Source organism: Condylura cristata, unplaced genomic scaffold, assembly GCF_000260355.1.
Source record: "Condylura cristata isolate star-nosed mole 26May11 unplaced genomic scaffold, ConCri1.0 scaffold00021, whole genome shotgun sequence".
Lineage (NCBI taxonomy): Eukaryota > Metazoa > Chordata > Mammalia > Eulipotyphla > Talpidae > Condylura > Condylura cristata.
In genome coordinates, this window is record NW_004567122.1 from 23,331,004 (window position 1) to 23,392,704 (window position 61,701).

Below are 61,701 nucleotides of genomic sequence, written 5' to 3' on the forward strand. Positions count from 1 at the left end.
GGATAGTGAAATTTGAGGAAGCTGTGGTCAAAATAGGAAGACTAAATACTGAAACTCTGTAATACTTGAGAAAAGGATGGATGAGAGTGGCCCCTGCTACACTAATAGCTTCAAGAATAGAGTGGATGATAGCAAATATACGGAGAAGGCAGAATTTGAACAGCTTCGACATAGTAGAATGCACCATTCTTAAAAAGTGTGCCAATTAACTGTGTATAGGTTAAAAACATTATGGAAATTCTTTTTAAGGGCTATCATGATAGAAAATTTGAATACAGTTACTTGTGTTTGTTTGAAAGCATAAAATGATTTAAATTCAGCACACATTTGAATACAGTTACTTGTTTGTTTAAAAGCATAGAATGATTTAAATTCAGGCCAACGAGAAAGTCTCTGGGGACACCACAAGTCTGGAGTTTGGGGATCTTACAGAGGATGTAGAATATGCTGACAAGTGATATGTTTACTGTAGCACTAGATTATTACCACATTTCTAACATCAGGATTACATTATATAAATAGTAACTATATGCAACTTTGAGAAACAAAAAATCTTTATTTTTTACAAAAGTTTTCATAAATGCATCTTATATTTGATGTGCATGCTATTATAACAAAGCAACTAAAAATAGAATCACAGTTAAGATAATTTTATGCATATTTAAAAAGTAATATTTTAATCTCTTCAACTTTTAAAAATTGAAAGTAAGCATCTCTTCAAAAAATATCTATTTTCCCCATGCAATTGTTGCAGTAATTTAACAAGGAAAATTAAAATTACCAGTCAAATGAATGTGTAAAAGCCTTTGTCACCTCATGAAAATCTTTTCAGTTTGGAACCATGTTCAGAAATGTCTGTTCAGAAATGTCTGTATGCCAGGTGATTTACCTACTGGCGCTGGGTCAGTGTTCTAACTGAAGAGTTTCTCACTTGGGGTATTGTTCTTACTTGAATGCTAATCCTGTTCTTACTGCAGTTATTTGTCGATTCACAGAAAGCAAAAGAGAGAAAATTCAGACTGCTGGAATTGTTTTTTTCCTGTTTACGTAAATGCTTCCTTAAATAGAAATAGGCAAGAAACACAGCAATTTAGACCAATGTATAGCGTGTCAGTTTTATATCATTATTCATTTTTCCTGAGATATCAAGTTTGTAAATAGTCTGTTTTCATGCAAACAATACATTTTCCCATTCTTCTTTACATTCATTTCATAGTGTTTTAAATTCTAAATAACTGTATCACATTTGTGCTTTACACACTTGGAAAATAAAGAATAACTCATTTTCTTTTCTGGATAAAAAGAAAAGAATTGCTGGGTTTTTTAATGGGCAATATAATCAACAATCAAATAGAGTTGCTAAAACATTATTCTGCTATTAAAATCACAATGGAAAGTTCTATTTTTTCTCATGCTTGTAATTTTTATCTAAATTTAGAAAGGTTGACTTGCTCATGTAAAGGAAACATTGCATTTCTGTCTATTCCTTGAATGTCTGTAAGTTGTTAAACATGTGAAGCTAAGCCTACAATCACACCTGACCTGATTTCAGAGGTCAGACTTTCTCTCTCACCTGGAAAGGAATCACAATCCAATATACGTGTTATTTCTGACAAAAGGAAAAAATTTGGTGTATATTCCATTTTATACTATACACGAGATTAGATTGTAAAATATAAGAATTACTAGCACTTTTGAATGAGAAACAGATGAAAGGCCAAACAAGATTATGTTTATGCTTATGGAACTGATCTCCATTATGGCTCTAGACTTAAATGGGATCTGATATTCACTATGAATGTGAACATCTTAAGTGCATAGCCTTTTTCTATATTGGTTAAAGAGAAATATAGACTTTTCCTTCTTAGTATAAAGTTAGACAAGAAGGATTTTTACATTAACACACTATTTCACTTCTCCCTTTATTAAAAAAGTTCAGTGGAGTTAAACAGAAGAATAGATAAATGTACATGCAACATATTTAGGGCACATTGTTTTTCTCAGCATATCTTCAGTAAACTACTAGCCCAGATGTGATGATTTTCACATAGGTCAGGACAGCTAGTAGAAACGCAAGGTCTTTAAAGTGAGAAAAAGAATTTTAGGTTGTTCATAATCATATCTAACTATGATGATGTGTACATAGAACAAAATTTTGTTTAAAAGTACTTACTAATATTACATTGTTCGAAATTCATTTGGAAACAAAGCCAACAATGAAATTTTAGTTGAATGAAAGGACAATGGGAAACAGCTTTGTTTTTTTGCTATGTGAAGCGATCTGTTTTTAAAATAGTGTGAATATCCAACATAGGTAATGATTTTTCCATTTTTATTAGTCAAAAATATACTGAAGTATAAAAATGGGATACATAAAAATTAATTTTATGTAGATATGGCCTTGGAAATTTTTTATATTAAAAAATTAATGTGCATAGAACTATACAGCTCATTTTCTAAAAGTCACATTTACAGGTGGGTCTGCAGAAAGAATATTCTAAAAGAAAATGTAAAAGATTGGTTAAATACATTAAAAACTGTGTCCCACTGCCAAGACTGAAATATAAGTGATACTCTCCAACGTAGATCGTCCACTAAGCCCGTGTGGTTGTGCAGCTTTTAACCACTAGCAATTGTTTGCAGCTTGGATTTGCTCGAGGGTACTGAACTGTCTAACATTGCCCCAATTTTGTTTTCAGAATCTTTCTCTACAGAAGAAAATGCTTTGCTAGGGGCAGTTCCTCCTTGAGATGCAATCTGTAGCTTGGAATTTAATTGCTGGGCTTTACTTATATGAACTGCTGGCACCCATGTACAAAAAGGTATATAAGTACATAATGTCAGGAAGGAAGTCTTCATGGGTAAGCTCAGAAATCTTTAACGGTTGTATGAATGGAATTATGCCCTACGATAATATTTACTTATAATAAGCTTACAAAATATCTTCGGGGATTTTGAAGAGGTTCTTCAAAATTATGTTGCTGAAAATTATTTGGAAATAACATCTTTTCTTTCCCACATCCTACCTTGATAATTTTGCTGAAATAAAATGGTTCTGAACTATAACCATATGGGTGTCCCAAACCTGGTGTGGACATACTGACAATGGAAGAATGGAGAAAGCCAACAAGGAATTTTAGGTATATTAATTTGATCCAAATGAGAAATAATTCTGGGTTTCTTCTCTCAGGTCTTTCTCAAAGGTCCATTCATTGTAGAGTCAACAGGCATCCTTTTTAGAATTAATTGTGGTTACAAGTCCATAAATATACAGATACTATCCTTGAAATACATTACATTTTATTCTATAGGTAGTTCCTGAATATCTCAATGAGATTGATAAATGATAAAATGTGTTGAAAGATATTTGTAAAATGTCACATAAAATTTGTTTTAAGAACATCTAAGTCTTTCATGGGTGAAAGTAAAAATTAAAGAAAAAATTTTTACATTGCTAAGGATTTACTGTTTAATGATTCTGAAGTTATACAGAAGGTGTGTTATGTTTCATTTTAGCATGATTTTGTAGACCTAATTTTAATTTTTTAAGTTTAATTTAATTGTGACTTTGACAGTTATTGAATGAGGTAGTCCACATTGCCTAGATAGTTGCTGTATCTGGTTTCTATTCCACAAATAATTAAGTACAGTATATCAGTTATATTTTTTCTTCATGTTTAATAGTTCTGTGAACATTGAGAATATATTACTTTTAGTGGTACACAGTTCTTGAGAAAAGTCTTGATTTTTACATTGCCATTTGCGATATTTTTAGCAGCTCACTACAATATCATTTTAATAAAAATAAAGTATACTCAGTGATGATAGAGAAAATATTGTTAAAGACCTCTTGGGACAGAAAAAGGCTCAGTCATAAGGTCACGTGCTTATTCATTTTCATCTGCGTCATTCTGAGTCATTACTTTCAAGAATAACTATAATATTGCTACACAGTCCATTACACTGAGAAGAACTTCCCTTGAACTTCACATGGAGATTGAGTAAAGCTCTTCTATTTGTTTTTTGAAGTACTCTCTCAGCTCAGGTCTCTTAGCCTTTAGTGTTGGTGTCAGCAAGCCATTTTGAACTGAGAACATGTCAGAGTGGATATGAATGGCTTTAACCTAAAAACCAAATGCAGAATACATCTTTATCAGGAATATAACACAGTATTAATAGCATACACGATAAAAGTAAACAGGCATATGGGAGCAGATATTTCTATAAAAACACTGCCTATTTAAGATCAAAATATGCTAATAACGTTTTAGCCTATTTGACATGAAAGGAAGTTATCTTTTCCCCTTTCACTCCTTTGTATAAGTCATCAACAGGAATGCATTGGTGGCTTTCCAGGGAGTGCGGATACAGAGGATTCATGAGTGCCCCTTCCGTCAGGGAGCGCACATTAGCTTCCATTAGAGCAGACACAATGGGCAACTATTAGACTCTGTATGAACAGGGTGAAGGGCACTGAACTCAGTTCTGGTGTGAGGAGCAGTCAGGGGAGACTTCTCGAAGCAGCTGATTGTTAAGGAATGAGTAAGAGTCAACAAAGAGAGAGGTGGGTAGAGAAGGAAATTCTAAGCAAAGGCAGCTCCAGGAAGAAAGCCATGGGCATGAGAGTGGCGAAGTGTGACAAAGGAAATCTCAGTGGCTTCTTGTTTTAGTTAGCAGGGCAGGGAGATATAACTGAAGTGGTAGATGAGACAGTGTATGGAGGAATTCAAACCCGATGCTGGAAGACAATGGAAAGGCACTGGAGGTTTTTAATACAGGGTAGTGGGGGTGTGACTGAATACATATTTTGAAAAGATAAGGCTAAGAGAAATGCAAAAATTGTTTTAAGGAAAATTAGGAATGGAAGCAAGAATGAAAGAATGAGTATTTACATTGCCTGCTTCCATACGGCTGATACCAGTCCTGTTTATACAGTCTCAGGCAAGTCTAAGTGGATGTCCAGGGAGACAGGCACACTTTAGGCCTGTTCAGTTTCCTCCCATGGAGGCTCCAGCTGAAAGAGCACTGTCAGTTCTATGAGAATTTTATGCTGTCAGCTTCAGCTGACACTCTCGACAGGAAATTGCATCCTGATTGACAACTTGGTCTAAATTCAAGGACTTTGTTAAGATAATAAACCCATATCACTAAATCATTAAGGTGATGAAATGCTGTAAGATAGACTTTTAAAAGTTCATTCAAAATACATGTGTGGAATATGCATATGCATTCACTTGTTGTTTTGTGCAGTTGTTATTTATTGAGCAACTACTGGTTCAGGCACCAGGGAGAGATATAAAGCAGAACAAGGTAATGTCCCATGGAACTTACAACCTAATGTGAGATGCTTCAGTATGATGCTGATACTATGGGGATAAACACTGGCAGAGAGTCAGGTGCTTTCCCAATACCCTTCCCTGCCTTTCCATTCTAATAGAATAGTTTGGGTAAAAACAGTCTATGTCAGTCAAAACAATCTTGTTTCTTATTTCACAGTCGGTCTTGCAGCTAGGGATTGACCATGACATCCATTTTTGGCTAGAGAGAAGGGACAGTGTTCACTTCTCTAATAAAAGGTTGAGACATTCCACTTTTTAGTGAAAACTCTCCTTTCTCCTTTGAATATGGGCAATGCCTAAAACTATCATAGCTACCTTGTCACCAAGAGGTGTTAAAAAAATATACTAAAAGTAGAGCATGGAACGATAAGTAGAAGTCTTTGAGGACCTGTACCTGCCTTCAACTGCCTGTCTTTGGACTTCATGGGGTGAAAATAAAACACATTCCATGTCTTTAAAACACTGTAGATTAGGTTTTCCATTAGAGCTAAATGTATTTATGCTTATACCACAAACCCCAGCTTTGGACAGGATTCATTGAAAAAGGAGGCACAAGTTGAATTCTGAAGGTTAAGGATGCCTCTGCTATTTGGCCCTAGTAAGGGGGAGGGGGAGGGGTTATTAAATAGTCTGAGGATAGGAGGTTATCAAGGCAGAGACAACATGTGCTGAAGCACATTTGGGGCATTATAGTGTGGGAGAAGCATATTTAAACAGACTTTGGACTAGAAAGGATCAGTGTCGAGGTGAGGAGTACAGACATGATTCTTTCATATCAGTTGTTAAATAGTCAGAGACAGAATAGCCCTTTGGAAAGATTACTTTATTCAGAATGAACAGGAGAGAGGTAAGATTGAGAGTTGGAAGACCTGTCAAGATCACCTGTGGTGATTCAAGCTACAAAGTTGACAGCAAAGACAGAAATCAATTTTGGGAGCAGAATGGATTTATAATTGGCTTGGTTAAGTGGTAAAGAAATAAATAATAAAATTGCTCTAGGTTTCTGCTTGAGCAGAAAAACTGGAAAAAAGCAGAAAGATTTTTTGCAGGCAGAGGATCAAGTATTCATGTTAAGCTGGAAATGCTTCTGAAACCTCTTCCCCAAGTATTGTTTGCACATTAGCTATATTAGCATGTGTTAGCTAGTACATAATGTACCAGCATTAGCATCAGATATTAGGTGTTTTTTTTTAACCAAATTAAAATATAGAGCAAAAGAAGCGTCTTTATTCTTGCTTTATGCCTAACACACCATGAAACTTGTTTTCTCAATTTAATAAGCAAACTTTTGGTTGAGGAAAGAAGGAAGGAGATGATTAATGTTAGTTAACTATTAGCACTGAAAAGTGATTCTGATTTTTTAAATTTAGAAATATGGTAACATCTAAGTACTTATTTGAATACTATATAACACACACACACACACAAAAGCATTAATGTATGCCAACTCATTAAAAAAAGAACTTCTTGAAGAAACAGTAGTTGAAGTTTTCCAATGATAATACTCAATGCAACATGTATTACTTGTACGTAATAAACACAGTGAAAAATTTAAGAGAGTAAAATACTGTAATTAGGGAAATGCTTGCTAATTTCAACCAATTCATATCTGATTTTAACAAAAATTAGTTAGGTAAGCATTTTAATGTCAGGAAATACAGTGATTCTGGTAAGGGTTTTAACTAAACAGAATTTGAAAAAACTATCAGTGTCAAAGTCCACTTTGTATTGCCTATGCAAACTAGTAAGGCATATAAATATCAAAAATGGTTAAATTATAATTAAGCATGCACATATACATTCCAGCTAACTACATACTTTTATTATTAATACAGCTATGTAAATTTTGAGGTAATGCCAATTTACATTATTGTAATTTATATTATTTCCAGTGCTTTCTATCTATTCATTAAAAGATATCTTTCAAAGATCTCCATAAATTAATAATGCTTGGCCTAATTCTAGGCACTGTCTGCTTCTGAGTATTACATTATATTAGCTATTTTTTCCCAATTCAAAGTTTAATGCGGATCAACCCAGCCTACTAAGTTAGAAGCCCTAATACTTTTAGTGAATTACTTAAACCTTAGATTTATATATCTTTTTATGTTTAAAAACTTTGTGTTAAACCTTAATCAATCATTCATTTTTGAGGAAAAGAGAGAAGAACAAGCTGACAACAGATTTTGGATTCACTCATAATTATGTTGTGTTCTGGGACGCATGCTCCTCAGGCATGGGGTTTAGTTTTTGCTCTGTGGTCAACTGAGGGCACACACAGGCAGTTTGCAGGGTTGGGGATGGGTGTTGTGGAAGGGTAGAACACTACCTGCCAACAAAGAGGAGAATGAGAACAGAGAAAATGAAGAGATGACAGCCTTGGCAATAAAACTCGGGCATTTGGGATGCCACATGACTTCTCTGTACTTGAGGTTACCATGGCAAGAGCAGGTTATTAGAGCAGAAATGCTCTTAAGGCACATGGAAAGGCAAGACTATGCCTCCTCTCTGTTAAATCTTGAACTAGAGTAATAGTTAAAACCGAAACTAAAAATCTCTTTCAAGTAGAATCTGCAGCGTTGGTAGTCTTTTTCTATGAACAGGAACCTAGATGTTTCTCACATGCCCTGGGTGAGGTCACAAGTCCCTACCAGCAGGGGGCGCGCAGGCCTTGGTAGTGCGCAAGATGTCCCCTGGAATGAAGTTGGCTTACAACAGCGTCCTTAGAGCTAACCATTGAGACCAACACATAGGCTCAGACCCACCAGGTATGGCCCCCACTGCACATGACCACATACGACCCGGTCACACAGCTCTCCATTAAGGAAAAGCAATGACGGTAGTTCTAGCAAACTCTGAAATGTAAATATTATGCCAGAAGTGACTTTTATTAAAAAAGAAAAAAATGATAAATATAACTTGCCTGAACATATTGAATTTCATAATTTTTTAAAATAAAGACTGATTTACGCAGACCTTATTTACCCTTAAACAGGTTGACAGATAAGGGTAAAGTCATCTTTTTCAAAGGAACACTGGAAAGATCTATTTCAAAAGAAAAACACTTCTCTCAGCCCCTGAAACTACTTTTTAATTTCCAGTTTAAAACTTAAACAAGCAAGGACCTCCCTGGTGGCGCAGCGGGTTAAAGCACTGCACTGAGAAGCTAAAGCCACTTCCGCATGAGTTCGATTCCCGCCTGCCCGAGAGGTGAACACAAGGCGAGGCAGACCTCTCCTGACACGCCTGCTGCTCCCCTCAGCAGTGTACTTCGTCGATCTGCCTGTCCTGCTCCCCACTCTGTCTCTGGCGAAGCCTCTCACCGCCCCTGAGCCTCTGGCCTATACCCCAGTTCTGTATGTACAAATAAACAAATCTTTAAAAAAAAAAAACAAAAAAACTTAGGCAAGCAAAGTCTTGATCAATGCAAAACTTTTTAAATTGAAAATTACTGTTGCAGTTTATGTTTAAAAATGTTTTCAGGTTATCATCAAAATGAACACAAAATCAAAAATTCTTATAAACCTTGCAGATCTCTAAGGGAATCCAGTTGGAAAAACAAAATTTTATGAAAGACAATTAAATAGAAGGGAATTTTTAAAATTAGTATATTAAAATTTTTCTGTTGGGGAAATTCTAAACATTTTTACTAAAAAGTATCAATATAATCCTATGTATAAGAAGGACCAAATATACTTATGAATTTAGTTACAGTGGAAACCCCAATCCTGCAAAAACAAAAATTTTAGAGGACTTCCCTGACTCTCCCAACACATTCTTTGCTTCTTCCTCTTTGCAGAAGGCACAATGGGCTGACACATCAATGGCCTAAGGGAGTCCAGTCCTTCCACTATCCTAGCACGCAAGTATGATAACCTTGTCCAGCCAACACAGTCTCCATAAAAATAAAAATAAGACAGGACTCAAGTATTGCTGGCAGCTTAGAGACAGACCACATAGACATGATTTACTAGTGACAGCTAGGATAATGTTTCAGCTTTTGAGCATTTGTGGTGATGAGAAGGACAGCCTCACTCAACATACGACCTATTTTAGTTCAAGATGAAGGCTGGTATGCAGCAGGCTTTCAGGGGTCCACTGGTACACAGGCTGCCTGCAGGCCATGGCAGGATGGGTAGGGAATGTAGGTCAGAGCTATCAGGGCTTAATTTAATTTCCATCACTGCATAAAGGACCATAACAAGTATGGAGAAAAGTAATAGTTACCTGTTCAAAAGAATGGAGTCCACTTTCTTTTCCTAACCTCACCATATCTTCCAAAATGATTTTCTTCAGCTCCTGAATTGAACCATATACATAAAATTACAAGAAAACAACAAACAAACAAACAACACATTTCAAAGTGGAGGCAGAGAAAAACATTGCATTTTGAGTAAAGTACAACTGGTGATTATGCCAACAGGTTCTACCCTGCGCCCCCTCCCCACCGAAGTTGAAACTCTGGGACAGCACACCAGTCACTGCCTCTCATCAGGCAAGTAAGGCCAGGCATGACCAAATGCACTTGCATTTTTAAAAAGTGGTGCTCTGGTCAGTGTGATGACTCTGGCCCTCCGTGACTCCAGGAAGGCTCAGAACCCAGTGGGAGAGCTTGAGTCCATACTGGGGAGAAGAGAAGGTCCACGTGACTGGAGAGGGCTGATACTGTGCCAGACAATGGCTATGCTCCTCCACAGTACTCTATGCATGCCAAGGGAATGTTTCTGGAAGCTGTAGTAGCTAATGCTTAAGCAGGAAGAACTGTTACTCTTTCAATTCCATGACTTTCTCAAAGCCCAGTAAAAGCAAAAGCTACTTTACATTTTGAAAAGAGTTTACATTTTGGTCAGTAGGTGAAAAGCCTAACTAAGCTCATCTAGATTGCTGCTAACCTGCTGAATGACCTTGGACTAGTCACCTCCCTCTCAGAATTCTCCTCCAAACTTTAAAACAATGGGGCAAGTTTTTGCTGATGTCTCCTGGCTCTAAAATTCAATGATTTGTCAAATTTAAAGTAGTACCAGTTCCTTCAATAACTCCAAAAAGCAAAACCTCAAGTTGAGGATTCCACCATTCACAAAATAATGTTAGCAATTCCCCTGCATGTCCAAATTTCATGGGCATACTGCTTTTCCGCCCTCAAATTATACAGTAGCATAAAAATTCCAACAGCCTTTTAGGAAATAGCCCCAAAGTACCGACCTTACTTGTGCAGAGTTCTGCATATACCCCTTCAATTCCTCTCTTCTGGGCCCAGCTGGGCATGACTTCAGGGTCAGGCACAACAATGCCCACTAAAAAGGCCTAGAAAATTCACCAAAGGAAAACACGGTCATGACAAAAGCTTTCAAAGTGGTTATTTGTGATACATTATTAAAAATAATTTCTTGGGGCCCTCCCTGGTGGTGCAACGGGTTAGGGTGCAGCACTGCAAGCTAGTCATAGTTGCTTCAATGTGAGTTCGATCCCTGGCCCCAAGGTGATCCACATGGTGCAGCAGGCCTCTCCTGTCTTGCCTGTTGCTCCCCTCAGCAGTGTACTTCAACAATCTGCCTGTTCTGCTCCCCACTCTGTCTCTAGTGAATCCTCTCACCGCCCCTACACCTCTGGCTTGTACCCCAGTTCTGTATGCATAAATAAATAAATCTAAAAAATTTTTTTCTTGGTATTCTCAGACTCCACTCTTCTAAAAATAAGAATATGCTTCAGTTATGAAACATTTCCACCAATATATTTCACAATCTTGACTGTTTTATTCTCTAACCTATTGCTCTAAATTGGCAAGAAAAACAAAAGGTAAAAGTTTAAATACAATCAGTAAAGTTAGTCCTATATGTATCTCTTATTCTCATGCGAATCCTAAATGAACAGTTTTGGATGCCAATCAAACAAATCCCTGAAGCAAAATATGTTTTTCAAAATTTCCAGACCATTAAGAAATTGTTTTATTAATAGGATTTTCATTCACGAAGATTTAAGTTTTAATTTCATTCATCCATTTTAATCTTTTGTCACACTTTCTTTAAAATCTTTAACAAGGGCCCTCCCAGTTGCTTCAGTTCCAGTTTGATCCCTGGCCCCCTGAGGTGATCTACATAGTGTGGCAGACCTCTCCTCTCTGCTCCCTTGCCCGCTGCTCCCCTCAGCAGTGTACTTCGTTAATCTGCCTGTTCTACTCCCCCCCCCCCCCGGTGAATCCTCTCGCCCCCCCCCCGTCTCTGGCCTGTACCCCAGTTCGGTATGCATCAATAAATAAATCTTAAAAAAAATCTTTAACAATATCTGGTTAAACCTAGTGGCAACATAGAAATTATTCATAGTGATATTTCTGACTTCAAAGCTAAAATACATTGAAAGCAGACTGTAACTCCTCTCCATATAATTTAATCCTAATTATATACCTTCAGTATCATTATTTGCAAAACTCTAATTAGCTATAAAGTTCATTTAGATATTTCAAAACAGCAAATATCCTGTATCTTGCTTTAGCACCTTACCTCAAAATTTCCCTTTGAAGTAAGTAGAGCACACATTTAAAGTAGTGGGAATGTCTATTGCTATTATCTCAAGAACTTAATCACCTCAGAGCCATTTACTAAAATATAAACAGTCGAGATTTCATCTTTTAAAAGGGATTTTTTTCTCATGATCTAATAATATACATTGGAGAATACTAGCTGATTGGAATCAACTGCTAAAAAGTTTACCACTTTAATCAAATATCAAATACATAGGAAATTGTTCCAAGGTAACTCTAGATTTTTCAGAGTGGGAGAGCTGAGGCAGAGGGGACTTACCTTCAAGCTGTCCCCGTGGACATAGACTTGTGCCACTGGATCACTTCGAATGTAGATGTTCTCAATCTTCTCAGGTGCAACATATTCTCCCTGAGCAAGTTTAAATATGTGCTTTTTCCGATCAATAATTTTAAGAGTTCCTGCCTGTGGAGTTGGACAAATAGCTTCATAAACAGATGGCATTCCTGAACCTGAACCCCTCATTCTTGGTGCCACAGCCCCTTACCCCTGCCCTGGCTCATCCTGAAAACCCTTCTAGATCTGCTTCTCTATATATCTGTTCTGCTGGTGCTACTGTACAACTGGAGAGAACCACTGCACACGGCTGGCTGATGGTTCCCAAGTTCTCCTGAGCCCTGAGTGCCCACTTCTGTTCTCATCAGCTTTGCTGTTCACATGAACCCTTCCAACCCCAGGCACCCTTGTGCCAGGAAATAGATTTCATCAGGACTCACCTCTCAGCTATGCCCTTGCTCCAGCTGTCCCCCTTTTCACCAGCATGACAGATTCACTCCTTTAAACCAGGCCTAGGCTTCTCGCCCAGCACTGCCTCCACTCCCCAAGAGCAGCCTCTTCATTCCCCAGGTACACAGCACAGTGTCTGGCCCCAAGGCCCAAGCGCGCCTACCTGATGAGCCAGTTAGCATTAGGGGTCCTCATCTTTCCAGGCCTTTGCAGCAGACAGATCACCCCTTCAGCAGTAAATACATCTGCCTCTGGCCTGCAGGACCCCATTCACCTCCCTGACTCTCCTGGACCTTTTTTGAGTTTCTAAGGTGATTAGGTGGGTCTCTACCCTCTGGATCATCCTTTGAATACTGCATCATCTCCACTGACATCTCTTCATTGGCTTAACCTTTTAAAACTTGACTTAACTAATATTATTTCAAAATACTTTAAAAAATTGACTCCCACAGATTGCTCACTACTGTCTTGTGCTTTGAGTTTAAGCAAAATACTAGGTGCTTTACAGGAATTAGTTTTTACTCGCTGCTCACAACGCCCTCCAAGGTGGGTGATTTTATCTGACTTACCAAGAATCACTAGTAGATCCAAGCTTTTGGGGGTAGGGAGCTTCAAGTTGTTTTTTTTTTTTTTTTAAATGTTGAAGGCTCACTTCAAAAAAATTAATATAAAAGGAAGTGCAGTGCCTTGGAAGGGACCTATGCAAGCGAAGGCCCCCAAGCATAAATTTCGTTAGCTAATGGAGAAATTCACCCTCTGTTGACACCCAGGGCCCCTGCTGCAGCTTCGGCCTCCCTCCTCCACACCTGTGGCCCCCACCTGGATTTGCCTGCCTCACACCTGAAGCATCTCTCTACTCAACACATGCTGTTGCTCCTGCCCTGACTGTCCTTCCCATTGTCTCCTCTCTCCTTGGAACATGCCTCATAATCCGAGATGCGGATCCCGTAGCACCCTGTCCTCCTCCCCTGCCACTCCCTAGGGAGCGTGGTCTTCAGTTCATGTTGAGCATTACAATACAGCTGCATCTCCCTCCAACCCCTGGCAGAGTCCCTGACCCAGGCATGTGCCAGGGGTATATCTGTCTGCTGTACAAATAAAGAGTTTCTCAAAGGAAAGCACACATATCCCAGCAGGAGCAAAACAGGCCAAGAGAACTCCTAGAAGGCTCAACATTATTCACATACCTGATAAACTCAACATCTCAGAGCATCCAACCAGAACTATAGCAACTTCCCAGAGTTTCCTGGGTGGCTGCATCAGGCAGGGATTCTCTGTTTCAGTGACAGAGGCTTTATCTGGTCATAGCTTTCATTTAAGCAGCTTTGGAGTGAAAGGCATTTTGCCCAGTGTTTTACAGGTATCGTTTCCTTTATTCCTGACAACAGTAACCATAGTGGCAAGCAATGCTATTATTCCTGTTTCACAAGTAACAGAATGCAGTATAATAAAAGGTTTAGACTAAGAGTTGGGGGTCATAGCCAAAGAAAATCATGTAGCCTTGCTCTCAGTCTACAAATGAGCCAATGCGGAGCCCCTGTGAGGGACAGGCCTTGCTCAAGATCCCAAGAGTAACTTCTGGAAGAGTCAAAAGAACCTGGCCAGGCCCCTGCCCAGCTCCAAGCTTTACCCTCTGCTCATGACCACCTCTCAGCTCAAAGTTCCAGAGAAAAGAAGTGCCAGAGCCTTTTTCAGATTCCTTAGAGTTATGGACACCCCCTGCTCCCTGCACTCCACCCGCTGGATTCCACAGCACTGTCAGATTCTCTTCATTGAAACCATTAGGATTAGGGAATGAGTCTCAAATTCCAGCTCTACCCTCCCACAAAGATCCCTATAACTTTCATCAGGAGGATGGAGAAGGAAGCTTGATGAGGGCAAGGTAAGGAAGAACTTCCCAATCCTTAAAGAGGTGTTCCTGAATGATAATCAGAGTATATGGAGAAAGCCCCATCTCCGGAGTGAATCAGAATACACACCTTCCCATCACCAAAATGCTCAGCGTTCTGTTGTCCCAAACATACGCACCGGCAACCATTTCCCAATGTCTCCAGTGTGAAGCCAGCCGTCGCTGTCCAGGGCCTCTTTTGTCCTGTCAGGATCTTTCAAGTAACCTTTGAAAACATTTGGTCCTCTCACACATATCTGTAGGGACAAACACCTAGTTTCTCTCAGCCCACAGTGTAAGTAATGCTAATGTGAGGCTGTCAAGAGGCATGAACAGAATATTCCTTAGGAAAACCATTGTGGAAATTGCAGTTAGGGCAAAAGAGGACAGGAACAACCCCTGCTTTCAGAACTGTCTCCTGTCCTCTCCCCAGCAGTGTCTCTTCCATCTTTCCTCCATGCCCTGGCCACTCCTGGCCTCCCTCTGTCTTCTCTTCCTCTTCAGGAATTCCTCAGCCTCCCACTTGATGAGGTCTCATCAGAAGCTGATGGCTGGCTGACTATGCCAGAGATGCTCGACCATCTTCATGACCAGTCAGTTTTCCCACTCACTCTCAGGGAATGAACAAGCTCCATGTATCTCAGCTGTCCTATTTGTAGGTTATGTTTCTGCTGGGACAGACACACAGCAGAATGCCATGCCAACTAGGACCCAAAAAAAAGATTATTAAATAGGTTGGGAATTCCAAATCTTAATTTAGACCTAACTGCACTGGGGGTTGCCTGATCCACAGACAGGAAAGGAACAGCTGAATTCAGTTGTATCATATTTATCAGGATTTTACACATTGGGTGAAAAGAGGATACTTCAATTTCCATCTATTTTAACTTACTACATGTAACTTACTACACCAACGGGTATGAGTAAAATGCTTCAGTTTACCTCTCCCTCTCCTTTGTGTGTCCAATAGTTCAGTTCCTCGACATCAACCAGCTTGATATGATTACAGGGCAAGGGTGCCCCTACGTGCCCTAGAACACCAGACCAATAGAGCACATGTCAATTTTCAGACCAATTTCAGCACTGAGAAGGGCTTTTGCTGTACCCCCCTGACCTGAGGGTTCAAAGTGGGGAATTATGGGTGGAAAGCTGTTAGATGGGTATTCGTCATGGGTAAGTGCTAATCACAGGTGGCAAAACAAAGTTCCAGAGAAAGGAGATGCCAGCCTCTACTGGGTCTTTATTTTATTCTTAAAAAGTGGGCAGGCATACCTGTCTTGGCACCAACATATATAGCTTATGAGGGCTCACACCAACACCAAACATACACTTAGGATTCTTTTCTACAATAATGCCACTCCACTATTAAGACATGTTGGGTTGGGGTTATAAACTAAAGCCATCTTTCCCGCCAGTCACCATACTGTTGATTCATGCACATAATGATCATCTAGAAATCATATTATAAGTCTAGACTAAGTCTGGGATGAGAGATGAAATTTTCCACTGCTTACAGGTGCCCAAGTAAGGCTGAAGTTTCTGGCTCACACACTTTGGGAAACAAATGGATAGAGAACAAGGATGAGGAAAATCATGCCTGAAAAATAAGGCCTCAAATTTTCTTGGTTTAAAAACTTCAACCACAAAATGACGTCTACGTTTTCTAGTGATTACTAAATAATTCAGTGGCAAGGTGGAGGATTTTTAGGCAGGTGCTGGCCAAGGTCCTGAAAGATGTGAGTCATATGGATGAAGAATGAACTGCTGACACTTTTAGGTAAGGAAGCTGCCAAATCTTTCACAGTTGTGCCAATGTATGCATTTCTCATATTCCATAGCCTTTGAAAATTTTTATGGTAAGGGTGAAAAAAATATAAAACCTCAAAAGTCTTACATAGGAAGATGGAAATAATGACACAAAAGGGGAAACAGTGGCCAAAGGAAGAGGATAGATGTATGAGAACAATCAGGAAATGTGGTGGCAGCAATAAGAAAAAAGTCAGTGAATCCCAGTAACTCAGAGACAGCTCTTATACTAGGTGTTCTAGTGGTACAGAGGTCGAGGTATTTAAGCGGACTTTTAAGAGTTAAAATGTGAAAGAAAAAGCTTCAATTATGCGACTTGGCCAAATGTGATTTCAATTCAGAACCCCTTATCATGTTTCTGCTGACTCTGTAAAGTGCTCTGGAAATAGTATCGCATTACTGAGCGTATTTCTTTTTTGTGCACATCTCCAAAGTTTTCTAATGTGCACTTGGTCAAAACTTAGGCATAAAGAGTGACTGTAGGCACGGGACTATAGTGGTGGCACAGGGGTGATTTGGTGATGGGAAACCCATGGGGATTACAATTGAGATGAAAAAAAAAATGTGAAAAATGATGTAAAAATAAACTTTTTAATAAAAAATAAATAAATAAATAAATAAAAAGTAGCTAACCAAAAAAAAAAAAAAAAAAGGGCAAGAGAGAAGATGTTCTTAATACTTATTATTTTCCTCATTTTAAAACAGCCTTAAATAAATTCTTAAATATTAAAAAAAAAAAAAAAGAGTGACTGTAGGTGCAGAGGAAGATGGTATCTTGAAGGATTCTTTTGTTGAGTCATTTTCACATTGTTCTAGTGTCTATACTAATTTGAGCTAACTACTGCTTCCTCCTTGTCCTAAAAAGTGAGTCCCTTCAGAATGAGGATATGGCTATGGGCTCCTTCTTCCTCAGGCTGGTGCTGCTTTCTAGACATTATTGTTGCAGCAAACTCTAATTCCTGAAGGATCTCTAAAATGACCCTGTAAGAAATAGTGCTCTCTCCTCTACACACTTACTTCTACTTCCTAAAACAGCTAAACAACAACTTACTTCCTTCATTCTAAAGTGACTATAAGCAAAAGTAGTATTTTTAATGTATTAAATTCAATATATTAATATTTACTGATTTTCCATCTACTTTCTGATCTATTATTTTTACATGATTTTTATTAACCTATAAAAGAAGTGGGGAAATGAAAAAATATACAACAAGGAAAATAACAGTTCCGTAATGCTACAACCTATACATATCTAAAATCAGTGTTTTTCTTCTATTTCTTTCTTTGTGAGCACCCATGTAAATACACTTTTGGTGACCAAGTTGTAGAGCCTGCCACTTTCACTCAGCAGTGCCCTGTGACCCATTCTCTCATCTTCAACCATTCCTACCTGAGGTCCAGTCCCCGGGTGTGGTGAAGGTACATCCTGCCGTGCACTCAGTTTGGCCATAACCTTCATAAACCTTCAAGCAAAACATGAGAACCATACTGTAGGCACACCCTCCTGCAGCTGATGGGCTGCCCTTTGCAACCAGCCATCGCCCACTGAGTATGGGGCTGCACCATGCTGGGGGAGAAGGGGCTCTGGACAACTTCAGGTGAAGCTGAACACAGGCAACTACTTTGCTACTTTTACCACACACACATAGTAGAGAAGGGTACGTGGTTTGGGGGTAAAGATTTCTAACCTACTTTTAAACAGTGACACTGATATTTTTCATTTGGAAAGTATGTATTAAAGGCAAGCACTTTTAAGAGCCACTATGTTTTATTTTGTGTCTGTGAGAGACTCCCCTCTAGAACCCCAGGTGATTGCTGCAATAAACTAGATGGTATAGTCTGCCTTGGGGAGTGTACAGGCCATGTTGGTGTAGAACAGGAAGACAGTATATGAAGACTGTGGCACCTAATGTATAAAAATGCAAGCATGTCCATTCATGAATAGATGTGCCTAGTTTACTTAAAACTTATCAGTCACAACAATGTTATCATATCCCTTGTATGCAGGAGCTTATATTAATTAAGTGGATAAGTGAAGGAATCATTTCCTTCATTTTTAAGAGATGATAAAACCCACTGAATCAAAAACCAAACATAAATGGACCTTCATCCCCCCACTCCCTGTACCCCTTTTCTGGGTTGGGAGATATTTTGCAAGCTGAGAAATACAGACAGTATATGCTGATTCATATATAGCTTATTGGGTCCCTTGTCCCAGTGGATACATCTGGGCTTTCCTGAATATTACAAGGCTACCTGGCTTTCCCTGCTCTGGATATTTTTTATCCTCAGAGAAGGAAGCTTTTATCTCATTAAAATCTTGCTCCCGTAATCTTTCTCTGCACAGTAAAGGGTATCCTGCATTTAACACACATCTCATTGCCCCCAGGGAAGGCCACCTAATGGCAATACCTGGCACCCCAATGCTGCCCGCAGGAATCCCAGGACTGTGGGTGATGCAGGGGCTGCTCCAGTAACAATCATCCGCACACACCCACCAAGACTGGCCTGTGGCAAAAAAGAAGAAACTGTCAGGAGCTGTGCTCAGGTGTCTACCCCATTTGTGCCTCATTCAATATTTGGACCCTATAGGACTCTAGAATAGAAAGGAGGCCTGAGGCTGAACAATGCATGAGTTGAAAAGATCCTTCTCCTTTCAAATGAATAAATCAGTTTTGTAATTCAACCCACAGTATGGCCAAATCTTTTATACCTTTTGAGATAAGTGCCATTAATCAGTGCAATATTCCATAATGTTGAGTTTATCTTCCTTAAAATATTCAACTGTTCCCTCAGTCTCCCATCGTTTGCTAGCATCCAAAACAATTACTTAGGACAATTTCTTCCCACTTCCATTTTAATGGCATGACTCTTTTCCCTTTAATAAATCAATACCATGCTCTATTTACAATGCACTGCAGAGGACAAAGAATTCTTTAAAGACTTTGTTTCTGTAAGTTGATCCAAGACAGTTTAAATATTAATTTCATAGCTGAAAATAGAGTAGTAAGAAAAAACAAGTAATGCTACTAATTAACTACAAATTGCTTGAGTAAGGCTAAAATCTTTAGTGGGTTAAAGCAATGATTTATGATGGGCCTGGTTTGGAAAAGGTAAAAGGAAACAGGAAAGGAAGTCTCTTGGGTGTCTCGTTGGTGGCATGGGTTAAGTCTCAAGCTATCGCAGCCACTGCGGCATGAGTTCCTGACAGAAAGGTGACCCACACGGTGCAGCAGACCTCTCCTTTCTTGCCCACTGCTCTCCTCAGCAGTGTTATTTCAGTAGATCTGCCTGTTTTGTTCCCCACTCTGTTTTTGGTGAATCCTCTCACGCTCTGCACCTCAGGTCTATACCCCAGTTCTTGTATGCATCAATAAGAATAAATCTTTAGAAAAGAAAGACAGATGCTTGGTCATCTAGCTAGAACCTAGTGTCGATGGAAAGCATCCATGGCTAGGGCTACAGGGTGGGGCAAGGGAACCTCCCGCCCCAAGAAGATCCCTGATGCATCTGTCTACCCATAGCAAAGCTGACACAGTATCTTGGAAGGTTGGGGGACCTGCTTTCCAGGAGTACCTCTTTCTGGTTGTTTTTGGCAACAATACCACATCTTCAAAGAATAAAAAATGAGCCCTTTAGAATTTCAATGGTGGTTTTAGCTTTGATTTCATGAGCAAATGAGGTATTTTATTTTATTTTACTTTTTAAAGATTTATTGATTTATGGATACACGGCTGGGGGACTATGCCAGAGGCTCAGGGGTGGCGAGCGGCTTCACCAGAGACAGAGTGGGGAGCAGAACAGGCAGATCGAGGAAGTACACTGCTGAGGGGAGCAGCAGGTAAGACAGGAGAGGTCTGCCGCACCATGCAGGTCACCACCGTGCAGATCCCTGGTCCGGAGCCAGGGATCGAACCCTCACTGAAGTGGCTGGGGCTAGCTTGCAGTGCTGTGCCCTAACCTGTTGCATCATCAGGAAGGGCCACAAATGAGGTCTTTTATAAGACTACAGGCCACTGGGTTGAAATCTAATTCTTCTGAAAGGTGATCCACCAGACATTTTATGGCTCTAAAATCAGTCGTTCATTTTTCTTACCTGAATCTTATTAAAGAAGAGTTCATCCCAGATGCTATCATTCCTGACAATTCCACTCCGGACCTCCGCCTGTTTACGCCTCGCTGCAAATTCCAGGAGCCAGCGCTTTAATGGCGTGTCTGCCTGGCTGAAGATCTGAAGAACATAAATTGGGTCTGCATGTTCTATGGTGCAACCCCCACACCCAGGAAGAGGCCCAGACTGTCCAGCAGAGAAGCGAAGCCATGCTCCCTTCACCCCTGCCAGAGATGAATGCTTATCTCCACAGGATAACATTAACAAAGTTCAGATAGATACATCGTAGGACTAGAAATTATAGGAAAAAATATCTTGCTAACCAGGGTATTGGTTAATAGGAAGAAAAGAGGTGAAGGAAAGGCGAGAGCTAGGAATTCAAGAAGCAACTTCCAGAACCTGGGCCTGGAAGCATAGAAAACCTGCCTGGCCTTCAGATTCTTCCGTACAAGCAGGTAAGACAGGCAGCCCCCCAGCCCTGCCAGACACCCTCAGATAAGGGCCGACCTTATCATACATCCTGTTCAGCAGTCTTGGGACCACCGGGAAAATGGTGGGGCACAGAGCCTTCATGTCATCTGAGAGGAGGCGAATATCTCCTTGGAAGAAGCCGACACGGCCTCCATGGCAGTAGACGACAGACTGTAGGGAGAGGACAGGAAAAAAAAAAAGTCTCTCAGAGAGGAACCCTTAGCTAGAGCTATCCAAACTGCCAAACTGCTACCCATGACCCTGTAACCCAGCTTTGGCTGCTGCCATGAGCCACTGAAGTGACTCCCCACATATACACATCCCCTCCCACCTCACCACCTTCCCACTAAGTCTCATTCAGGTATGGGGAGAAGAAATAAGGGATGGACTAGAATCCTGAGCCTTTGGGAGATACCCTGGCAGACCGGCCAGTCTCACTGGTACCTGTCCCTCTTGTTCACTCCCATGGTGGGAGAACAGGAATTTGGTCTTGGGCGTCTGAGCTGCACTAACCCATATCACTGGGTCTGGTCTCAGTGTTAGAGAGTGGAAATTTCCCGTAAAGACTCCTCAGCAACTCTGGAAGTGTGTAGTGCCCATGAGTAAAGAGATCCTGCAAGTGTTGTCTGGTGGGAGGCCAGAGGGGAGCCTGGACAGTTCTCAGTGAGACTAGGGGTACTCTATATGCTTCTTTATTTAATGCTTACAGCAACCTTGCAAGGGAGACAGTTTTTCCTTGTCTCCATTATACAAGTGAGGAAAACAAAGCCTAGAGAAGTAAAAGGACTTGCCCAGAGTCACAAAATTATTTCACAGTACTAAACCTGGCATTGTAATCCAGGTTTAGTAAGCATGCCCTATTATACCAGCTCTCCACCCCCACCCTCATCACAAAGCAAAGTGAGAGCCGCTTAGAAGACACAGTTTGTTTAAGTCCTGGCCCCTTGAGTGACAGATATGTGGAGGATTCTTTGTTTCCCACAACCTCATATTCTACCTCCCCATTCTCTCAGGCCTCAAGGCCTGCCTCAGGATCACTCCTCCAGTCCCATCTACAGCCTAAGGTGCCATGAGTGTGATTCTCTAACTTTACTGCCTTGTTTTCTTCTTAGGAGTTTACAAAATATAGTATATATGTGTTTGGTCTGTAAATGAGCCACACCGTGCAAAGGGTGAATGGTAGAACCCATCTGCAAAGCTGCAATGCAATCTGAGGTGAGGCCATCAGCTGGGGTCTTCCCCAGAGCAGTGCTCCCAGGAGGGACAGGTGGGATGGCTGAGGTCCTCTGATCCCTCTGACCCTTAGGTACCTTCCAAGGACAGGGCAATGTAGTTCTACTTCAAGCTACAGTGACAAGTGACATTTTGCTAGGGTTCTGGGTACAGATTGTGCCTCCCTGAAGCCAGGGCCTTACCTGCACCATTCGCTCAAACATGTGTGCTAAAGGCAAATAGGAAATGTGCACATCCGCACAAGTGGGAGCCCACTGACTCTGTAAAAAAACAGAAGGAGCCCAGGCAAGGCCCGGTCAGTCAGGTGGGCGTCTTACCTGGATTACTCTCTCAAACATGTGAGCCAGAGGCAGGAAGGAGATGAGCACATCGTCCTGTCTCGGAAAGATCACTTTCTGCAGGTGACGGGCATGGGAGACAGAAAGGAAAGAAACACTGACAGGAAGACGACAAGAGAGTCATAAAACAATAAAGAGAAAATGGTCCTAGAGGGGCAAACGGGAGAGGGGGAGGGGAGTGGGGGAGGGGGTGGGACAGAGAGAGAGTTAAGATGAGAGAGAAAAAAGGTGAGAGAGAGAAGGAAGAAGATGAAAGGTGCAGAAAGAAGAGACAGAGAGACAGGGCAGCATAGGAAGCGCAGTGTTAGGTCGCAGCGCCAGTGGGTCTAGGTTATCTGCAGAAGCAAAGAGCCCAATGAAGCACACATAAACCAGCAGAGCCCAGCTCCGCAGGGAAGTCTCCTCTTGGACTGACCTCACTTGTAGTCAGCTGGCGCCAGCCTGGCTCTCTACCCGCCTCCCCACAGCTGCAGGAGCTGCCCTAGGCCCAATTTCCTGGGTTTCCCCTGGCCACTGGGCAGGGATTCAGAGGGTCGCGTATTGTCAGCACTTTCTACTCCTTTCAGAGAAAGGAACCCAGAAGATCCTAAGTCTCCATCAACTATGGGGGGAGGGGGTGTAATGCACCAAACCAGGGCTCACAAGTCACGGCCTGGGAACACTGAGGGAGCGGCTCAGATGGGACTGGCCTCTGGGACAAGGGACGGCCGGGCCGTGTGTTGGACTTCCCAGCTGTCGGCCCTTTCAAAGAGGCCTTCCCTCCCCTGGGCTGGCTTGGGATGAATTTTGGCAAACTCTGAGAACAGGGGTCTAGGATCTTGACTTTCCTACCACCTCTGTCACTGTCTGCGGGACATGCTCCATGGTGTCATCCAGCATGAAGGTGGATGATTTTTCTCCACAGTGGAGGAAAAATGTAACTGACATGAAAAGGTACCTTCCTTTCTCCTTAAGGAAACTGTAGGACATTTGGATACTCACCCCTTGTGGAAAAAGGTCCTTCTTTCCTTAGCTGGTTATAAAATGCTAACATGCTTTTGTCAGGCCAAGATACCAAGCTTTTTGGATTTTACATTTACCTTTAAGTACAGCCTTATAACTTAGCAGTTGTCGTTGTTTCTCAGACTCTAGTAGTCCTTAAATACAAAATGACTGAATTAAACCCTGACCTATTCAAAAAACAAGTCAAGGAACACTTTCTAAATGAAGGCACACACAAAACCACACATTTCTCAATTTTTGATGTTAAGAATGGAAAGTAGTTTACATGTTTTTCTCTCTGGGGTGTGAATGCTTAGAAATCAACTGAATTTTTATCACGTATGGATCGTTTCAGAGGCTGGGGTTAAGACTGATCACAAAAGTGGGGCTGCCCTAATGAGAACAGACACTCCTGCCAGTGAATAGCAGCCAAGTATATAGGGAGAAAAAAAAATAAAACAAAAAACCTCTGAGACTTGAAGGTGTCCTCAAGAGACACCTGCATTACTGAATCTACTTTATTCACCTCTGTCACTTTCAGAAAGCCTGAGAAATCAGCCACCACGTTCCCATGGGTGAGCATTGCACCTTTTGGGTTCCCTGAAAAGAGAAAGCAAGAAGGTTAATTAGTTGGAAGCTCAAGAGCCACTCCTAGAGAACAGTGCTTGAGTTGGGAGTCCCAGATACCAACTGCCATCCACCGGGGCCTCAGCCAGCATCCACAGCCGCCATCAAAGTGACTGCTGCTTCAGGGCCCTTCATCCTGTAAACACTAAAAGCCCACCATCAAGTGTCCAGCAGCCTGGGATCGGAAGGTAAGGGACACAGGTGCCCAAGTGGGGTAACTTGAGGCCTGAAGGCTTGGCTACCCATCTTCTCACATACAGCCAGTGCTCAATGCTGCCCTCAGGGCCTGCCTAGTGTCCAGAATCTAGCACTTTAGGACTTGCTTGCCACACCCAGTCCCTGGAGAGCCCAGGCCATGTTGGCGATCCGGAGCACTAGGGAAGCCTCTACTGCTGCTCACTGGCAAAGATGGGGCAGTGACGCTCTTGTCTTGATAGGACCTGCTGCTCATGAGAAAGCCTGGGAGCTCTGAAGCATGACTCTGAGGTCAGAGGCCAGGTAGGGCTCCTAGAAAGGGTGACCAGCTTGATTATCATTTCATACTGGGGGGGGGGGCATGACACTGATGTAGCTGCTGGGCAGATCTGACTGGGCTCAAATCCTGCCTGGACTTTTCACTGTTTGCATAACCCTGACCAGTCATTTCCCCTCTCTCAGTCTCCTCACCTATAAGAAAGGAATACAGGTCACAGGCCTTCTGTAAAGTCTAAGGATATAATCCATGTACAAAATATGTTAAATAAGAAATTTCTACTGAGGCAGCAGATAAAATAGCTGTGAAATTCCACAAGGAGGGGCCAGACCATGCACAGAATTTATCCAGGAAATAAACCAGTATATTAATTTTGCAATGCACATGAGAAAGAGGTAATAAAACGCCGAGTACAGATTAAGAGAGTGAACAAAACTGTTCACTTAAAATGGCTAATTTCATGCTATGTAAATTTTACCTTAGTGAGACAGAGAGGGAAGGAGAGAGGGGAGAACAAAGAGAAGAGAAAAGGTAAGGAGAGGGAATACTGAAAGGAGAATTTCATTGGAGAGAGTTTCATGACACATCAAAGGGAAGGAATCCTGGAGGACCTTCTCTCCCAACATATCCCGAAACCCAAAGCTAACTCAGATCCTGAGGGAAGAGCTGACCATGTTCCCTGCAACTGGAGGAGCCAGTGAGAAAGGTGAATAAGCCCATGGCTACAAAAACAAACAAACAAATGAAAACTGTAAACCCCAGGGACTGGAGATGGAAACTCAGCCTGAATGGGTGGGGGTGGGTGATGGGTTAAAGAGGGGATTGTGCACACCAGGCAATATGCCATGGCAAAGGGATCACCCCCACACGTCGGGGGAAGTGCACAGTGCACACCAGGGCAAAAGCTGGAAGGAACAGGGAGTGAGCAGCCAAAGGAAGAGCACTACTTGCATCAAGAGAAATGAAAGCATCCTTGAAGAGCAAGTTTTAAACATTTGCCTGAAGTCATCTCCCAAAATTCACACCCACCTACTTAATCTCCCTCTCCACTTATACCTGGTGAGAGAGAGCAGAAACCTTCCCTGGCAAGCTGGGAAAGGAGAAACACCAGAGACAAAAAGAGGAAAGACAGACCATGCCTTCCCCCCAAGTCAGCAGCCAGTCCTAACTGGGAAGGGGGGGAACCTCAATGAAGCAGAGGCCCATTTTGGGACTGATGATTGTAAAGTTGAATTAAGACTATGTTTGTGACCTGCAACTACCATGGGGCTTTTGATTACCTGAGAATGACCAAAAATGGCATAAAATGCCTGCTTCTTATGGAGAGGCAGAAAAAGAACTGAGTTAGTTTGAAGGAACAGATGGAGATGAAAACAAATTGCTCTCATAATTGTATCTTATGAAGCCAGTTTGTTCAACTTGTTGGTGACCTATTTGTCAGAGACAAGAGCACCAGTAATGGCCTTATCTCTGTCTGACCAAGATGTGTGGGGGAGGAATTTTAACAAGAGCTCTGGCAAATCACAGAGAGGACACAGGTTACAGGATTTTTAAATTTACAAATAAAAAATTTACATTCTCTAGTAGAAAGCTGTTAAAATACCCTTCTTTTGATAAAAAATAAGATACATGGGCTCCATTTCACCTCTACTGATCTTTCGTCCCATCAGAAAATTTCTAACATGAAGTTCCTGAGTCCCCAAACTATTGTGAAGTATCACTTGGAAATTTTCATATGTGGATTCTCAGGCTCTGGAATTTTGTAAGGAAATCCCTGAAATACTAGACATGGAATTAGACCTGTCACAAAATATCCGTTTTTTTGGTTGTTGTCTTGTTTTTTGTTTTTAGAGCTTTAGATCTGCCAAAGTGACTGACTTGCTCATGTGTAACAGGACATCAGAGTGGATAGTCTGAGAATCTCAAGAAGAAGTTGTCTTTGTTGATGAAAAATGTCTAAAGCCTCCACTTATCTCAGGTCAAAACACACACAATAGTAGTAGTTTCTCAATCTGCTTGGATAGACAAGCCAATGCAATGAGAAGAGTTTCAGAAATAAATGTTTTCTTGTTGATTATGAACTGAATTTTACAAACTTCTAACGAGTGATAGCATTTTTTAAAAAATCCACCAAAATGGGTCCTCCCTGGTGGCACAACGGGTTATGACACAGCACTGCAAGGTGGCTGCAGCAGCTTCAGTGTGAGTTTGATCCCCACCCTGGAGGTGACCCACATGGCACGGTAGACCTCTCCTGATCTGCCTGCTGCTCCCCTCGGCAGTGTACTTCGTCCATCTGCCTGTTCTGTTTCCCACTCCATCTCTGGTGAATTCTCTCACCCTCCACACCTCTGGCCTGTACCCCAGTTCTGTATGAATAAATAAATCTTTAGAAAAAAAACCATAGAATTAACTAGGACAAAAGTTGTACATAAAAAAAAAATCTCCAGAAATACTCAACTTATGTACTCAAGTCATCTCTAGATGTCATCCAAAGGATAACAGAGAAGTGACTGCTGACCACAAATTCTGGGGGGAGACTCAAGGCCTGAGCTGGGGAATGGAGGATGGGCCACTGGAAAGGCTCTACTTGTTGGCTCTGATTCAGGACGAGTATATTCAGACCTTTGGAAGCATCGCTTATAATCATGATATGGAAAATTTTCCAAGGTGATCACATGGAGGAATAGATTAAGGTCTCCTATCTATACCTATGTGCAATCTAGGTTGAGGGATGCACATTTCCTATAGTTCTACTGCAACGTCAGTTTGAGGTGCTGCCACCCAGCATTTTGGCATATGAGACCCACTTTCCCTTTTCCACCCTCTACCCTAAAGCTGGCCACTTGCTCTCCAGCTGCAAAGAGAAAAATTACTTCTGGAAATGGCATTTCAGCTTCACCCAGTGTTGGAGGGTGGGCAACCCATGGCTGAGATCCACTGGACACTTTACTGAGTGAAGATCTGCCCAGGATGGACATTGGCTCCAAGAGACAGCAGCTGTAGGGTGAAGCTGAGCTCTAAATCTCTCTTTTAGGGGTGGGAGCTGGGACTGGAAGCCATGCTGGGCCACCTGGCTGCCTGTTCCCACTTTTACTCAGTCAAAAGAGAATTACAAAGCATATCTGTGAGAGAAACACTCTAGATGTTTTATAGTGCAGGTAATATTCGCCTCCCTGCTAACATTATTTAATTGAACCTTTCAGCGACACCATAATTTTAAAGATTCAGGCTGATAAGAATACAGCAATAACTGTAATCAAAGCCAATTATGGGATATACCCTTTAATGTGGGCACGGCACCAGGCATTTCACACATATAGTAGTAGCTCAGTTATTTATTGAAATAGCCCTATGCTGTAGGTATTAAATGCTTTTATTTAATCATCAAGTAAATTGAGGTTTAAGAGGGGATAAGAAATTCTCCTAAAGCCACACAACAGGAACCCTGTGATGTAGTTCTATGTGCAACGACAACACCAGTCAAGTGAGTATTTTCTCCGGAGACACTGTCTCAGAGTAGCCACAGCTTTGGGGTTGATGACATTTACATGCTCAGCCAAATGACTGAGGATGACTGGCTTTTCCTGGGTATCCTCAAGTTCCCCAGTCCCACTAAGAATTCCCAGCACCCTCCTGCTCAGACTCTTTGGTAGACTCCAGACATATGACTCCTGCCATCTTCCCTGTCACCCTCCTCCCAAGCAGTCATTTTCTCTCTCACTTCAGTCATTTTCTTGGGCTTCCTTTGGAGCACTTGGCTCTGACCATCCCACCGAGTCAATCTAGCTGTCTACGTTTTCTACTCTTCCATACGGAGGCCTCAGAGGCTTGAGAAGCATCACACCATGGCTGGTAAATGTTGCTCTACTCCCCATTCCTCTCAGCCTCCAGCCAGGATCCTGGCTACTACTACGCCAAGTAGCCTCTCCCCCGCCAAATCTGTTTAGCTACCCAGACTCCTCTTCCACCCCCCACACTTGTGGGGAGCATCTTGCTCCTGGTACTTGGAAGTCTCCTCTCTCCCCCACCCCAAACCTCAGAAAGCTTTGGGGGCCTCGCTCTATCAAGCAATGCCTCCCTTTTCTCTATCTCAACTGTAAGAAACACTTGGTGGCATTTCCAGGTAATCACCCCAAAAACCCTTTCTCCCACCAGCTGTCATTCTTTCACAATGATCTTGTTTTAAAATCATCTTTCTCTTGCAACATAACACACATATAAGAAAATGATCAAATAAACACTGGGCTCAACAGTGTGTTTTCAAAGTGAACTTACCTGTGCAACCAGCGCCCAGATCAAGAAACACATTGTGATACTCCATCATTACCCGGGAAGGCAGACTGCCTAGTTTGTGCTTGTAGTTTTACATACAAGGAACACTTTTTGTGCTGGGTTTCCTCCACTCCACGTTGGGTAATAACATTCTCTCATAGACACATCTTTCTCTTATTGATGGGCACTTGTTTGCTTCCAAATTTTGACTGCTACAATGCTATGATCATTTTATAGCACGCTGTCTGGTGATAGGGACAAGATCCTTAAAATAAGTGTCCACAATTGCTGAAGACATTCTCATCTTCCAATCACTCCTCAGTCAACTCTGCCTGCCCCTCACCAACCCCATCCTGAGGCTTGCCGAGAGCAATGGCAGGTTGAGGGAGGCAACCTATGGGCACACCTTCACCACCAGACAACACTGATGGGGTCTGTTCTCTAGTTTCTCTGGCTGCTCCATTCAGCCTCCATTTGGAACCCCTCCCCTATTATTTCCCTTCTGTCTTGTTCCCAGACCCTGCTCCTAGACCCCTTTCCTCACTCAACTCTCCCTTTTCAGCAACATTTGCTTTCTTGCCGGCAGCCATCCTGCCCAAGCTCTTGCCACTGACAATACCCTGGCCCGTTTCTCCTTGGGTGACTGAGCCTGCAGGACTGTGCTTAGATTTACTTCCTCTCAGCGCCCTCTCTGTCCTGCAGTTCTTATTTCTTGGTGGCCTGGTACTGTAAACATCCTAGGGAGTAGCCACATTGCATTGAGCAGCTGACAACATGAGTCATGAGCTCATGACAGCAGGGCTGTGTCTGTCTGTCCCTGCATCCTCACTCTACTACTTGTCAGTAGGTTTGATGCATAATGGGTGTTCCATAAGTGAGCTGAATGAATTTGCATAAATTAGAAAAATGGTAAAAACACAGTGTGTGTGAAGCATCTATTTTAGACTACTGCATTTTCTACTCTGGGAATGGAAGGTACCTAACTCCTAAGTGTATATCTTAAGTATCATTCATAGATCCCAATTTCCAAAACTGGTCTCATACCACTGCAAGCTTTTTTTTTTTTTTGGAGGGGGCATTCGGAACCCTGTTCAGCTAAACATACTTACCCATCCACCTTCCCAAACCCCAAGCTCATTAAAGTTCCAAAGCACTTATCTTGAGACTCTCCTGAGATGTTTCCATCACATGCAAGAAGAAACTTTCCAGAACGAGTCCACCAGAATCATGAACTAAATGTCAAATTGAGATTATATTCTTCATCTTTTCCCACTGAAAGAACCGTTGGTGAAGTTGGGAGACCCGACGCTCAGTGTGGAAGGAAAGCTGAATCCAGGACTAGGATGCTGAAGCACAGGGGGCTGATGTGTGCGGCAAGAGGCTGACCACCAGAGGCGCAACACTGGCTGGTGCTGAAGCCAGGGAAGCCAAGGGTTGGCCAGGCAGAGTGATATCCACTGAGAGGCCTACTCACTCCCAGCCTGTCTCAGCTCCAGCCACGCCTCTGGAAAGTGAGACTTGGGCTTGAAATCACCACCAGTGTCCCAGGCTTCATATTCTGCTTCTACCAGACAGAGTTTGGGCAGATGGCTCAATTTCGCTTTGATTCTGTAGTCTAAAAAAACACAGGACAAGGAGCCTCCCCTACCCTCTCCATTCAGCAACAGCATATTTCTGCGTCATGTGCTGCTTCTCCAGACTCAGGGCTAGCAGCCCATTAAGAGCTTGAGGACACTCTTGGGAGGCAAGCGTCTACAGCTAGGGGCCACAGTGGTAACCTGTGCCCCAGTCCAGAGTGGAGAGACCTGGCACTCAAAGTCCATGCTGTGAAAGTAATGACAAAAAGCAACATAAACATGAAGGGGCGTTTTGGACTCTGGGTTGGTTCTGGAGAGTGGTCAGCTCCTGGAGAGTGAGAGCCATGCTACTTCTTTTCTGACAGGTTTTAGCAGAGTGGGATGGAAGTCTTAGAATCCACTTGAGTTTTTAATAGCAAGATTACATCTCACTTCAATAAAGTCATGCTTAGCATGATCTCCCCTCAAGGCAGTCTTGCCTGCGGGGCTTGTCAAGCATCTGCCAAATTCCGGCCAAGCTGCGTTCCGTTTGTGGAAGGTGTGGGGAGCCCAGTGCCAGCATCAAGACGGGCTACTCCTTGGCCTGGAAAAACAGGGCTGGAAACTTCTTCCCATAGAGAGCCAGTGGAAGTGATTTCCCAAGTCATCCGGTGAGACGGAGCAGCAGCAGTGGTGCGAGCACAGGCTGGGAGTTAGGAGAGTAGGGCACAAGTCCTCTGCCCCCAAACAACCCCCAACTCTGCTACCTCTGACGCTGTGCTGAGAAAGTGAGGCCATGGGCAGGTGAGCAGGGCACTGCTAACTGCCTTTGGTGGTGATCCTGTGCCCCTTCTGCTCCCCCAGGAAGCCTTCCTTCCTTGACTCCTCCCACCAATGCCGATGCATGTGCACCTGTGTCAGCACCAACCAGGCACAGCGTGTCATTTCTGCTAGTCTTCTTCCTTACAATCTTGCTTCAGGTACCCAGCCCCAGTCTGCAGTCATCTGCAACGCTCTCTCACACACCATCCTATATCCTACATGGCACCTGTAACCACCTCTGCCATGGTTGAGAACATGGGGAATGTGTGGACAGAGAGGATAAGTGACTGGCTCACAGCTCCCTGGCAAGTGGTAGAAGCCCCATCAGGTTCTCAGACACCACCTGATACTCTTTCCCCAGCTGCTGACACAAAGACCAGGCAGAGACAGGAAGCAGAGGCAAGACTTGCTTCTCACAGAGGAAGGACTCCAATGAGAAAAGTCATTGTCCCCAACATGTGACCCAGCTGCCCAGCCCTTCTCTGGCCCCAGCTCCAGAAGGTGGCAATCCCCCAGCCTGGATCTCCTAGTCCGCACTGTTCATCTGCATCCAGCCAACAACGCTGCCTCATCATGGTAAGTGGAGCAGCTGGAGGGGCCGAACGTTTGGAGCCAGACATAGAACAGGGCTCAGCACATAACGCAGAGGACATTAAAGACCCCTGCAGTCACCCCACCAGACTGCCAAGGAACTGGGCACGTGGCTCTGGTTGGTGACCTGGTTGACTCCTGCTTACCTGTTGTGCCGCTTGTGAAACACACAATGGAGAGGTCACAGGGCTGCGGGGGCTGCAGAGGTAAGACGAAGTACGTGTTAAGAACACCTGGTGCCAGCCACCAGAGCTCAAGATCACTGGGGCCTCGCAGCAGTGCTCCCCTTTGTGCATGCAAGGGGGCGCTATATATGGTGTGGGTGTGTGTCAACATGTGTGTGTGCCCCTGAGTGCTGTGGTCACAAAGGTGGGCAGGAAGGGGGAAAAGAAGTTGAGGAAACCTCTGGGGGCCTGGACATCTATCTCCACCCCAGGCTCACTGTCTCCCCCACTTGAGTCTGAGCTGAGGTCTGCACTGGGTTTGGCTGCAGGGTCACATCTGGACTCTACCAGACATCTTACTTTTTAATGGTTGAGACCCAGTTCCCTCCTCCCATCACACTTCGTCCCAAATGTCTGGGGTTAGACTGCAGAACGGCTGCGTTGTTGAGCTGCCCACTGTGTCACCAAGACCTCTGCATCAGGCCCTTGCCTGGTGCATAGTCCTGGGGTCACTGGCAGGAGGCTGCCAAGTGGCTTCCCAGAGGAGGTGACATGTGAGCTGAGACCAAATTCGACTTCTCCAGATGAGGTGAGGGTAGGCATTCCAGGAGAGGCACAGGCAGAGGCATGAGAGGCCAGGGAGCACTGAGGGATCAAAGAGCCATTCCTGAAGCTTGGAGCAGAATCTGTGGGAGGTGAGCACTCACCAGGTGCTACCTGTGAAGGTGCCTGGGAAGCAGGGAGGTGACCTGTTGAGGTCTGTTTATGAGAAAGCTCACAGAGCTGGTGCGGGGTGTGGGATGGGCTGAGCTGAAGGGAGGAAGAGAAGGCTGCAAGCAAGAGGACTTGTTAGAAAGTTGAAAATCCTCACAGGGGACAGCCACCCTCAGGGTGACTTCACCCCAGGCAGCATCACTTGGGCAGTGACACTCAGAAGAGTTCACCAAGAAAGATAAACAGAGACAGCAGATGCCAATGGGCCCTGAGCATCTCTTGTGGATCTGTTGCTGCATCTATTCATCCCATCTTCTGGAAAGTTCATTCCATTGGAAGGGAAAGAATAAGACTTCCCCAAGTGAAAACTGCTGGAGAACTAAGGGTAGTCACAACTGACTGGCATTCTTTCCTCCCTTTCAAACATCTGACTCCTGCTGCAGGTTGTCTCGGAACCCTCACCTAGAGAAGTCCTGAGGTGCCCCACGTGGGCTGCTGATTCCCTGGCCTCTCTAAGGCCCAGTGCACAGTGAGAGGCTGTGTGAGGACAGGCCCTGCCTGCACACTGTCTTCCTCATCAGACATGTGCTAGCAAATAAGCTTACCACGGGAGCTTGATGATTCCGTTGGCCACACTCCTGGAAAAGGAAAACACTGTTTTTAAAAGCTCAGAAGTTCTCACCTGTCAAAAATAAGTAAGTAAATAAAGTTCACAGTATGCCTTATGCTTGCACCAGGCCCACAGCCCAGGATTCCCTGTCTAAATGTAGCCCTTGGAAGATACCACTTCAGTGACCTCTCCAGGTCTAGACAATGCCACACATTACAGACGGGGGCCTGAGGCCCAGGGAGAAGCTAGATGCTGTGTACATGCACAATGTAGGGATGGGCTGAGGTGCTCACAGTACATCTGGACACATGCTCAGGAAACTAAGTGGGTGTCCTGGGTTTCCCGAGGAGTGGTGAGAGATGGAGGGGAAAAGGAGATGAGGCCCCCAAAGCCATAGAGGGGTGCGATTAGGAAAAGACAGGAAGACAGGGGTGGTCTTGGAGGACCAGGGGCCTTAATTCAGTAGAACACAGTAATTCAGCAGGGCACAGTGGAGTCAGCTGACTGAGGTCGTGGAGGCCAGGAGGCCAGGTGTCATTCCAGCCATAAGCTGCCAGAATCCTGAAATCTCCTGGAGTCATGCACAGCCAAACTGATGCTAACTGCTGGGGGTGCAGGACACATTTATGGGGACGTCTCCAAGACTCTTAGACCTCATGTCTACAGCCCTCAGGCACAAACAGACTGAACTGGAATAAGGAGACTTAAGCTGTGTGAGTAGCTCCAGGAAAGAATGGCACTACCAACCACCTGTGGGTGCCTATGTCAGTCACTGTGCCAGTCAACTGGGCCTGTCACCTCAGGGACGCCTATGGGCATCAACTCCATCCCCCCACAATCAGCCCTTCTGAGGTCTGTTCTGTCTCAACACTGAGGGCCTGAGACAACTCTGATAGCTCAACATAGCCAGTCCAGGACATGAGAGGGGCAGGCTGCTCTGGCTCAGGGGCCAACCAGCTTTGCCCAGCAGGTAGCCTGGGTCAGACCTCACCTCCACAGCCTGCATGGACTTAATGACCACTCCACATTCCTGCCCTCTGTCCCTCAGAGCTTCCTCAAATGGGTCCATCAGGATGATCAGCTTGAGCCCCGGAGTCTCCTTCCTCTCCACGTGCTCTAGCAGAAGCACAGCCTTCTGGGGTTTATCGACGATAACGGTGCTGATGTCAGCTGTAGGGGGATGAACGGGAATCAGGCCATTCGGGCACAGGCTGTGACTGTGGGCAGCATGTGCTGGGTGACAGAGCAAGGAGCTGCATGTGCCACAGACTGTGTGTAATAAATATGTAAGACAGGTCGTGTGGGTCATGTGTTGCATATAGAGATAAGTACATGGACTTGAGATGCAGCCAAGGGAAGAAGGCCAGGAGATCTCCTGCAGTAGATTCCAGGTTCAAGCCCTCATCACCCCAGGTCTGCCTGAACTAGTTACCAACCTCCAGTATCTGCCACAAGCTGCAGTGAAACTCAGAGGGTGGCAACCCACGTGGGGGTTGGTGCAGATGTTTTCTTGGCAGCCAAGCCCTGTGGAAGGAGCCTTTAGGTGACACATAATTCAGTACAACTGGACCCAGGAAGTCAACTCAGGGGCCGAAGAGGAAGCCCCTGTGTTTTTTGAGAGGGAAAGCAAAGTGCTTTTTATTAGTGTCATTCAGCACAAAATTTTGAGCCTAAGAGCCAGGGGCTGGCTGCCAGTAGCAGGAGGGAGCAGTGGTTGGCTCACCTGTGTTGATGATGTAGCGAATAGCCCCAGGGCCCAAGGTGTCATAGAGTGGGACCACCACCATAGAGTAGGTATAGCAGGCCAGCTCTGAGATGATCCACTGTGGAGACACAAGGGTCAGTGGTGGGGGAAGCACAGAAGAGACAAAAGGGCCACACTGCCCTTTGGACATGGCAGCCAGGATGTTTGTTCTGGGTCCTGAGCCTAGAGAGTATTGTTCTAGCCCAAAGCACAAGGCAGGGGGGACCCATGAGGCTCACAACCTGTGCCTGCTTACCCACACAGCCCTCTAGGCCAGGAAATACTGGAGCTCTAGAATTTTATGTCAAGCAGTCCCAAGCCCATTTCTAGGGTTTCCCTGGGCTTCTTCCCCAGGTCTTTCTTCCCCTATGACTCAAGGAGCAGCTGTTTGTGAGGCATGAATGGAAGTTGTCTGGAGTGTCTACTTTTGGTAAGGGGCAAAGGTAAGCATGGGGAAATGGCATGGGTCAAGAATATCCCATCATTCTTCTTGTCCCAGCCCCTACAAACAGTGGGAACATAGCTAACCTATGAAACCCAATTTTCAAACCATTTTGATACTTCTAAAATCAGTCAAGGAAGATACTAACCTCTGGCCGATTTTGTGCAAAAACACCAATAAACTGATCTGTACAAGCTTTACAATTGTGTTGCAGAAGTCCAGACCCTAGGAATTCAGCCCTGTCGGCCACCTGCATACAGACATGGGGGGTAATGAGAAAAAAAAGGTGTTTTTTGGCAGGGAAGGGGGATCCCAGGTGAAATTTCTACAGGTATTACAGACCTCTTTGACTCCCTATTCAGGTGCTAGAAACTTTTATGGGCTTCCTCTGCTGACATCTCTGTGACACTGCTGTTAGGGATTTCACAGACCAGCCACAAAGGAGAAAATGATTTTCTAGAATCTAAATAAACATCTGACCAAAGAAGATGTGTACAGATGCTCACCAGGCACCTGCAAAATGCTCCACATCCCTTATCATTAGGGAATTACAAATCAAAACTACAATGAGATTTTACCTCCCATTGTTTAGAATGTCTATTATCAAAAAGTCAAGAAGTAAGTGTTGGAGTGGGTGTGGAGATAAGAGAACCCTCAAGAGTACTGACAGGAATGTAAATTGACATAGCCATTATAAAAAAAAAAAACAAACAGTATAAGCAATCCTCAAAAAATTACAAATAGGGCACCACCACTCCTGCCTACCTGTGACCATGAGGGTGTTTCCCTTCACCAACCTTCTGCCTTTGCAAAACAGCAGAGGCAGCTCTGCTCCCGTGACTGCCCAGCTCTGACGATATAGGCTTCTCTTTTAACAGACCTGCCCCTTTCAGGGACACCTGCCTGTTTGTGTCTGAGCCTTCACTCTTCTTTCCCTTTTTAGTAAAAAGCCTGCCCTTCTGGATATAAAAATGCTAAAAATAGAACCTCCACGTGATCCAGTGATTCTACCTTGGTGTAGGTACCTCAAGATTAAGAAAACACTAACTCAGAAAGATATATGGACCCCTATGTACATGGCAGCACTAATTACAATAGCCAAGATATGAAAACAGCTCAAGTACTCAATGAAGAATGAACAGATAGAGAAGATGGCTATATGCACACATATATGGCCTATCAGTCATAAAAAAAAAAAAAAAATGAGGGCCCTCCCTGGTGGTGCAATGAGTTAAAGCTCAGCACTTTGAAGCTGCCTGAAGCCACTGCAGCATGAGTTTGATCTCCACCCCACAGGTGACCCACATGGCTCAGCAGACCTCTCCTGATCCATCCACTGCTCCCCTCAGCAGTGTACTTCCTCAGTCTACCTGTTCTGCTCCCCACTCTGTCTCTGGTGAATCCTCTCACTGCCCCTGCACATATGGCCTGTACCCCAGGTCTGTACGCATAAATAAATAAATAAATAAAGATGAAATTTTGCCATTTGTGAAAATATGGATGGTTTTAAGGGGATTATGCTAAGTGAAATAAAATCAGAAGGAGAAGGACAAATAATGTAGGATTCCACATATTTGTGGAATATAAAGAAAACAGAAACAAACCTTTATATCCTGACAATAACAGAAAGGTAGGGTGGGGGAGCAAGTGGGTAGAATGGACTGACTGGTTGGTGGTAGATGGTGAATGGAGACATTTGGTGGTGGGCATGGTGTTGTAAAATAATACTTCAATTAAATATAAAACTGGAGTGGTGTATAGCACTATGAAGCTATGTGCTGCTGGCACTAGTTTGATCTCCGGCCGTGGTGCAGCAGACCTCTCCTGTCTCACCTGCTGCTCCCCTAAACAGTATTCTTTATCCAATCTGCCTTTCCCACTCCCCACTCTGTCTCTGGTGAATCCTCTCACCGGCCCTGCACCTCTGGCCTGTACCCCAGTTCTGTATGCATAAATAAATAAATCTTTAAAAAATGAAAATAAAACTAGCAAAGACACAGGTTGTGATAAAGGGGAAAAAAGACTCTCTGAGTCCCAACAAGGCACCCACAAGTCCCCCAGGTGCAGTCTGCATAGATGCACTGGGCAGGGCCTGTCCTCTGTAACTCACCTCCTGATAGGACAGCCACTGATAAGGCTGCTTGGGCTTCCTAAAGCCAAGACAGGGTCCATTCCCTGTAGAGAGAAGAGAAGGCTGTGCGAGGCAGGAGGAAATATATAGCTGTCCATCAGAGAACTGAATGGACATCCCATTCAGTGGGGTGGACAACTATGAACAAATGACCAGCTGCCCCCAGCTAACCTGTAGAAGCCCTTGAGGCCCTAACACACACGAACATGACCTCTCCCCAGGAATCAGGGGCATCCACAAGTGGGGAGTGATACAATCCTGGACACTACCATGACCTGTGCGATACAGGTCATGCAAGAAGAGCCACAGGGACCACTGGGGAGGTACCCCATACACTGGTCATGCAGACATCTCAGAGGCTCAAGTTCAGAACCAAGGCAGGCAGGGCCCTGCGGTATGAGACTCAGCAGGGACTGCTAATAGGAGATTTCGAATATGGAGTAGGAGATGGTTTAAGGTCTGGGAGGCCTAAGGACTGGAATGAATTCAGGACTGGGACAAAGTTGAGGTCAGCCCATTGGCCACATAATTTACTACTTCTCTGACTGAATGAGAAAGGTCAGAAAGGACTTGTCCTCTCTGAACTGAGCCCCTCTCACCTCGTCATCATGCCCATGATACCATACTAGTCCACACTTGCCCAGTTAGCTGCTCAACCCCTGTCCCTCCACGCCATCCCAAACCCTCTCACCTGAGATGCTAAGCCCACGGCGAAACACCTGGTACATGGTCCTGGCGTCATCATAGTAGTGGGTGAGTAGCTGAGGACCATCCCCGATCACGGATCGCCGGGCCCCGCCACTATCCTATGAGCAAAGCACAGGCCAGAGAAGCTGGGTGAGGCAGGCAGGGGTATCAGGAGAGGGCACCAGCACGCAGCAGTCTATACAGCTGGGATGTACCTCAGGCACAATGCTGGGGTGAAACACGCTTGATGTACATTCACACTAGTGGCCTAGACACTAACAACTTCTACCGCTGCACATGTTCCATGGCTTGTGCACAGTTGGCCTGTGTGCACCCACAGTCAAACAGGTTTCTGCACATAGGCTGTGTGTATACACACACACACACACACAGCACACACATACTGGGCCAGCACACACAAAATATCCAGAATGTTCAGTTACTATGTGTTATACACTCCCACATCCACTCATACAATGAATGAAATAGGGAGTACTGGCTGGAGTCAAGTACCCCCTGGCAACAGATCAACCTGTCAATGTATCTCCCATACCATCACTGCCTCTGCTACGCCCTTAGGTTAAAAACACTTGGATGTTTTGGCTGAGAAGGCTGCTATCTAACATCAGAGTGAATTAGTTTGAGGGCTAGGTTGAAGGTAAGGTACTCTCCCAGAAACATAGGTCTAAAGGGGTGTGGAGAGGCCAGGACAGTGAGTTCCTGGGCCCTCATTAGCAGGGACCCAGAGTAGAAAGGCAGCAAACACTCTCTGTACCAGGGTCTAGGGAAAAGAGCTGGATTTCTTCTCTTACATCTTTTTTTTTAACTAAACTACCCTTTTAGGCTCCCTGACTCCAGAGCTCCTTCCCAAAGTAACCCCGTCTCTTTGCTGAGCACTCTCTGGGCTGCCCAGGGCTGACCCATGGCCCATCATCTCTTGGAACATCAGATCTGAGGTAAAATGTGAGTTACAAAGCAAAGAGCCAAACTCAAAACCATAGGAAACTCCCAACTGTTTTGTAGTGTGAAATTCTGCTTTGCCAATGCTCCAGGTCCATATGAGGCATGTACAGGAAGCCAGGGCACACAGAGTTTGAACTGGTTATCACGCAGAGGGACAGAAACTACAGTGCGAGAGATCACGTGCCAGGAACAGAACAAGCTCAAGAGGTTATTTATGTCAAGGTGTGGGCACTGAGTAGGGTCTCGCAGGATGCCTAGGAGTTTGCCAGGCAGACAGAAGAGAAGGGAATGGCATTCTCACCAAATGCAAGGGGCAGGAGGCTCAAGCGCATTTTGGGAACTATAGGCCATTCATGGAGCTCACAGTGGTTAATGGTGATGATCTGAGCAGCTGCCATAAAAGCAAGGAGTCTAGACCTCAGAGTGAACAGGGAGCCAGGGGAGTATTATAAGCGGGGGTGAAGTATACGATCTGAGTTATGTCTCTCATCATGTAACATACAAAGTAAATGCTAAGACCTTCTATTATCTAGGCCCCCTAAGACTTCCAGGGGAGGCGCAGGCAAGGAATGTTCAGTCTTCCCAGCAAGGGAGGAGTTAGTTATGGCTGACACCCTGTCCTCTAAGCCATTCCCATGAGGTGATTTACTGTGGCTCCTCTATGGAGCTAGGCCCACTCCCATTCCTGACTCTATGTGCAATGCTACCTCCTGCCCAGACACCCCACTTGCCTCGGCATGCTTGCCCCATCCCCTTCTACAATACAAACTGACTCATCACTGAAAATCCAAAATAAAACCATTCTGCCTACTCTGAAGGTCCCTGTCCAGCTCATGGGGCTTTGTCCTTTCTGGTCTCTACAGGGGAGTTGTAATGGTAAACTTGCCAAAAGTGTTCTCTGAGTTACCTCAGCAAATTACAACCAGATACTCTTTTTATTACCCACTTGACAGTTCAGGAAATCAGGCTTAGAGAGTTAAGAAACTGCCGGGAACCATCCAGCCAGTAAGTACACAGCCAGTCTGCAAACCCAGGGCTACAGGCTACCAAAGGCCATGCTTATCACCACTCTGCTAACCCTTCTGTAGCCCATCTCTACTGCCCAGCCACCCTGTGTGGCCCAGCCACACAAACCACCACTTCCCAAAGCCAGTCGGTGGATTTTCACACACCTTGGAATACATCATTCCTTCTGCTGGAAAAGGGTCCTGAAGATGTGGCCCTATCTTTACTTGTGCCCTCTCCCACCAGGCAAAACTCTGCTTGCTTATGATTGCCAACACTCACCGTCAAGAGCAAAAAGCATGGTGCTGAACCATGTAGGTAGCTTCATATCATTTGAAAAGAGGGGTGGATATCTACATTTGCTCATGGACATTTGTTAATGCAGTTCTCCAGGGAGGATAACTGGGAAGCTAGGGGAAAGAGGTGGAAGCTTTTCAGTCTATGTGAGAACTGTCAATATATCATCTATTTAAAATGAATGGAACTAAAGCTTGGGGGGGTGGGGAACACATTTTTTTTAAAGGCAAAACAAATTCTGTAAGTTTAATAAATAAACCTCAAAGGCTCTTCTAGACTTAGCCTAGAATACCCATGTCCAGACTGGACACTATACCTTCTTCACCTCTATGGCTCTGTGAGTCTATGTGCTCTGGGAGGGCCAGGCCCTGAGGTGGGCTCAGCTGTGGGCCCCAGCAGCACATGGGATTGGGGACAGGGAGATGGTGGGAATTTACCTGGCAGCCCCTGGAGAAGCTGCTTCAGCCTCCTATGGAGACATCTGTGCATCCAGGCCCCCCAAGCAAGCAGCAAGCAAACTAGAGGCCTGTGCAAGGGTTCAGGCTTTGCCCAGGGTTCAGTTCGTGGGCGAGGCACAAGGAACACAAGGTAGGAGACCCTGCTCACTTGGGGTTTACTGGCTAGCTGTCAGCGGAATTGGAGACTCTCTGGGCCACCGACAGTCAAATCGGCCACAAATTTGGCTTCTATCTTCAAGATGCCTGTCCTTTGCCCGCTATTTTGCACAGCCTTACTGCTGCCACCCTGCTCACCTCCACTTCCTCTGACTGCATCAGGAGGTTGCACGGTGGTTGCAAGGCCTTTGGCCGGTGAGCGAACCAGTAGGCAAGGATGGCGGCCAGTGCACCCATACTCACGAGGGTGGTGGCTGAGAGGCTGCGGAAAAACTGACCCAAGTCACCCAGCTCAGGCAGCCGCAGTATCTTCAGGATCTCCTGTGTCTGCATCTTCTCCAAAAGTGAGAGGATAATCTCTGCAGGAAACAAGAGGTGGTGAGAGAGGAGACCTGGCTTTGACCCCACCTTACTAGGATCCTGAGTGACATAGTGACCTCAGCCAGACCCAAGCCAGATACACTGCAGAGCAGGTGAGTTGAAGTGTATATTCTCCTGGTGCTGTGCAGGTATCCAGGAAGCAGCTGTCTGGAAGGGCCTTTTAAGTGACAGGACAGAGTCAGCATTCATCCCTGGCTGTCAAACATCTGACCCATTTTTCCTGAGAACCATGCACGGAGGCCTTGGGCACTGGCTGGGCAGTTTTGCTTTCATCTTTCAGGGGTCAGGACATGCCCTGATAGGTCTGGAGTTGATGCTTCCTGAGCCCCAGGGCCTGCGCACTCTGCCTCACCTGCATGGCCTTGGCATTTTTGCTTGTCTTTGTTCCTGGGGTGTGGAGAAGACAGAAGATCAACAGGGGTACCTAGCACAATGCCCAGAATGAGTAGGGATGAAGGAATGTAGCCTTCTCCTGCTTCACCTCAGAGGTCCCAATCCTTCTGGAGACAGAGAAGAAAGACGGGGCAGAGCCCAAAGACCAGCCCTAACAGACACTTTCAGTCATCAAGACTGAACATGACATGAGGGCAATGACCTGTCCAACAAGGGTCCAGTGGGTGACATACAGCAGGATCCCTCAGGCCCAAATCCTCACCCACCATGGGCATCCTTGTAAAAAAGTAGGAGTCAAAGGCCCGCCAGGGGCGGAGGTGATGCTGGAGCCAACTTACTGAGGACCAGCAGTGCTCACAGGAACAGCACTGCTACCTGGGCCCAGACTGCTGGTCATTTCACCCCATGGTGCTGCACCTCCACAGGTTAATCACCAATGGGTATAGCTGGTGCCACTACTAACCAGCCTTGTGTTGTCCTCCTGGGGGTGCCACTGGAACCCCTGGTCCAGAGGAACCAGGGAGGTGGCAGAGGGAGCAGATTTTAAACCAGCTGGAAGGGAAAGGAACCAAGGCTCAGAGAGTAAGGGCTCAGCGAAGTGCTGTGGGTGCCAAGGGGTGACCAGCGTTTTTCGGTAACGTTGCATATGGAGAGCAGTCTGCCATGTTCACCGACTGCAGCCCAGGTGGACATAGTGGTCCTATCCAGGGGACAGACAATACCCTGGGTGGAGAGAAGGACTGTTTCCGTGAGAGACACTGGTGACTGACTGCTGCCAAGAGAGGTGCCCTGGGGCTACCATACCTTTTCATGATCTGCTAAATGAGCAGCCCTGGCAGGACAGACAAGCAGGGCTCAGAGGTCTGCTTCTGCTGGAGTGAAGAAGGTAGGCAGGTGGGACAGGATTTTATCCCCACAGGAATGTCCTTGGTGTCATTATCCAGGGGGCACCTGAGGCTAGACGTGCTTTCTGACATCCCCAGGTCTTCTGGCCCAGCAGGGGGTAGGTGGGCCCCAGGTTTCCAGGCACCATCCACTGGCACCCTCCTTCTGACCTTCCACCTTTGGAAATGGCTGTGGTCTTCCCTCTTGGTAAACAATGAGAAACTCAACAGCAGCCACTCAGCAGCCAAGGGATGTGAGCCAAACAGCAATTGCTTGACCCATGACAGAGAAGAGATCCGCTGAAATTCCAATAAATGGTATTTGTGCTAACTGTAACATCACCACCCTGGAGATGTAGTCAGAGATGTGCAAAGTCATCGCAAAGGGAGCAAATAAAATTTCTGGGTTCAAATCCCTTCACCTCTTACAAGTTACTCAAGGTTAAGCACACCCCATGCCATGTCTCTGACCTCCACTTCCCCATCTTTACAATGAATCACTCAGGCTTTTAGAATTCCTCATAGTTAGAGGCTGGGATGACAGAGATGGCTAAGGGGGTGCTTGTGAGACCAAGGGGGTTCCTCATGCCAGATTGGCCACACACTAAGATGACTGGGCCCAGGGACCATGAACACAGATGGTGTGACAGACTGTCTGAGACCTGGGAACACTCTGGGTACTCCCAAGGAAGTCAAGTAAGCGAACCCCCAGTCAGCCAGCACATTGTCACTGAGTTCTTGGGCCGGAAATCCACTTTTACTGGCAGCCTCCTCAAGCTGGACCAGTTTTGAGGTCATCCCCCGGAGCAAACTGCTCCTGGCTTATCAATCATAATAAAGTTGCACATCAGCAAAGTAGAGGCCCAAGTATAGCCCACAGTGAATTCACCAAGAAAAACCACTCTGGGGAGGACCCTTGGCAAGCAGCCAGCTGACTTCCTTGGAACATTACTTTCATAAGCTACAGACGGGAAGAACAAGCCATAGTCAGACCCCTTGGCTACATAGTTCACTGTGTAGCAGAAAACCCAGATATGCCCACCATCTCTTAGGGTCAGCTAACTGACTGACATTTGCTCTATGTGCTGAACTGACTTAATGTACTGGGAAGCCAAGGTCCAAAATGGCCCTGCCCCACTGCTAAAGCTCACTTTTACAGTCTTAGTTTTAGAAAAAATGCTGAAATGGGACCTCACTGCTATCAGTCCCAGGTCCTCAGCTAATGCTACATGGGATGATGACCAGCAGAACATGGGCATTTGCAGTAATTGCTCAAATGTTGGGGTTTTCACAGAGCACAGCCCAGAATGGTCAAGTCATCCACACAACGACCCATCGTCGACCCACCCATTCACCCACCCATATACCTACCCACCCACCCATCCCTTCCTCTAATAGATCCTGACATGGGCCATGTTCTTATATAGCCCTGAAACAAGCCAGGTGGCGGTCTGCCCTCAGACCTGTGGTGGGAGACACCAAAGGGAGAGGGCGGTGTTGTATGGTGTAGTTTCATCTTTGGTCAGATATGGAGAGTCAGAGGAGGTAGCTGACTCAGGAACAGAGGGCTTCTTGACATGGTACTGAATCTGAGTGAGGGCTAAAGAGGAAAAGGTATCCCCAATAGAGGGAAGCAAGACAAAGACAGAGAACTGAGTGTTCAGGAAACTGAGTCATGAGCCCATTAAATGTTCTATAGGGTCAGTGTCACGAGTCTGTGAGGCTGCCCTACCAGATGTCCAAACTCAGTAATCACCAAAGTAACCCAACCCCCATGAGGCGGAAGAACGGAACTTGTCTAGACCTCCTGAATTCCTGGTGCCTGGGAAGCCCTGCTGCCATGCTGAATGTGAGCCCCACACACTCACTAGAAGGTGGGCACCTCCCTCAAGAGGTCACTAGCCACTTATAGGTACACAGCAAGCAAATCGGGCAGCTGAGACTCAAGCTCCAGACTACATCCTCACAAACCACCACCTTGTGTGGGACCACCACCCCACCTCTATACCCATCCATATCCACAGTCCATGTTCTTTGCAGTGGTTGCTGAACCCACAAAAACCCAGCTAGCTCCAGACCTGCTCAGAAGAGCCCTGACACAGGCTCTAACAGGTGGGAGAGCCACAGGGAACCATCAGAGACATAAGCAGGCCAGTCACTTTCTCCTCCCCATGCACATGATACGGGGGCTCCCTCCTGGCCTCAACTCAAGAACTCGCCATGTTCTGGTAACAGGTCCTTCCCCTTCAGGTGACCCGCTCTATACACAGGAGTATGTTGGACAACGGGAAAGGACTTGGCTACCCACTTCTCCCCAGACTCCTACTTATTTGGCCAGCCCCAAAGAAGCGTCTGAGTGGCTGCAGTTCCTCTGGCCCTGGGCTGGACCTGCACTCTGTACTCCTCCCTGTCTGGGCAGCGACCAGAGGGTGTCACTCTTCTGGGCTCTCACCCCACCTCAGGCAGTCAACACTGCTTGCATTTACCCTGTGATTCCCCTCAAACCTGGGAGCCATTGTCGGGCAAAGCTGTGAATTCAGGTCCTCTGAGGACATAGGCCTCAGAGCCAGTCTGTGCCATCAAGCCCTTGGCATGGGGTAAGGCAGAGAATAGGCCTGGGAATCTGGTCTCATCTCATTATTTCACAGGTCTTGACCTCCCCTGACCTCCACGTTCTGTGTCTGTCTAGAATGGGGCTTGCTGGACCCTGAAGTTCCAGACCTGGCTGCCTCCTTCTAGGCCCCAGGAGGCTTTCCTGGTTGCAGCACTTGGGGGGGGGGGAAGGGAGGGGAGACACCCCAGGGACTTAGTCGTGCAGGTGTTGCCAAGTGAGAGGCTATGAGTGTTTGTAAATATTCACCTGGCAGGAGGATCCAGTCCTCCGCACCAACTAGCTTCCTTTCTTTTCAAGATATCCTATGTGTACTTTCTCCTCTAGTACAGATGAATTCAGCGGTGACTTCGGCTGGGGGAACTGGGACTCCCCACTTTACCATGTCCTCTACTGACTGGAGGCTCGTGGAAGGTGGGTAGTGAGAGGCACAGCTCTTGAAGCCCAGGAAAGGAGAGAAATGAGAAGAAGGGTGCTCTGGTGGAAAGCAGACTGGCCCCAAGCTGTAAGGGTGACCATCTTGGTAAAGCCCTAGAGCACAGTCCCTGTGGAGATGGGTCCATGGCCCAGCAGCAAGAGTCCCCTGCTGGTCCAGCCACCTAATCCCAGCATTACAGATGCAGACAAGTTGCTCCACGACTCTGTCATCTTGCAGCTTCACCACTTTTCTCCAGCCCCCCTCCCCCACCTCCCTGGTCTGGTCCAGACACCAGCAAATGCAGGGCAGACTCCCTCACCAGCCTCCTTACAGGTCTCCTTGATCTAAGTCATGCTTACACTGACACCAATGTTTTTTTTCCTCACTCACAGATGTGACCATATCATATCATTGCTCAAGAACTTTATTTGGCTCCTTACTACCTTAAGACAAAAGTCATCTTGCTGGCACTGAGGCCCTCCACGATCCTCAGATTTTTCCTTCCTTTACGATCGATCACTCCAACTTCCTTCTACAGGTGCATGGAGTGTAGTGAGGGCTCTGGATCTCGCTACAGTCCTCTGAGCCCTCCAGAGGTAGTGGCAAAGTACAAAGCAGGCCATAAAATCATTAAAAAACCTCCTCAGCTCCTAAAAGAGAACACTGAAAAGAAACTCATAATTTCTCCCAGCGCCCACAGTCTGTAGCAAAAAAAAAAAAAAAAAAAAAAACCTCCTAGAGGAAGGCCCAGTGGGGGCTGTGGGCCCAAATCCTAACTCAGGCACTTAAAAAAATGTTTTTGTTTGTTTCTTTATTGAGGTAACAGTAGTTTACAACACTGTGTCAATGCCAAGATTACAGCTTCTCCCCATTGCCCTTCCACCAAATGTCCACTCATCATCTACCAACAGCCAGTCTGTCCAGCTACCCATCTCCTGACCCTGCTTCCCCTCTGGTAACCACCATTCTGTTTTTCAGACTTCCTCAAACTCTTGCCAGCTGTATAGCTTTGGACAGGACCCTTCACCCCTCTCAGCCTCCTCTCAAACAAGCTCATCAACAGAGAATGCAGCGCCAGGCTCACAAGAAGAGTAACATTCAGCAGACAGTCGTTAGCAGAAGCATTTGCTCCATCTGTTTGCCAGTCAAAAGGGCTCAAAGACAACTTGCAAAAGTACATGCATTCACACCCTACCTTTCCAGCGGGCTTCTGGCACTGGGAGCGGCTGAACTGCTCCTACTAGTACCAACCTCCCTTTATATGTGTGGGGCTCAGGAAGAGAGCTTACCACATCTTGATCAAAGCACAAAAGCGGAGAAGGCCCTGCCCCAAGTCTGCCCTCCTGGGGACAGAAGATGGCAACGGCGCCTCCTCCGAGAAGGTGGCGGCTGTGTTAGCAATGGTGGCTGAGGCTCTCTCAGCAGCTGTGGAGCTGTGGGTCTGGCAGGGACCTGGGTGCAGACCGGCCCTGTTGGTGGCTGAGGCTCTCTCAGCAGCTGTGGAGCTGTGGGTCTGGCAGGGACCTGGGTGCAGACCGGCCCTGTGAGGAGCTGCTGGCCCCTCAAGGCGCCACTGCCCCCCCTCCCTGTGCACGTGGGGTGGTGCTGGCTCAGACCAGCTCAGAGGCAAGCAACCCAGCCTTAACCCACACTCTGCCAGGCTGCCTGAGCAGAGCCTCAATTCATACTCCCTGCTTCTTCCCCCAGCCCCCACCCTGCCTTCAGTCCTGGAAAGGAGTTTGCCAAATAGGTTGCTTAAGGACAAAGCCTCTTTACACATCCATCTGTGACACTGATTAGGGGCCAGGGACTGGGATTTGTAGCCAGCATGAATGGAATGGGGGGTGGGGTTGCCTGATCTTGGGTGCTGAGGGCACCATTTCAGGAAATTCTGCTTCCAGCTCCACCGGGGAACACCCTCCCTTCCCATTTTCCACAAGGCCACAGCCACCCTACCTGGAAGAGAAGGGAGCAGGCACAGTTGCAGGTAAAACATCTGCTCTGAGATGCTCTGGGGAGTGGGAACAATCTAAACCAAGAATCAGAGTCAGCAGGTAGTAGATATTGGCTAATCTCCTCCACAAGACCTGGGCAACTTACCAGCCCCTCCATCATGCCCACCACGAGAGACACTTTCTTGGCTTGCCTGGGGATCCTGGAGCCAGAATCCACACCCTGGCCTGTTGGAACCAAAGCTGAGCTCTGAACTCCCTCAGTACCTCTGGCAGACAGCCTGGGACACTGAGGTCCTGGGGACTCCTCCTGTGAGGTCTGTCTCTATGAAGTGAGGGAGGGTATGATCAGGTCTGGTCTTTTTTCACTCCTACTTCTGTGGTCAGCCTGTAGCTGGGCATACAGGAGGCACACGATGGCCACTGCAAAAGCAAAAGGAGGGACAGGACTCACCACCCCTCTGAGCTCCCTCTGAAGCGCTGCACAACCCGCCTAGCAACCCCAGAGCCCACAGGCCTGGCTGCATCTTCCCTGGGGCTACTACGGCTTGTGCAGCTCACCCCACCACCTGGGACAGGCCATGAGGAGACCTTCCTGGTTTGGCAGAACTTACCTGGATCCTGATGGGAACCCCAACCTCGGTCAATCTACTTGAAGAAAGCTTTACAATGCACAAACACATGTGGGCCCACCTTCGGTCACAAAGCCCTCTTTCTCACCCTTCTGGGTGAGACCCTTCCTTTTCTCCAAACACCTTCAGAGGTATCTTTTCATAAGATGATAATTTCCTTCCGTGATGTACAGGGCAACTTCGAGGTTAGGAACTAATAGACACAACCAAGAGCCTGGCTGGTGATGCTGCGGAGTCAGGGCATGGAGACACGGCAGCAGTTCTGCCCCAGGAAGTGTGTGTGGCCCCAGGCACCAGGTTAAGGAACCACAGATCTCACTACCACACCTGTGCGACCCTGACACAAGCACAGCAGCCCACATGTGGCCTGGTACCCACCCTGTCTACGCAGGGATTCACAAGTGCCTCTGCCGTGAGAGACGGCCTTTCTCTCAATCGTCCTCTTGGGTTTTAATTACAGCCAAAGTGCCATGGACGACTGGGGCAGAGATGGGGTGCAGGGCCTTCCCAACTCGGGAATTGCCAGGTGAGACCCACTGTGTATCCCCCATGAGAGACAGGCCCAGGATACGGGGTTGCTTGGTTACCCAGTGGCTCACCATTAAGTCTCCTGAGGAGGCTGATCGTCGCACTGAAGGTTCAGTTCAGCCTCTTGAATGTGGAAAAGCCCAACTAATGTTGGCTCTGCCTGACCACTTCACAGGGCAGCTTGTCCTGACTAGTTGAACTCGCTGTGAAAAATCTTCCCCCCATCGTGGCTGCCCCGGAGCGCAGGCAGCGGCCTCCACCGCCCCTCTGCCCCCAACCTCATGCCAGCACCTCCCAGAAATCTCACTCACCCTAATCCCTGGTCAGGGTACATGGGCTTGCATTCCTCATGATAGCACAGGAAAGCCAGGCTCAAACAACACTTTCTGGAACTTAAAAATACAAATGGCCTTGAGAACAGACAAGCAAACAGAAACACAGTGTCTTTCACAAACTGAGATAAATGTTACCCTGACCACAAATCAGGTCAGACAAAACTCGCAGAGCAAAGAGGCCCAGCAGAGGCTAAGACAATGGCAGTGGACCCTTTGGAAATCATTACAGGGTACGATGACCAGGACCGATACTGTGAATAATTCTTGGCCTTCCTTCCACAACAAGTGCTGGGACAGCGGGCAGAACCCTAGGAACTAGGGAGAGCCATGAGCACCACACAAGCAGAGGGAACCCCCTGGCCAGGCCCTACTGTGCAGGAAGCCAAATCAAGGGGCTGCAACATGATCCTTACCCCTCCCGGCCAGTCCACATTAGGACTGCCAGTGTCCTGGCCTCGGGAGCAGTGATCCATTTGCATCACTAGCCCAAACTGAGAACACACTTCAAACTCTAAGGTTCAAGCTCAATAAAGAGATCATGGGGTGCCCCTGGCAGGGCATGCTCTCAGAGCCAAGTGGCAGCTAGTGTACAGGTGGGACATGATATGACCTCCTTCAGCTACAGGAAAACTCCCCTAGTAGGGAGAGTCCTACCAAGACATGGTTGGTGTCACTGAGCTGGAGGGAACAAGAGAAGAATGCGCTCAGGAGCAGCTGGGGACACCCTGCTCAGGGAGAAATGTGCTGAACACAGAACCTCCTCCGTCAGGGAGGGGGAGCAAGCAGAGGATGGGGCAGGAGGAAAGGATCAGGGGCAGGAGGAAAGGATCAGGGGCAGGGTGTTCTGAGAAAGTCGGAGTCACAGAAGTGCGCCGGTGAGTCACCAGAAGACTTTGTAAGCTGTCAGAGCTCCTGGGAAGGAGACAGGAAGAAGCCTGTTTGTACTGCAGGGGCCTGGTTGTACTGTGGCCTAAGGCAGGCAGCTGAGGCTGGGAGGGGTAGCATTTAGCTGTTGAAGGAAGAAGGTTACAGTTAGTCCTGTACCTGTGGCCTTCCAAGCCACAGGTACAAGTTAATGGTGCCCAGCAGCTCACCCGACCTGGCACCATGAGGTTTCAGGACGCAAGTTTGGCTCCCAGACTGCCCCTGCCACGGCACACTGCTGCAAGCAGGAGTCAACATGGCTCCTATGTCCAGTCCACTCTCCCAGCTGTCATGGCACACACATGGAGGGGTGAAGTTGTGTGCCTCAAATTGCGTGGTCATGTAAACAACCAGCACACTAATAAGATTTGAAGGGGAAAGAAGAGAGTTTGCCTGTTGCTTAAGGTCAATTTTTTGGCAAAATTTAGAAACAATTTAATTTTCTGGCTTCCCCATACTTTGAAAAAGTACCTCTTGAATGCTGCAGGAAGAAACAAAACTGAATTTCACTCAGTTCAAAGGAAAGCCATGCCACTCAACAGGGCCCTGCCACTTCCTGAATCATCCTTCTGGAGGCCAGTCCTCCACAGGGTTAAGGCCAGGCCCCACAGCCCAACCCAATTCTGGGCAGGGAGCACTAAGAACTCAGGCCTCCTTTTCAAGGCCAGAATGAATGGGAACTATGCAAATGATTGCCTCCTGAGAAGCAGCAGGGAGGGCCTGCTGCTGGCAGGCCTACATCACTCCACTCTGGGTCTGTCACATGAAAGGGTTTGTACTCCTGCCTCTGGTTCCGGCACCAGGCCAGACTGGGTTTGTTCTCACTGCAAAACAAAAATCTCTTTCAGACTGAAGCAAAACGAGGCCCTGGCAGGCCCAGGAAGGCTGCTGGACCTTGTGCACTCCGACACATCGAGAGCACCCATGGCTGGGACTCTCATTAAACTGCCATCTTTCCAGAGAAGTCAGAGGCCTTTGTACCCCTGAGGAAAGCACTAAGTCAGGTCAGGGAGGACACCAAGAAATGGATTCTCATTCTCAGACTGTTGGTCATATCCATTTCAAAATGGCTGGATATTAGGAACTATGGTAAACCTTGCGCTCTTGATGGTAAATACGGAGAAAGAAATCAGAGGGAAAACATGATGGTAAACAAGATGCTGCTGCATCCTGAAAGGATATAAAAATCGAGACTGCTAGTATTCTCTGCCCACTGCCCACAGCGCTGCTGCCACAAGTGGGGTCTGAGGTGACTGAGCACAGAGTGCCCATCACTAGTTGGGGGACACTCAGGATTTGGACTCCACCTTCGGCAGAGGCACCATGACAAGGTCAGACATCAATCTTGCTCAGACTGTCAGAGGCCAAAGGCATTGCTTTTCAGATTACCATTAATGGACAGCCACACAGCAAGATCTCAAACAGACCTCTCTAGTCTCAGAGGAGATCAAAGACAAAACTACTTAGGAATTACTCTGAACTAAGGAAGGTAGGTGCATGTTCTACAGATCTCTTGCAGGCCAACCTCTCAGGCAAAGAAAGCATACACCTCTGATGACCATCCACGGCTCAGGCCCCCTTAGCGGTGGTTATGTCCGTGAGCCAAGAGGCCAGGTATGTCTCTGTGAGAGTTCCTGGAGTTGCCCCAGTGGAAGGGGAGCAGGAGAAAGGGGAGAAAGCAAGGAAAGGATACATCAGACAAGATAAGGGTACTGTCACAATCCCTGCTGTCTGACCTGAAGTAGCGTGACTAGGGATACATGTACCAAAATCTGCCACCAACCAATTTTCGGGGGGGAGGGTGGGTTGGGGAAGGAAGGTCCCCTTTCCCTTTATTACCTCAGGAGGAGCCAGGTTTGAGGGAGGAGCCTGCGGTCAGGGTGGGGCCTGAGGGTGGGAGAGTTGAAGGTGCCTTCAGGAGACTACATCCAACTCATCTTGTGAATTTACTGCCACTGTTAACACTGAAGTTCTCCAGCCACTAAGCACAGTCCTGAGGTCTGGGTGGCTTCCTGTAGCCTTGTTGTCGGGGGCATAACAGAGGATCAGGGGCACTGCCCCTTCTAAAGGGGTCACTACAGGTCTAGATTGGTCCCATCTGAGTTCCTCATCTTCATACTGGTAATTGCCTTCCTCTCACTGGCTTCTACGACCTCACCACCCAGCCTCTGGTCTCCTTCCTGTCCAATCTCACTGACTGGCTCACATCCCATCTCGCTGCCCTCTCCACCCCAGGTCTGACTACCTTTCTTTCCCCATCTCCCACTGTTCCTGTTGTGTGGCTTCCAGTTGGCTTTGCTGTCCAATCTCTGGTTGACTTCACTGTCCTCTTAGCAGCCCTTCTGTCTCCAGGGCAGGGTTTGCAGTCAGTGTCCGGAAGCTCTATAGCCAAGGTTAGGGCTGAGCTTAGTGGTGAGGAGTCCCACTGGGAAGTCTTAGCCCCAACAATAAACCACACATTGGAGGGAAAAGCAGGACTCTTTAACAGGGCCAAGTTCTGTCCCGTCCATTGGGATCCACCTCCTAGGTTGGTGGGCAAGGCTGGGGTGTGCTGAGAGTAGGGCAGGGTTCCCAGTGTTGGTTAGCAGGCTCTGACCCAGAGCTGCCCATTCAACCTGGGTCTGCCTGTCCTCTCTCTCAGCTCTCCAGTAGCCATCAATCACTAGATCTGTTCCTGGCCCCAACAAGTGCCAGCCTAGATTTGCTTATCCCAGGGTCTGAAAACTGAGATGCTAATTGTTCCCTCACTGGCACCATCGTGGTCTGGCTTTTTGCTCTAAAACCCCAGGAGATGGCTATCTCAGAATGCAGGCCTGAGTGGGCAGATGGCAAATCGGAAGCTAGTCACCTCCAACTCTGCAGACACCACCGGCTAAATGCCTGGAGCAGATGTGGGGAGAGGAAAGATATTTCCGGAAGAGCAGGTGAGCAGGAAGGAACAAGCAAGACTGGATGTGACATCCTTCAAGCTCTGAGATTATAAGTTAGGTCTCACGACAGACAGCTCAGCTTGGTTCAGAATTTGTCTAGACCCATTTCCCATTTTTCTACTTCTTTCACAGACCCCAAACCTCACACAAGTCAGGGGTTACACAAAGGAGCCACATTTGTGAATGGCCACACTGACCAGGACTCTAAAGCAGATGGTTGATGATTGGCGACCTGAGCATCCAGAAGGTCAGCCCCAAAGTAGCACCTAACCCTCAGCGCTCCCTTTCCCCACCAATGGCTGGTTTAAGGGACTCTGGACAGGCCAAGGCAGAGAATCAAGCCAGAACACCAGACCATTTAGTGAGCTGAGGACTTTTACTGGGACCTTCTTCAGCTCTGTGTGGCCAGAGCTCCCACCCTACGACTTGGGGCTCTAAGGCCACAACAGGATGTCATCACTCTCAAAGAAGACTATCTTCCACAAACCAACCCACAGCTAAGTGTTCACTTCTTCATTCTTTCAGCAAGCTCTTCTGGAACTTACTCTGTTTGTTCTAGATTCTCAGCACTAAGAGTTCTTCATTGAAGGGGTCCAGCTGCTTCTGCCACATTGACATCATCCCCAGCTAAGTGTAGAGCCTGGGCCCTAGTAGAAGCTCACCCGAGGTCTGCTGTTTACTATGGATTTGTGCTAAGAAACAGCTCGTAAAATACATCATTATCAGAGTAATCTCAGAGAATTCTTTACATCATTCATATGCAGTAAGCAATGACACAAAGTGTGTTTGGACGCTGGGTTGGGAGTATAAAGCAAAGATGTCCTGGTCCTGCATGCAAGGAGATCACAGGACAAACAGAGAGGACAAAGTCAGTAGCTGAGTAGAACCTGTGTCACCAGAGGAGGCATGTGCGTCATGGCTGCAGGAAGATTGTCCCCTTGGCCACCCACATGCCCAGTTTGGGGCATGTGCCCTTAGCACAGTCACCACACGGAGTAAGGAAGGTCCACGCTGTTGGACCTGGAGAGTCCAGCCTTGGTGACTCACTGGTCACAGTTTGTCTTTAGATTTTGTTCATTCCTATTGCCAATCTCCCCTCACTGGGATTCCTCCCTCTGCCTGGAATGATGCTTCCTGCGCTATCCCCTCTCTGCATGTCAGAATTCTGCACATCCTCTAAAGAAGACCTGTTTCAAGTTGACGTAACTCCAGCTAACATTTAATGAGTTCTTTCCTGTGTGTCAAGAGATGCTCTGGGCACTTTGTACAGTCCTCGCTTTAAACTATGTCCTATCCAAGGACTCTCCTTTGTTTATGCCCACTGATAAGCCTGTAACTTTTCCCTCTTTTTGCAAACAAGTTAGAGCTTCATGCACATTTATCCTGCTTGCTCTGTGTTTGGAACAGCCTGGATCCCATCTGGGACTGTAGTTGAGCCAAATGTGGCCTTCTGAAGGTCAACCCAGGAGTCTATAACAAGAGAAAGGAAAACAGCCAGAGAGCGGAATGGCTGGGTTCTGCTGCCCCCTGGTGTTGGTGTGCTCTCACTGGGAAGTTAAAAAAAAAAAAAAAACCAAAAAAACAATGAGGCATGTCCCCAGCTCTGCCTGATGTCCCACTCTTTATTGGAGTCATGCATTTCTTTTGGCCCCAATGCATGGCCCTAAACCTCACAATAGTTCTCCATCCTAATGGGAGCTGAGTTGAGCCAGGCTGTGCAAGTCTGTGCTTCCCCAAGACACCTACAGCCATATGTCTGCCACACCAGTCTATACTGGCAGCTGTGCTGTCCCATCATGGACAGTCCTCAGTGCCCCCAGAGTCTCAGCTATTTTCATACATAACATCACAACAGATTCCTGCAACTCTCCTTGCCTCCACTCCCTTTGCCCTGGCTCAGTCTGGCCACTACTGCTCAACTGAAACCTCCTCTGGTCCCCAAATAACTCCTCCCCAGAATCCCCTCCCATGCAGACTCCAACCTCCTCTCATACTCCAGGCTCCCTAAAACCACAGTTGTTGCTGTATACCTTTGCTGGGCTGACTGTACCTGGAGTTTACTCTCTGCCTCTACGAATGTCCCCGTATATGGCAGAGGCTTACCAGATGACACAAACAGCTGGGTATACAGACAGGCAGACAGGACCCTTCTTAAGGGCCAGGGCTACACTGACTGAGAGAAATTTTAGAAATCCATCCACTAAGAAGGGTGTCTCTTTCTACTTTGTACATGGTACACATTGCTTTCACAGTCTTCTGTACTCACAGCACGGAGATGATGTGTTTCCAGGGCCAAGAGTAGCAACAGACTTATGAGAGATCTGTTTTATTTTTCCCTTGCTAGTACACTAGTCAACAGAAATGGGATCTGGACTCTGTTGGTTCCAGAGTGGGGAACAAGACAGATGCAGCTCTCCCTCTTCAAAGGCTAAAACCACATGACTGCCACCCCCATATATGGAGTTGTTCCTCTAGGCAGCTTATCCTTCATGTCGCCCCTTAAAGACAGCAATTGTCTCTTTAGTGCAAGACTGGCTGGTAAAAAGCACATCACTTTAGTAAGAAGTATTATCACCTAGGAGTTCTCTCCTATCGCTGGCTGAGCCAAAGGGATCTGGAAGCTGTCAAGAAGCCCTGGCAAACTGTGATCTCTGTCTTAGTTTAGGAGTCCCCTTGTTTCCAGAGAAAGGCCGGAGTCTAGGCAAAGTCCCAATTGAGGTACACAGTGTCCAGATGTGTGTAAGGCTTACCATTCAATGAACCATACGCCAGCCTCAATCTCTCACTCTACACCAAGTGTGGCATCTTTGAGAAATTTAATGTTTGCATTGAGCCACTTGGCCTCTATGGAAGCAGCTTCCACCCAACACAAGGCACCCTGCTCAGGAGTCATCCTTCTTGACCATGCCAAGGCCTGTAAAATCTCTCCATGAGTCAGTTTCCTCATTTGCAGAGAGACCACTGGGAAACCCCATACTACATTGGGAAAGCAGACCAAACAAAGCAAGACAGGAGGCCAGTTTGAGTCAGTGTCTGCTGAACCCCATTTTCAGGCTAGAACATACTATGGGGGGCTTTTGCTCACGGGCTGCTGAATTATCTTGACACATGTAGCTATGCGGCCCTTGTAGCCACAGAGGAACAAGGCTCCAGAGAGTTGCCCTTGAACCCGTGGCTGTGTGAAGGTCTCCTGAGGGTAGGAGAGAAAGGTCTTGGCAAGGCTAAGACCATCAACCACTCAATCAATAAATGGGGGGGGGGGAAAATATCATCATCTTCTTGTTAACTTCTGCTCTTACCCCAACTCTAGTTCTAGCCCCAGTCTTGTGCATTGGACTAGGGGAGGTGATAAGACTCTTTCTGAGCCAAAGAAGATGAAGTCGTTCTTTTTGAAATCCTTTCCTGAAACTTGTACACAATACACAATCTTGTGTATTGTGTATCAGGCCCAGAGTGGCTCTGCACAGCCTGTCCTCAGATACAGCAGACAGAAGCAGCTTAGGGAATTGAGGGGATTAGAGAGGCCACACTCACTTTCCAGCTAAAGAGAGGTGTCCCTATAGCCTGACTCAGGGCAACTGAGGGTGGGGGAGAGAGTTGTAAAGTGATTACCTGCCCATCAACCCTCCAGGTTCAGGCTTGATTGACACCACCATCCCATTCAGTTAAAAAGCTCTGACAGAACGCCAGTTTGCAGGATATTAACCACGTGATGTTAGGCAGATCAGTTAACCTTTTGAACCCCAATATAAAAGGGGTAGGTTGATCAACCTCCCAGGGTTTGCTGTGCATATTAAATAGCACATACAAGTTTCAGGAAAGGATTTCAAAAAGAACGACTTCATCTTCTTTGGCTCAGAAAGAGCCTTATCACCTCCCTTAATGTTACTATTTGAACGCGTAACAATAAACACTAACATTCACAGAGCATAGGTTCATTTGCTCTGGGTTAGGTCTGGTGTAAGGCCAGATCAAGCACTTCACATATATTATCAGGCTGAACACCCACATGGCGCTGGGGGTGGAAAAGACTTTTTAGTGGTATATCCTAGAGGAACCCCAGATTCAGAGGGGAGTGACTAGTGCAGGCTGCAGAAAGGGTGGTTGAATAGGCCTTTGGTGAGACTCCTGATGTGGGGGAGGATGGGCGAGCTAGGCAGGGACTCAGAAGGGGTCCTCACATCTTCCTGAGAGGATGAAAGGGCACAGGGCTGTCTTTTGTGAGGTGGAGGGGTGGAGCTGGCAATAGTGGGGACACAAGCCCTAGACCTAGACCGAGTAGAGTAGCCAGATGAACGCTGCTTTACAAAATCTTGTATTTTAGCTGAAGGGTGAATGAGGGATCTTGAGACATCCCCTTCTCCCCTAACAAGGATCAGGATGCCCTAGGCCAGTCCTGGCTACAGCAGTGACTTGCTACAGAACCTGGAAGACCAACACCCTAGATTTCTGGACCTTGGCGATGGACAAGGATGCACAAGTCTGTCCCTGAACCTGGCTTTTGTGAAGGAGTAGACTCAGGGCCTACGCCTGGCAGCTGATGGTCCTGCCACAGGGGAAGGGGTTTGAAAACTGGAGGAGTGGCAAAGAGCTGGTTGTTGTGGAGCCTCAGAAAGCAAGGCCCCTCTTCTCTACAGACCCAGTTGCTTCCCAAACCTGGCCCATAGCTCACCAAAATTGAGGGGAGGGGGTTGGATTGGGCGGAACCCAGGATCCTTCATGGGACAGTTAAGCAGCCTTCGCTTCTGGACTCACTCCCACCGGAGGCAGAACCCACTGATGTCGTGGAGTTGGGGATCAAGAAGACCGGATGGAGACTTACCCGAGAACAGCCAGAGGGAGCCCCCGGAGACGAGGAAGAATGTCAGCATGTCGGTCAGCAGGGCCTGGCCACGGCCTCCCCTGCCCGCAGCCCCGCAGCCCCGCAGCCCCGCAGCCCGGCAGCTCCAGCAGTCGCCGCGCCGCCGCCGCCGGGTATTTTTAGCCCCCGCCCGCCGGCTCCGCAGCGCCCCCCCTCCCCGCGCCGCAGCGGAGTCTCGGCAGAAGGGGGAGGGCGCGGCTTGCGCCGTGCAAGGGGGGCTCCTCCAGCCAGCCCCGCAGCGGGTCCAGGTCTTCGGCACCTCAGTTCCCAGAGCCCAGTCAGAACCGCCGAGGCCCGGGGGCGGGGGAGGGGCCGGGTCGCAGCGCGGACCCTGCTCTCCGCCCCCACCCCTCAACGTCAGGACCAGGCGTTCGGGGAAACCGGCGGGAGGGAGAAAGGCGCACAGGGGACTAGAGCCTGAGCGTGACGCCGCGCCTACCCGTAGCGACCCACCTGCCAAAGCGCGACCCTTACCTTACGTGTTCCTGGGGCCTAGGTGGCAGAGGGGTCGCGGTCACCTGTCCAAGTCTTTGTGCTTGGGCCCGCTGATGCTGATGGTCCCTAGGGCCGAGTTTGCAGATAAGGGGAGGCTCTAGGTGCCAAACCGCAAGCTTGTGAGGAGAGAGGGTGGTGAAGGGCTAGCTGATGTCTAGCAAAGGGAAAGCTAGGCCAGATAGTGTCCAGATGCTCCGGAAACACCAGAACTCAGGTTTTTCCACCTGGGAATGTGGATTCGAGGATACAAGGTCATGAAAGACTCCATGTGGTCACAGACTGTCATATTGAGGCACATGAGGTCACAGGAAGCCACATGGAAGGAAAGGTGTCTCATGGGGATACAAGTAATCAAGGTCTTCCTACACAGGGGATCTCAAAAGTCCCTCCCGGAGGTCCACCGTGCAGGTTGAGGGGCTAGACGACTTGTACTATCTGAGATAGAAGGGAATGACAGTTGTACATTCTTCTTGTAAGAGTAAGCATAAACACTATGCAGGTCCCTGTGGACACATACACTTGAATTTCAAGGTCACCTCCTCCCAACTTTCTTATTCTCAACTTGCATGCTCCACAAGGCCTCCAGCACCTAGGACAGCGCTCAAGCTGCCCATCTTTGGCTAGAAGCTAGATAAAGGGACGAACTGATCCAGCAAGACAAGGGTAAGAAACCAGAAATCACTGGTTAGGGAGTAAAGAGTGAAAGAGCCAGAGGTCTCTTCAGACCATCCAGGACACCTGTCCTGTGTGCATGTGCACTCACAACCCATCCCCATCCGCTGGGGTGCGAACTGCAGAAGGGTCTCTCCCTGCAGTTTGAGTATGTGGCATACATCTGCCCGGGTCTGTCTGTGCACCTTTTAAGTGGCCACTTTTCTGTGCGACTTTCTGTACCATAGAAACTGGATTCTGGGAGCAAAGCTCCTGCTGGAACTCAGGCCCAGCCTAGCAAATATTTTGAGGGAATCTCATGTTCCAGGCTTGGCAGGGCTCCTGAATAAAGTATCACAGAGCCTGTGTGGCAAGGTACCTCCCAGCATTGGACATGGCTGTCAGATTTTCCTCCTTGCCCCATCCACTGCCACTGGTAGTGGATTAACTAAAGATGTGCCAGTGTTCAGAAGGAGGCCCACTGGAAACCAGGGCCCAGGTGGGAAGTTACCTCCCAAGATCAGACTGGCCTCAGGAGGCAGGCAGCCAATACCTCCATAGGCCTGGGGGCTAACAAAGCATTTCTTCACAGATAAGGGGCCAAGAGGTCACACAGAAAACCCTCTTCTGCGGCACTAAGCTGCAGAAGTGCTCTAAGCCCTGGCACAGCTCCTGGCAGCCTCCTCTCCAGAGTGATGTCATGGGACACATTTAGACCAGACTCCTGCAGGATGCCGTATCCTATTACTCTTCCTACAGATGTCTCTGTTGTTTGTAAATATTTTAATTCAAAAACCAGTGATGAAGCTGTGACTGATACAGTTTCACTGAGTATTTTTCTATCTCCTCTGAGGGTGATTTGGCCCTCCCTGAGGGATGGGGAAAGGAAGGCCCTGCATCTGGCTGTGGGGTCATGGCCAGCTATTTCCTTTCTAGGCCTGTTCCCATTACTGGGTAAGAGGACTTGTTCTTTCCTATCCTGGACTAGAGAGGCTTCCTTCACTCTCTTGGGTCTCCACCATGGGCTATTTGCTGTGATGGTGGTCGTCTAAGATCTGCAGATTGTATGGGTATGGCAGCCATGGAACCCAACAGAAGGAATGTAAGGGCCAAAGATGGAGGCTGCCAGGCTGGAGGGCCCTCGGACTTCCCATAGTCAGCAGTATCAGCCACCGTAGTGTTCAACTCTATCACATCTATTTCCTCCCAGGTCAACATCTCTGGGAGGCAGGCAGGCTATTGATCCTGTTTTCAACTCCAGGATGGGCTCTGGCCCCAGAAGACATTACTCCATATAACAGAGCAGGAGACTGAAGTCTAGAGAGGAGAGCGTCTGCTGCAGGTCACACAGCAGTTCTGGACTCCTGACTTACCATTCAGTTATTCATTCATTCACTAATTCAATTGTCACGAATGTGTACTTGTATCCCTGCTGGGTATTGGGAGGTTGGGAAAACAAACAGAAACTGCAGTCCAGTGTGGTGAATATTATGACAAGCATTTGATGATATCCTAAGACATGCAGACTTCCTGAAAGAGGAAATGTTCCAGTTGGGCCCTAAATCTTGCCAAGCATCAAAGTGGAGCAAAGGATACTACTTCCAGCCCTGGTTTTGATTCTGTCAGGCTGTAAAGCCTTGAGCACACCTCTGCTTCTCTTTATATGTTCACTGGTACAAGGATGGGCTGTTCCAGAGACTTATGCACATGAATTGCACATGACTTGCCATCCTCTGGTCTGTGAGGTCCAGTATCTACTCTCTGTTTGGTTTGCTATCTACCCCAAGAGTTAACCTAAAATAAGCTCAGTCACTCTGGGCTCAGGTTATTTCTGTATTTAGGAAATCAGGGTCCTGTTTTTCTGAGAGGGAGGGACCCTACACTATTTGTAGCTTTCCTACACATTTGATTCCCTTCTATATTTTGACAGTTTCCCACATTCTTTTTTCTGCAAGGCAGAATCCATTAGACTTTTCCAGCCCATCCTTGCAGGAAAGGGTAGATGAGTATGTAGGATACCAACAAGATGCATCCCATATAACCTTTTATTCAAAAGCCAGCAATGAGTGGGAGAAAGTCCCTCATGCAGCCTCCTTGACAACACAAGGCTGGTAGCAAAAGTGGTGGATAATGGACAATTTGGAGAATTGTTTCTCGAACCCCAAGATGTGGGCTTGTGCCAATGCTGTGAGCTACTTAACATTCTTTTAACATGTTCCTCCCCATTCTGCTTAAAATATTCAGCATGTAGTCTGTTTTTACAACCAAGAACTGAGACTGGCCTTTTCACTGCCCTGTTGCTAAAGTTCTTTCCAGTCCTCTAGAGGGTTGTGGATGTGGATCTGGGCACAAAACACCATGCACACCTCTGCCTGATCACTGCATTCACTAGGAGATGGGAGCTCTTTCTGGCTGGTAGAATTGGGTGAACCAAGCTAGAACATTGTATCTCTTTGCCTGACAACCACAAATGCAGAGAGCAGAGGAAGACCTTGAAACCCTATCAAGAGTAAAAGCTTTGAATGTATGAGATGATTGGAGAACTACTTACAATGTTCAACCC

At 46.6% G+C, this 61,701-nt stretch overlaps 1 protein-coding gene across 2 annotated transcripts; it reads right to left on the reverse strand.

The window, feature by feature from the left end:
• Nucleotides 1-3,669: 3,669 nt before the first annotated feature.
• ACSL6 (acyl-CoA synthetase long-chain family member 6) lies at nucleotides 3,670-58,485 on the reverse strand. 2 transcript variants are annotated; one of them, XM_012727914.1, is made up of 21 exons: nucleotides 58,467-58,485; nucleotides 41,282-41,502; nucleotides 38,269-38,383; nucleotides 37,557-37,621; nucleotides 35,595-35,696; nucleotides 34,984-35,083; nucleotides 34,252-34,430; nucleotides 33,256-33,288; nucleotides 31,919-31,970; nucleotides 23,956-24,029; nucleotides 22,428-22,505; nucleotides 20,914-21,048; nucleotides 20,392-20,526; nucleotides 18,708-18,803; nucleotides 17,686-17,758; nucleotides 15,432-15,520; nucleotides 14,630-14,746; nucleotides 12,137-12,280; nucleotides 10,542-10,643; nucleotides 9,567-9,638; nucleotides 3,670-4,124 (listed from the first exon to the last, which is right to left on the reverse strand). In XM_012727914.1, the coding sequence occupies exons 2-21, from the start codon at nucleotides 41,474-41,476 to the stop codon at nucleotides 3,987-3,989; spliced, it is 2,094 nt and encodes a 697-aa protein (XP_012583368.1). In that variant the 5' UTR covers nucleotides 41,477-41,502; nucleotides 58,467-58,485; the 3' UTR covers nucleotides 3,670-3,986. The 2 variants fall into 2 exon arrangements, with proteins under 2 accessions (XP_012583368.1, XP_004686752.1); XM_004686695.2 differs by lacking the exon at nucleotides 58,467-58,485 and adding an exon at nucleotides 57,954-58,052.
• Nucleotides 58,486-61,701: the final 3,216 nt, after the last annotated feature.

What these genes read in the sequence shown, in the direction of transcription:
- ACSL6 (XM_004686695.2), bottom strand. Translation starts at nt 58,002, where the DNA reads ATGCTGACATTCTTCCTCGTCTCCGGGGGCTCCCTCTGGCTGTTCTCG. An exon ending in TCGCTACATCATCAACACAG is followed by an intron (nt 34,431 to 34,983) that starts GTGAGCCAACCA and finishes ATCCCCCTACAG; the next exon opens with CTGACATCAGCACCGTTATC. An exon ending in ACATTGGGAAATGGTTGCCG is followed by an intron (nt 12,281 to 14,629) that starts GTGCGTATGTTT and finishes CCAACTCCACAG; the next exon opens with GCAGGAACTCTTAAAATTAT.